General features: G+C 31.6%; 4 protein-coding genes and 2 long non-coding RNA genes across 14 annotated transcripts; 5 read left to right on the plus strand and 1 right to left on the minus strand.

Moving 5' to 3' along the window:
* Window positions 1-7553: 7553 nt before the first annotated feature.
* On the plus strand, window positions 7554-13905 carry LOC144557265 (uncharacterized). Of its 5 annotated transcripts, none has more exons than XM_078305817.1 (9): window positions 7554-7900; window positions 8021-8348; window positions 8468-8567; window positions 8947-9021; window positions 11874-11997; window positions 12755-12822; window positions 13088-13146; window positions 13408-13507; window positions 13615-13905. In XM_078305817.1, exons 2-9 carry the CDS (start codon window positions 8059-8061, stop codon window positions 13666-13668), a joined length of 870 nt encoding a protein of 289 aa, XP_078161943.1. In that variant the 5' UTR covers window positions 7554-7900; window positions 8021-8058; the 3' UTR covers window positions 13669-13905. The 5 variants fall into 5 exon arrangements, with proteins under 5 accessions (XP_078161943.1, XP_078161939.1, XP_078161941.1 ...); XM_078305813.1 differs by having other exon boundaries at window positions 7559-7900; window positions 11859-11997; window positions 13405-13507; XM_078305815.1 differs by having other exon boundaries at window positions 7559-7900; window positions 11859-11997.
* A 2177-nt stretch (window positions 13906-16082) lies between these two features.
* Window positions 16083-19254, plus strand: LOC144556870 (uncharacterized). Of its 4 annotated transcripts, none has more exons than XM_078305354.1 (3): window positions 16083-16577; window positions 17492-17980; window positions 18576-19254. In XM_078305354.1, the coding sequence occupies exons 2-3, from the start codon at window positions 17546-17548 to the stop codon at window positions 19029-19031; spliced, it is 891 nt and encodes a 296-aa protein (XP_078161480.1). In that variant the 5' UTR covers window positions 16083-16577; window positions 17492-17545; the 3' UTR covers window positions 19032-19254. The 4 variants fall into 4 exon arrangements, with proteins under 4 accessions (XP_078161480.1, XP_078161479.1, XP_078161481.1 ...); XM_078305353.1 differs by having other exon boundaries at window positions 16083-16572; XM_078305355.1 differs by having other exon boundaries at window positions 16083-16521; window positions 17489-17980.
* Window positions 19255-23822: 4568 nt separating this feature from the next.
* LOC144556871 (defensin-like protein CAL1) lies at window positions 23823-41602 on the minus strand. 2 transcript variants are annotated; one of them, XM_078305358.1, is made up of 3 exons: window positions 41376-41602; window positions 38916-39126; window positions 23823-23980 (listed from the first exon to the last, which is right to left on the minus strand). In XM_078305358.1, exons 1-2 carry the CDS (start codon window positions 41434-41436, stop codon window positions 38948-38950), a joined length of 240 nt encoding a protein of 79 aa, XP_078161484.1. In that variant the 5' UTR covers window positions 41437-41602; the 3' UTR covers window positions 23823-23980; window positions 38916-38947. The 2 variants fall into 2 exon arrangements, with proteins under 2 accessions (XP_078161484.1, XP_078161485.1); XM_078305359.1 differs by lacking the exon at window positions 41376-41602 and adding an exon at window positions 39200-39577.
* Window positions 33538-35059, plus strand: LOC144556872 (uncharacterized). The gene is made up of 2 exons (XR_013512509.1): window positions 33538-33712; window positions 34506-35059. It is a non-coding gene; the product is annotated as an uncharacterized LOC144556872 (long non-coding RNA).
* Window positions 36941-38927, plus strand: LOC144556873 (uncharacterized). The gene is made up of 3 exons (XR_013512510.1): window positions 36941-37572; window positions 37772-37836; window positions 38854-38927. It is a non-coding gene; the product is annotated as an uncharacterized LOC144556873 (long non-coding RNA).
* Window positions 41603-56322: 14720 nt separating the features above from the next.
* LOC144557011 (nascent polypeptide-associated complex subunit beta-like) lies at window positions 56323-58612 on the plus strand. The gene is made up of 6 exons (XM_078305551.1): window positions 56323-56506; window positions 56918-56985; window positions 57484-57632; window positions 57893-57949; window positions 58057-58095; window positions 58193-58612. The coding sequence occupies exons 2-6, from the start codon at window positions 56918-56920 to the stop codon at window positions 58384-58386; spliced, it is 507 nt and encodes a 168-aa protein (XP_078161677.1). The 5' UTR covers window positions 56323-56506; the 3' UTR covers window positions 58387-58612.
* The last annotated feature ends 6843 nt before the right edge of the window (window positions 58613-65455 follow it).

A 65455-nucleotide genomic window follows, 5' to 3' on the forward strand; every position in this document is an offset into this window, starting at 1 on the left:
ACGTACGAGGGAAAAAAGCCTCAACTAAAAACCTTCTCTAACTTTCTGGGGAGCATTGCACATGAATCTCTACTGCTATCTGAAAATGGGAAGCCAATTGCTAGTCAGAGGGGGTGAATGGCAATGAAATGGAGGAATTAGGCAATATGGATCGGGTACAAGACTGGCTAGATGGATCCTGGTACCAAAATTGGAAGGGGGGCATTGGAATAGTAGTTAAGAAGGGAGAGGAAATGGTGCTGTTCATATCTGAATCAGTCCAAGCTTGCTGTCCACTACAGGCTGAAGCAAAAGCAATGCTAAGGGCAATATAGGAGGGGCAAAAACGGGGGTACCTGGAAGCCCATTTTTATACCGACTGTAAAATTAAACCTGCATGATATTGTCATTTGTCAGCAACAGAATGCCACCAATGGAGACAGATTGGAATGCCTTTCAGGAGTGCTATCAAGCCTGGGATCAGATAAGAACAAAGCCGGGATTTGTCTGCGTTTACACAGGTCGGGAAAACAATGTCTTGGCTGATCAGCTAGCAAGAAAGGGGAGATGTGAGGAGTGGAAGATTACAGGATACACATACCCTATCTTTGAACCTGATTGAAGGAAAATTAGTTGATGTAATAGGCAGTGGTATAAGATGCTGGTACTGGTACTGTTTTGTATGTCGCAGTACTAGATAATCAATTAAATATGATTTGGTTTCTGATCTAAAATGGATATTTCAATATTAATTTTGTAACCGTATTCAAAATTTAAACGGTAATATAATATCCTATCTAAATTAATTGGATCTGGTTTGGTATTGGGTAATCGGATTATAGCAACACATATGGTTACTATTTTGTTAATTCATTAGTGGGCCTCTGTTAGATTTGCTTCCATTTGTTAGAAGAAATTAAATAATTAAATAATTAAATAAAGCTATACATAATACGTGCTAATTTAAAAAAAAGAAAAGAAATGAAATAAGAAATTAATAATTAAAGAAAACTATGATATGTCTATTAACCCAAAATAATTCACTTACATAAGTCCCAAAGCAATGACCACTACTTATTCTAACTTTAATTTTCCACCAAAAACGATAACAAAAGTGGTAATGGTAAAAGGTATGAGCACAATAATTTATAGTGCAAAAAAATAAAACAAAAACTCAAATTGCAAAATAATTTTGCGGTTTCGAATTTTTATTCCAAACCGCAAAATTATTTTGTAGTTTGAGTATTTTAAAAAAAAGAAGCGACTAATTGTTCACAAGGAGTTGTCCACAATTTTTACACAAAAAAAACTGTAACTTGACTTGCGCAATAATGTAAAATTCCAATTCTATACTGTAATCTCATATAGCGAATCATATACAAAATACACTTTAAAATTCTAACATCCAGCAGGACTACTTTGTGTACTTGCAACTTGCACAACTTGCCAAACTAATTATACTTACTGCGGGACCACTTTGTGTACTTCTCTAATTTACAGTTACTGATAGTTTTAAAACCTTTTAGAACATTTTAAAACCATACCACTTCTCAAACTTGCAGTTTTTTCAAAATAACTTCGGAAATTATGCAAATTTTATTTTTTTGAATCAATATTATTTTTTTTGAATCAAATTTTTTTCCCGAAATTAAAATTAATTTTATTTTTTTTGAAAAAAATTTCATACTTTTTTTTTTCAATTATTAATATTTATATATACATCTACATTCCGTAAATTAACATTACACATACTGTAAAACATACATATGCAAACTATAGAACTTCAATACTGTAAAATTCACAAATGTAAACTATAAAATTGACAGATGCAAACTATAAAACTACAAATCTGAAACCTAAAACACTATAAATCTGAGATAAACACACTGCAAACTTCAATACTATAAATTTAAAAGATGTAAACAGTAAAACTAACAGATTCAAACTATAAAACATTAATACATCAACTATTCACAACCACTTTGTTAAATATTAATAATTGTTCACAAGCATAAACTGTCACTATTGAAAACATCAATTTTCACTAGCAGCAAAAACAAACAATAACATTCTAAACACAAATTCATATATTCTGCACAAGCATACTATTCAACATACAAAAGCTTTTACTTCATAACCCTTTGTTTAGTATTGTTTGGATGAGTTACAAAAGAGACTATATATATTATGTAAATTGAGTTTTCAGTTAGCTTAATTTATGTAACAAGTGAATCTTATTTGTGCAATTAATTTTCTTTATATTTTATACATACCGTGTATTTAATTTGATTTAATTTCAAAGTGATCAGATAGCCACTAAAATGTCAGCAAAATAAAATCCTTATTTTCTTAAAAATTAGTTCCACAGTGGAGTATTAATTTTCAGTTATCCAAGTTAATTATACAAAACATATGTATGATTTTTGTTTTAATAACGTATGTATTGATTGTCATAATTATAAAAATTAGTTTCTGTACATAACATGTTGTTATTAATGAGGAATTCAAGGAGAGATTGCTCAACACTAAGTACTGACAGTTCTCTATAAAATAAATTTGAAAATGAATCTTTAATCTAGTAACAAAAACAATAACTTTTGTGTGATAGGTTGCATTTTATCTGAATATGATTGTTTGCGAATATTAAATAATTAGATATTTTCACATCCAAACTTAATTCATAAGGGCATCTCCATTCCTGATATTATATAATTTCTAATTTAAGGTGGCAGTTTCTATTTCGATTTTAGGAATGCCTGCAAATTTTTTATTTAGAAACTATACATAACAATTTCTTATAAAGAAATTGTTTCTAAACTCCACATCAGCGAAATTATTGGCTGAAGTTTCTTTCTCCTGCAGGGAATCTTTAATCGCTGACGTGGCCTTAATAGAAATTATAATTTCAGTTTCATAAATGTTGAGATTTGTATTAGAGTTTCTATTTAGTAGTTAACAGTTATTTAAAAATTAATTAAAATTGCTGAAATGAAAATTCTCTAAGTTCATAAAATAAATTTATTTTAAATATAAGATGTTTATTTTCCATAAGAAAAAACCCTTTGTTTATTTTTTTGGAAGACTTAAGCGCGGGGACTTCTCTTCTCCCGTACGATAGCTAGGCTCCACACAAAACACTGAAATGCGAATCTAGTGCACATTTTGTATTCTTGTGGTCTTGTTTTTCTTTAAATAGTAAAAAAAGGGGCTTCTCCACGAGTGGAATTACTTTGAAATTAAACTTTCAGACGTCAAAAGCAAAAGTTCCTCCCAAAAGGAGAAACTTTAACTAATGTAAACAACGCTTCTTACTTTGTTTATGGCCTTTGCCATTTTCAAGTATTGAACCTTCCTACTTTGTTTTTTTGATATCTTGGCACTTGGCATAAGCTGCCAAGGGGAACCTACTTTGTTAAAGTTCGTTGACGATGCTTTTCTTCCCCTTGTTATTGCTCGTGTATATATTTCATTGTATACAAATGTATGTATGGCACACTCTCAGATACAGAAACGGAACTATGATAATTGTAATCGATTAACCATACAATCAAATAATAATCGTAGAATCTTTATAATTTTTTTTTTTCATTTTATTCAATTTTCTTTCTTCTTCTCTCTCTTTTTTTTTTTTGATGAAAGTGAATAAAGCACCGATTTCTTATAAAAGAGACCTAGAATGTCATAAGAGTAGGTACTAAACTTCTCGTACCAATCCTTCAAGAACAAACTACAAAGTGAAAACGTACGTCAAAACCTCTCTTCTCTTCTTTTCGATTCCAGTTTTCATTATTTGTTTTCCTCTCCTGAATCAATATAATAAAGAGAGAAAGACCCTTTAAATCGTTTACTGGTCAAGGGGTTAGGAGAGGTCTCATGCATGGGAGACACGTGGCTGGAATGCCACGTTTTTCTTTTCTTTCTTTTGGATTTTGCATTTTTATGTAATTGACCTTTAAAAGTATACAAACTTTGTAAGCAAGTCTAAAAAGCTTCAAAAAAATTATTCAAAATACGGAATGAAATCTGTTGTTTTTTCGCTTTTTTTTTTGGAAAAACAGAAATATATCTTTTCCTCATTCAACTGTTAATTTTTATCAAAATTCGTGCAAATAAAAATTTGAACGATTAAATGAGAAAAACAGATTCTTTTTTTAAAAAAAAAAATCACAGCAAATTCAGACTCTAAAAATACCGGGTGTTACAAAATAATTATGTTCCTGCAATATCAATATCGAAGAAACTATGCTTAGTTGCTTACGTTTTGAATCTAAAAAAATATGAGAGTGAAAAGTTAGACTGAATGCATGTGTGCGTGTCTCTCTCTGTATATATGTATGTTTGTATATATATGTGTGTGTGATATATCTAAAAATTGATTAGCTTTACCGAAAAAATAATACATAAGAACCATATATATATATTCATAATTTGATCAATATACAACAATAGTTCCATATTCTATCAATAATATAGCAACATTTTTTTTTTTGAAAAAACAATGGTGCGCACCGTCCGGTCATTAAGAAAATTCATCTTTAAAAAGACAGACGAGCATTTCATGCCGAATTTTCTTTGTTACCATCTTTAAAATTTGTCATTATTTGTGAAATTAAAACTGTTTTTTTTATCAACGGTATCGTTATAGATAGCTTATCGGACTGATTACTTAAAAATAATAATTTTTGTCGGTATACTCTCAACAATAATCACTTTTTAACCTCGCATATGATAATATATTTTGTAGTACAAAATTGACAGTGTTTCCGAAAATTTCAATTTTTATCAGAAATACAACCTGATAAGATCGATTTTTTTTTCCTAAAACCAATGACAACATTTTTTTTTTTAATGAAATGATAGCTAAAACAAATTCGTTTATTTGTATTTCATGGTGCACAGTCGGAATCACAAAAAAAAACTAAGCCAATATGTGGGCCCTAGAGAATGAGAGATTTAGTTCAAATTTAACTGAGGCGAGCATTGGCTGCCATCTGTACAAAAAGCCGGATCTATAGTTTTTCTTCCAATAGAAACACAAGTGGCTACATGCATGAAGCCACGGAAGGTCATCTAATGCGCTACAGCGTGGGACCCACCAACGCATGAATGGCTGCCTTTTTGGGCCTGAGGGCCTACCACGAGAGTTAAGTTATTTTCTTATTCAATTTCTTTTCTGTGGATCGGCCAAGTGGGAAATCAATAATCTTTATGATTTAGGAAACCAATATTAATGCAGCAAATCGCTACACGAGAAGTTGCATTTATTTTGTTACTTTCTTATTACTGGGAAAAAGAGAAGTAATTCGAATTCGTTCGATTTTCATGCATCAAGAATCTTGACTCTTGAGATAATCCAAAGGCTGAAGGCAACTGAGCTGGGAGCCTGAGTGGTGTGGTGGTATTGTAGGATTCTCACTGAGCTTTATTGGCAAGATTCATTCAACAAACATTTTAAATAGTATTATTCAGTTAGAATTTTTTTTTTTCAAAGCTAAGAAATCCAACAAATACACAATTTTTGTTGAATGTTACGGTGACATGTATATGTTGCACTATTCCGTTCATATTTGATAAAAGAATAAAATGATAACTCTTATTCCACCACTTCTCATGATAATAAAAGTTATCTTTACTCTTTACTTTATTTTTGTACTATTCCATGAATTATATCTTTATTCTTTTGTTTTTATCTCTCTCCCAAATATAGCTCTACCAAAGAGTTACTATTCTATGAGTTCTCTTTATCTCTCTATCAAACATGGTCGGTAACAAGAGTTATCACTTTATTTCATCTACTTTATTTCTCTACCAAACATAATAGATAGAAATCATTTTATTCATGTGCCATTCCTAAATCATTTTATTATCAAACACAACTTTAATGAATTATTTTAATAACAAATATATCAAAATTTAAAGAACACATCAATGTAGAACATCAAATAGTCTCACATGTTAAAATTGCAGATATATTTCATTTTATTGCAATCAGTAGATGTTGTTGAACAGGGGATCATAAACATGTGTGGGGTGTGTGTGTGGTGGTGGGGGGGGGGGGGGGGGGGGGGGGTCTTATACATTTTCATTTTTATTCTTAATTTTTTAAATTTATGTAAGAATTATTACTATTAAGTAATTACAAAATATTTAATTATCCAACCTCTCAATCTTAATTTTGTATTTTGCCGTGTTGTTGGGAATTAAAGAAATGTTGAAAAATAATAGTGCACATCATTTGGTATAACATTAGGAGAGAGATAACATGGTTTGAATTTAAGTAATAAGTAATTCATGCTTGAAGACAGCTCATATGTCATATCCATGACCATGAGCGAAATCTTTTTCTCTTAACTAATTTAAAAGACTAGCCAATAATCGACTTCTAAAATACATTTCAGTTGGGACGGACACTATCCCATAAGTTTAATTTTCTGTAACATTCGTTGTATGCCAATCTGTGTTGCCGGGTTGTCTCCATTTGCCCATCTTTTCTTATTTTTGCCAATAATGCAATGCAAAAACAAAAGAAAATGTTTCACTTCTTTCAATTAAAGAAATGTATTACATTTTTTTTTTCACAGAAGTACACAATGTCCTTCATAAATTCATGTTATATTCAATTACTTGTCAATTTTTTAGTTCCTCGTAATTTATATATTAAAATATAATTTGCCAAACATATTTCGTTCAGCAAATGGCGTTATATAGTATTTTGATTCATAAATGTAAAATATGGATGTTATTGCTTCTACATGGATTGTATATGTTGCACATATATTTTATTCAGTACATAATTGATGCATAAAAAACATCAATCATACTTTTTAATTTTCAATTTTCAATATATTTTTAAATTTTTTAATATATTCAAGATTTTAACGGTATGTATCATATTGTACTTTCCTTTATTTTTGACTAAATTATTATTTTTATATCTATTTAGCTTTTAAGTTTTAAGTATTGTTTTTTTGTTTAAAAAATATGCATTTATATGCATTTTGGCATATGCTTATATGTGATATGTTGTGCCCAACTATATGTAATTTTTTGGAAAATAAGTTAACCACATACATATTAAAAACCGCATTTTAAGCCGAAATTTTTATTAATACCATTTAAAAAAATAAACTAAAACACCACTGAAATTAGGGAATTCTAAAAATACCAGAGTCTCCAATTCAATATTCGGTCCCATTCTTGAGGGGGCGCAAATTGAATTGGAGACTCCCAAAAACCTAAATATCAATATATTACAGTATATTTTTAGGTTTTTGGGGGTCTCCAATTAAATCTGTGCTCCCCCCAAGAATGGAATTGCAGATTGAATTTGAGGCCCTAGTAATTTTCGAATTCTTCATCATTTGTATTTTTTTTTTACAGTAGTATTAATTAATAAAAATTTCGACATTTTAAAACATCGACTCATAGCAATGCAACCTGCCACATGGACAAACCTACCTCACGTAAAGATCTAAGAATTAGGTGGTGGATATTTCCAGAAATCAAGAAAATCATGGGGGTCCTTTTGTCATTGAAACTGAAACACATATAAAAGACCGTATAACAAAATAATTTAATAAAGTAACAAAATGAATAACAATGTGACTAGTTTTGGAATCATTTGAGAGAGAGAGAGAGAGAGGAATGTGCATTTGTGGGGGTGGGTATATATTCACAGGTAAAGTGACGGCTTCTCTTTTGCTTGCTAACCTTCCATTGGCGCCAGGGAAAGCAAAGCAAGGGCGGCACCACAACACCATATAAATATCAAAAGCAAAAGAAAACCCAAATTCAATAAAATGAAAAGAGAAAAGCAACAACAAATTGAACCAAGCGAATATTAAGTGCGGTGTGAGACGGATTATTGAACCCAAGAAAAATCCAGGATTCGATTCTCTTCTCTGCTGTTAGTTATCTCCAGGTCCCTCTCTTTCTCTCTCTGTTCTTATACTTCTTTTTTTTTTTTTTTTCTTTCTTCAAGTTAATCAAATTTTGTTTCAAAAATAAAAACACTGATCTTTTCTTAATTTATGTATTTTAGAGGAAGTTTCTCTGTCGGATGCACCATTAAAAGGTTAGATGGAAGCCGACCCGAACATGAATTTCGGGTCTTTTTCCCATTATAACAATCACCAATTACCTTCTTTTTCTTGGCAATACAATGATTCAAGCGGGTTTGATGGAATCGGGAATCCTGTGTCCATGTCTGGTAATGCTGATGCCGCGCCTGGGATTTCTTTCGTGATGCCACCTGGCAGCTCTCCTGCAAACATGGCTCTTTCTCCTGCACGTCGTCTTGTTCATGGCCCCGCCTGGTCGATCAAGTGGACCCCGCATGAGCAGGCTATCTTGAATCAAGGCCTTGAAGAGTATGTCGATTTATATATTTTTCATCCTGCATTCTCCGTTGTCATTTAAAAATGGAACTGGCCGTTTTTTTCATGCCATTCATCGTTCTGTTTTTTGTATTTTTTTGCGTATTTTTCAGATTTGCGAATGATCCTGTTATTACAAAGTATGCGAAGATAGCGACAAGACTAGTCAACAAGACTGTCAGGGATGTTGCAATGAGGTGTCAGTGGATGAAGGTTTGTATGTAGAATAAATAAGTTATTTTTTTTTGTGTATTTTGATAATTTCTACAATTAATATTTATTTAAAAGGAACTTAATGTTTCAGTAACGAAACAGGGATAGTAGTCTTTTCATAAAAAAAAATTTACTTAAAAGAAAGATCCTTTTGAGTTATAGTCAGTACATAACATGTGGGCATGCACATCAAAAAGCTGTTAACCATTCTTTATTTTTTTTTAAGGAAGACAACTTATCTTTATGATATATCATTTGAAATTATGTTTCTTTGATCATTTAAAAAAAAAAAATCCTGCTTACATCTTGCACCATTTTGTTAAATGGAACTTCTGTTATGTCTAACTATTACTAATTCTACTAAAATTTCTCTCTTTAGAAGAAGGAACAGGAGAAAAGGCAAATGATTGAACAGATGCATTTGAGAAGAAGCATGCATATGAGAGATAGAAAGGTTTGAGAAAATTTTATGAGAATTTTTAATCTGATCACCAAATATTATTAAACACAATTGATAATTACAATCCAGCTGATAGTAATAATTTATATCTGATTGTTTGCTTGTCCTGCCAAGTTAATTTGTCTTTGTTTAATTTGACTATGTATTCTTATTAGAGCATGGATTTATTACCATTAACTATTAAGTATTTGAAAAAAATTGAATGCAACAAACAACAGTTCTTATATATCTCAATTCTTATATTATTCACATAGTTGTCCTGATCCACCGACAGCTGAGATTGAAAGATGAATTTTCGAATTGAATATCAACCCTCCAATCACATAATCTGTCTTCTTTTGATTAAATACATCTATTTTATGTGTGAAAGTTTAAATCTAGTTAAAAACATGCTCGCCACACAGACTGCTACATGGTTTATCACATTAAAATTGAATAAATCCTTAGCAATTCATTTCCTTATTTCTCCTTACAATTAAATTATTTCTATTCTTGCAATTAAATTATTTTCTTATTTCTCCATTTCATCCGTTTCATTTCCCTGCCATCTATAAAAACTAATTAATTTGCATATGCCACATTTTTTGTTAACTCTCAATGAAGATTTTTACAATAATCAATTGTCATTAATATGTGTAGACTAACTTATATAGAAAGTTTTTTAAATACCGAAAAATTAGCTTACATAATGAACAAAGATAGAAAAATACAATCCAATGTCTTTTATGAAATAATTAATAATACCATAATTTATATAGAGAATAATCATTATAATGAATATAAATGAATAAAAAAAATTAATAATAAGAATATCAGAAGGTATTCTTTATGGCCCTGCTCGGTAGAAGAGTGAAGGTTACTGTTCATGTGGGGAAAAAAATTCACTCAGATTGAAATTTTTTTTTTGCCACGTGAACAGTAAAAATAAGTTCAAACTTTTGATTCCTATTCCCATTCCTATTCCTCTTAGGCCCGACAAACAGGGCCATATGAAGTTATCTAGGGGAGAGTTTCAATATAACAAATTTAATGTGCAATTTGGGTTATAAATTTTCAAATATAAACAAAAAATAATTTTTGCTACAAAATGTCGTAGCATTATAGAGAATTTTTTATTTTTAGAAATTATTATTAAATAATATAATAATATAGATTTAGCACGTGAACTTTTTTATGGCTTAGAAGGCACTGAGTAGGTAACTCGGATTTCAATTTTGGAATTGAGTTTGTAGTCTGGGTCCAAAGTTTAAGTCCGAACCACTAATTTGACTTCAAAGTTTTAATCTGAACTACTAACTTGATTCGAAAATTTTAATTGAAACCACTAACTCAGAGCCTTCTAGACCATTGAAAATCCAACGTATTCAATCTATTTTCCTAAATTATTTAGTAATAATTTTTAAAATTGAAAAATTCTCTGACAAAATTTTTGTGCTATAAAATGTTCAAAGTTTACCTTTTCATTTATATTTGAAAATTTATAACTCAAATTGCACATAAAATTTATTGTATTGGAACTCTTTTCAATATAACTTACCTTTTTTGCATAAAAAAATTGTGGTAATTTGTTATAAATTTATTTTACTTGTGGTATCATAATATAAGAATGGAGATTTCATAAAAACAAACTGGATTTTTTTTTTTCTATTTTTGTTGTCCATATGAGTCAATTTTTCTATGCTTAGAAATATTAATGACGGATCAAGTATTTAATTATTGTGAAAATCATTATTGAGAGGTCCAAAATGTAGCAGACCAGGATTGATTAGTTTTCATAGATGGTAGGAAAGTTCTGCACACCGGTGAGCAGAGGATTTGATTCCTTCATTTCTCCTCTTCTCCTATAGTTTCGACAATGAAAATGAAAACAATCATATCTTTTCGTATTTTGTTTAAGGTTATTGTATTTTTGTGAATAAATGAATAACATATTTTGTGCTGACAAAAGCAAAAAATCTTTCTGATTTGAAGAGAAAATGAAGAACATCTAGAACTTTCGTGTAGAGAAATTTCTAATATTAAAATAATTTTCATCAAGAATATATATGTAAAGAAAATCCTTATTTGAATCATTTAATTATATCTTTTTCAAATGTGTTTCTTAACATATCATCTCCTCTAAACTGTTTAATGAACTGTCTCAGTTGTGGAGAAAATTAGATATTAAATAACAATGTTATTTCAAAAAAAAATTCATGTTATATTTGATCCTTTTTTTTCATTTGTTATTGTTTCTTTTATTGTTATTTATTATTTGGATTTCCATTTTTTTTCAATTTGTCTATTATTTTCATTTAAATATTTTTTTAATTTTGTGTGAATGTCAAATAAAAAAATCTCTTTATATTATATTCAATCTTATAATATGTAACCGTTGCAACACACGGGCACAATACTAGTGACAAAATAATATATAGTAACTCCAATCGACCAACCTTGTAGCACATCTGCCAATGACTTAATTATTTTCCGTTTTTTTATTCTTTGAATTGCCTGGTGGTGTTTTAATTAACTAATTTCATTAATTATTATAAATTGTATGGAAAATGCTATTATATATAATACTTATTATTGTACTTTTAGATTCTCATGTCGACCGGTTTGAATATAGAACCCTACCTAAAATATGCAATATAAATATGATGCGCACAACAATACTCGGAGTCAATTGGATTCAAACTTAAGATATCCTGTTTTCATGAATACAATGTTTTTCTGAGCAAGCTCATGATGCATATTACCAGCAAATTAATCTTAAAATGTTTTAAATATGTAGAAAAACTGAGGAATATTGTTATATTACTGTTAACAGTATAATTGCTATTCTAAAGCTTAGTGTCTCTCAGGAAAGACTTGCTAGTTCATCTCTAGAGGCTTATAACCATCAGCACATTCAAACTGCAAGTTCAAGTGCTCTACCAGTGATGGATAGCTCGCACACAAACCAAAACGATCCGATTTCCTCGGAAGGTTTTACCTGTTCTTTTTATTTATTTATATCTTTATCTCTATTCTTTTGTAATTGTATGAAAGCTTATAACAAAATTCATCAGTTAAATATACAGTTCATCTGGTGGAAACCATTTTTTGCTTTGTTAACTAAGATTTAGAATCATTTTTTGTCTGATTACTGTATTTCAGTATAAGGACTAAATCCTGTCCAATAACACTAATATGTAATATGTAATGCACATTTGTTGGTGGAATATTCTTCTATCAAATTTTCATTTCTCCCATAACATTACTAATTGAAAATCTATTTTATGGCTTAAAATATAGTAGGAACCAAGGAATACTTAATTTAAACATCTTTTATTGTAATTTGGAAAGCTATAGTGACAGATATATATAGAACCCGAATTGCAAAATTTCAGACAGTAGAAAATTCCCAGATTTTTTTTTTGGTGTGAATCTCTTATCGATTAGCAGACAATGTCTTAAAATCTATTTCTTTCTTATTAGCACACAAGGTGGCTCATAAACGATTGTAGACAATGTATGTAAACAAAAAACATGAGATTTACAAAAAAGTTAGGCGATTTAGTAGCTTCTCAAAACTTATATATTGGGTTTCTTTTAGACAGTTCATCATTTCCCTGTTACCATACACAAAAAGAGTAGAAATTTAAGGGATTTCAAGTAGAAAAGGATCCTTGAGGGACCAGTTCTTTGATTTGATTACATTGTAATTTAATATAATTTTTTTATGTGCTTCAACTTGCATAAGTTTTGCGCCTCCTAGAAGAAAATGACAGAGCATTGGATATGATAGCTAGAAATATTGAAGAAGGCCAGGTAATCTGTTCGACTTTTTCAACAGCTTAGTAACAAGTCCATATATAATAATGTGCATTTTGTTTGCACTAATTTCTCACTCAAAAGTTAAATTTACTGGAAAACAATTATTGGCAGAGATGATATTAACTGAAAAAAGAACGAACTGTTTTATCCTTTTAATATCAAGTAATCAATAATCTATTATTTGTCTCTGATATATAAATTATTTCAAGTAAATGATAACGATACTTCTTAAACTCCAAATTCTTGAATTCATCTCCAGATACAGAATGGCGCCCTCTTCAATTATGTCGGAAGCAATATTGAAAACCTTTTACTTGGGTAATATTTTCATTCTCAAATCAAATCATGTTATCCATTAGATATAATTGAAGAATTAACTAAAACACTTGTCTATACTACCAGAATCAGATTCAGTACCGTTTTTTTTTTCTCTTTTTCTTTTTTTTGTGAAGCATGTACTGTACTGGTACTGATATCCATGACATATATGCTGAGTGTCAACTTTCTTCAATTTTAGTTAAAGAAAAAAAAGAAAGAAATTCTCTCATTATTAAATCTTGGAATTGCTCTTTCAAGCAGGATAAATGGACCTAATTCTAGTTTAAGAAGGATGCCTCCTATACCTGCATCAATAAATGGAGACCTTTTTAGAGCCATGTGGCCTAGTTTCTCCTCTATGGTATAGTATTCAATTTATCTTCTCACATTATCATCCAAGAACATGCACTGGTACATCTTAGCTGTTGAAGTACTATTCTTAATAATTTGAAATGTTTAATTTTGAAGGCAAGTACATCGAGCAATTTTAACTTATCGGAGGTACCAAGGAGGCATAGCTGATAGGTGGTAACAGCGGTTGGATCTCTGAAATTACTTTATTTACTTGTACAGCATATATTAAATATATGAGTCTTGTAATTTTGAAATCTCCATGGACTTGTCTTTCACTTGTGCGATGACATTTCTACGGAGAAGAGTTTTGATAAAATGCTAATCCTGAAACCCAGAGGCTAGAACATAAAATGAGTTGCATGTAGTAAAACACCTGCATTCTATGATTCTTTTTGATCGGTGCCATCTTTGAAATTTCGGCTTTTGCTCTGTCAAACTTCTAATTACCTCCTTAATTTTAAGTACTAGAATGACAAAGATTGTGAATGCAGAACTTTATGCCTCCTCCAATTTGTATTTTAATATAAAAATTGAGGACAAACAAGATTAATACAAAGTCAGCTTGATAAAAAATAATTGATCATTTCGTGACAATAGGTATAACTTTTTATATATAAATTTAACTTTGTGTGTGTCCAAATACATGCTAACAAGTTTATGAGATCATCACCGATTGAATACTCAGTTTTTCCTGCACTATTATCTTTTTCATTTCTAATATACCCCCCCCCCCCCCCCCCCCCCACACCGTAAGAAAAAAGAAGAAGAAGATAAGTAATAATAAATCACGAGCGATGATGCAGTTCTTTGTGAGCATTTGGGTTTCGGGCAAGGGATGACTTAAGAATAGGCGTCACTAGTTTCTGTGATGACTTCATTTCATTTCATCATATGAATCCTGCACAGGCGCTATTGTTTGCCTCTTAACTGCATTTACTAGCAGAAGTTCCAAATTAATCAATATCATTTTCTTCTCTGATCTATTCATTTGAGGCAGCATATATACCTAATTCAGGCTACACAAAGTATGACTTGACACATGTGGATAGCGTATTTCTCTGAGCAAACGGCATATGCTCAGAATATGTGGATCAGAGTTTAAGCAAGCTTGAGACTAATTATTGCATTTATTTTTCAGTTTTTGACTAAATGTCATATATGGCCCTTGGGTTGCAAGCAATTCACAATCAATGAAATATTCATTAAATTTACATTTAAAGTGGTATTCTGGAGGAACTTTATGATCCGAAAGAAGCACCTAGGCTTTAACAATTTCAAACGTCTTAACAGTTAAATAAGATCCATTAGATGAAGAAACGTACGTAGTACATACAATCAACTCTGATTACCAGAAAATTGGTACATTACATAGTTGTAGGAACAAAACTGGAACTATGCAGACTTCAGTAACATATACCTATACCTCTTGTATTAATTAGATAAGCAGTCAGGATCAGTTGCATGCAAAATCACTTTGTTGAAGTCCAAATTAATACATGTAAGTGACCTTGATGCGCAAATCATCTCTTCATCATCAGTGATCAAATATGCTCGGTTATTGATGCATCTGTTCACTTGCAGCTCCTCCATTTCATTCAGCTAGAACCTATTTTTAATTTGTTGTATTTATTATAAGCTTGTTCGTTGATCATAGAGGAGTGTTATTAGCAAATGCAATTTCTTGCATAAAGCAAGAGAGAAAACATTGTTGTTTTTTGTTGTTAATAACTGTTTGTTTTCAGAAGCAATAACAAACATTTAATAAGATTTCTTTTGCAGATTATATATAAGATCTCCCGGTCCCTATCAAATAATACTCTGCGGAGGAATTTCCTACTATGAAAACAAACACATATTTTTCATTTTAAAAAAAATGAGCGAGGCTATTGTACTATGCATAGCACACGCTGGGTCCGTACTATGGCTTAATATCTCTGTTTTCAAATTTCAAACAGTAAATCTGAATGTTCAATATGAGCTCTATATTAAAATTTACCCGGAGACCAAATATTACATTTTGAAGCATTTTTTTACTAATTTTTTTAAGATAGGTGGAAAATCACATGATCTAAATATTCGACTGTTTAATCACCAACTTCATTTACAAAATGAAGATCACGTTAAACAATCGACTGTTTGAAGTTGAAAATAGAGATGTATAATCATATACGAACTGATCTGAGCTGTACCATGGCCTCACTAAACAAAATAATAGCTGCTGCAACAAAAAATCCAATTATACGGCCCGGCCCAAGAATGTTTTGCCTTGCTGACTATTGGGCCCCCCTTTCTCTCGTCGTCTTCCGATCATCAATCAACAAGGAAGAATCGACCTTACTGGGGCTTCTCTTCCGATTCTTGAGGGTCTGATCGGAATGAAAATTTAACAAAGTTCAATTGATTTCAAATTTTCAATAGAGTGGAGTTCAAAAGGATTGATTTATAATTGAAATTTAATGATTGGAATGACTAAATTAGAAAAAATAATTGACTTCAAGGCAAAGAAAAAATATCATAATTTTTATTAAAATTACAATACATGCCATTGAAAATTTTACCTCTCTTCCCATTCGCATCTATATTCGACCTCTCTCTTCCTCTCTCCTTCTTCCCTGCTTCCCAGTTCGCTCCATAACTCATCAATTTCCTCCCCTTAATCTCTCTCTCCTCCTCTCCTTCTTCGTCTCCACTGCTCCCCAGCCCCGACGCTCAGTCCAGAGCTTTCTTCCTCTCCCTCTCTACTACTCTTCTGTGTCAACTCCAAGAAGATGATAAAGGTAAAAAGGACTTTTCACACTGGCAAAACGAATTCTCGTCAAATATCATCGTTTTTCCCGTGATTTCTTCGCATGATTTGGGGCTCCTGAAATCCCGTCGAATCATTTCTATTCTCGTTTCTCTCCTCGTTCTGATCAGATTATTATGAATGAATTCCGATTCAGATTCTCGTTTGAGCGAGAAAGCGTTGCGACCAGTCGGTTTGAAAATCACTCAACGATCGGATCGTGTGCTGCCGCCTTTAGATTCATTTTCCAAACCATGGTTTGTTGTGGTAGAAAGATCTGATTTTAGGTAAGGTACTTCACAAACAATTTTGAAATGCCAAACAAAAATTTTGTTTGAGTTAAGCCTAATGAATGATTTCATTATATACCAAACTTGCTTGGTTGTGTGTTTGGGATGTATGGTTTGAATAAAAGCTTACTGATCATGTGTTAATTTGTATCTAGCTAAGGTTTTGCAAAAGCTGCTCCCTTTTCTATTCCTATTTGAAGAGAAAGACTCTCTAAGTTCTTTTCTGTTTTCAAAAGATTTGTATTAAGATTGATGAGGAATAAGCCAATGAATGTTCATTTATGCATTTAGATTATTTTTTTCTTGGATAAATTTGAAGGAGAGAGAGTGCATGAATAGGTTGATCTAATCTAGCAATATGATTGCTTATTTTATTTTTTCTAATTATATAAGTCAGTAGTGTCATATAGGAACAAGGTAAAAGGATAAGGAGAAAAAGGAATTAAAAATAGAAGAATGTGATTTGGAGGAAGAATTTTTTTCTTTGAATAAAGGATGGAGGTCAAGCCACCCAACTATTTAATACCATCGTTATTACAACAAAGTATTTCTTCCATCCGGATTTCGAACCTATGACCTCTCACACAGAGACCATGTGCCTTTGCCACTAGACCAAAGGCTAGTTCTTTGAAGGAAGAATTTACTATTGTTGTCCCAAATTTGAGGTTAAAATTGTTTTAGGTATGTTGGGGCTGTTATGAATTGAGAGAAAACAGTAATTTGTATATTTACTAATACCAATTTATTGTCAGAATCAATGTATCAGCTATTATCGTTCTTACTTTTTTTTTTTTTTTTTTTTGCAAATACTTACAAACTGGGTCTTTTGTTCAAGAAAGGTCACTTCATTTTATACATAACCTTGATTAAATTTCCTTTAAATCTTCCAAAGAAGTTTCATCTTGAAATTATGTAGGTCAAGAGATGATGAGTTAACTGTGCATCATTAAACCAGAAAAATCACGAAAGGATGGCTGAAACAAAAAGGCGTCTGCCTCTTTGGATGCTTAAACCAAAAACAGAAACTAAAGCACCTGGATCTAATGCAAATCTGAAATCTGAGGATCAAATCAAAGAAAAACATGTAAAAAGAAAAAATAAGAAAAGGGCATCCAAAGAGAAATCTGAGGACCAAAATGAAGAAGAACCTGTAAGAAGAAAACAAAGAAGAAAGATATCGACTCAAGATCTCAATGAATTTGATGAAGCAGAGGTGGCGCCGCAAAGGCGTCAGACAAGACAAAGGTATAGCAGAGCTATGAGCAAAGATGAAACTGAAATCGGAGAAGAAAACAAAGAAAGTGCAGAAGGTTTAAAAAGTAAAAGGGCTCAAAAGAAAAAAATAGTTACTTGTGATGATGAGACGGATTTGACCATTGATGATCTTGTCAGCATAGCTGGAGAGGTAATTTCATACATTTTCTGAAAAGAATCCGATGGTTGGACCAGTTAAAGAATCTCTCGAAAATGTTAGGTTTCTTTGCTGAGGGGTTTTTGTGAATATAAAATTGCACTTTGGTATGAATATATATTTTCACCAGTATTCATAATTTCATATTGTAGATTTGATTGCTTGAAGCAAGGTCACATACAATAACCGGGTTCATATTGCATTAGAGGATTACTTATATAGTTTTATTTTTCTATTGAGTTGTTGGGAATTAACGCCCAATAATAATATTTCCCTTGCAAATGGCACCAAGTACCAAAATTTCTCATTTTTGCAGATGTTTGCTAATAGCATGCAGGTAGGTTATTTTAATGTGAACATTATTTTGTCAGTAAATATTTACATTTCACAGCTTTACCAGACTGATTTTTTTCTTTAGAATAAATTGAAGTAAATCCCCACCAAGCTGATTTAAGTCTCCTGTTCCATGCACATGCTTTTTTTTCTTGTTATTTGCAAGTACATTATAATGCTAATGTGTGTAGTCTGCACAAAAAAATAATATTTGGAGAATCAAGTTTACAACGGTTTAGTTTTGTAATTGTTGCAGTATGTAAATGCTGATAAAGATAAGCTGAAGAAGAACACTGCCACTGCAATCACCAAGAATGACCCTTCAAAAGATGCTCCAAAATCTGTGCCAGGTCCCAGACTAACCAAAGGATTACTCAAATGCTCGACATCTAAACCTAGTACTGATTCAAGTGATTATGCACTAAGCGAGGAAAACAATTTGATAGAGGATACAAATATCCCATCAAATGCAGTAACAACTGATAATCCAGCGCAGGATATGTTGGATCTGTTTTTGGGTCCACTACTGAAAAAATTGGCACCGGTTAAAGAACCTTTAATTGAACCAGTTGAAGAAGTTTGCAATTTCTCCTTGGTTGAAACTAATGAGAAAGCGGTGTACAGAGAAGAGAAAAAACCGGTGGAGGAAAGGGAAACACTGGTGAAGAAAAAAAGTAGCTTGAAGGATAAGGTGGCGATGTTTCTAAGTTGAAGTGTATGTATGAGATAGAGAAAGTGATTTTACTTTTTCTTCATGAGCAATTGCATTTTGTCTACCATGTTTTGTGCAGAGACCACCAGCTCACATGACTCATATTTCTTGTAAGATGAAATCTTAATTACTATTGGAGTGTATAATATGATATAGAAATTAACTTTTGTTCGCAGTACCATTTTTTTAAGCAAAAATAGCTGGTGGTACCATCAATTCATCAGGCTTATTTGTCACTATTGCTGAATTTTTAGCAAAACATGTTTGTTTGCTTGTACCATAAGAATTGTATGATCAGCACTTGTATGAATCAACACGTGCCAGTCTGAACAGGATTGTCAACAAATAGAAAGGTTAGTATATTTTTTACTTTTTCTATTTGATTTGTCTTGTTTCTCTCTGTTAAGACTTCAATTTTAGAAATAATAGAATATAAGTTTAAACAAATTAAAGGAGGTTAAATAACTAATTTTCATTGAACTTCCTCTCCTACTTTCCCTTTACTCTATTCTCCATCCAGATAAAGGTGTTAAGGAAATTATTTTCTTTCTTTTTATTTTTGGTCTCTTCATCTTCATATTGTGCTTATTTTGAATTTCATGATTAGTTATGCACTGAGCCTTAATTATAAGCAGTGTTTTAAAATGCGGCCGCATGGGCCGCATATGCGTATGCGGTCGGTAGCCGTGCTCAGAATGTCCATTCGGTTTTTTCATGCGGTTTTGACCATGCGGCCGCATATGCGGTCCGAATATGCGGTCATGCAGAATAAAGAAGCGCATATGCGGATTAAAAATGCGGCCATGCGGACTGAAATATGCAGCCATGCAGTCCTTCCATGCGGTTTTGATAATTTGATTGTATTTTAATTAAAATTTATGTGAAAAAAGTAAAAAAAAAACTATTGTTGGTTATGTCATTATGTAAAAATAAATTCAAATATATGAATATGAATATATATATATATATATATATATATATATATATATATATATATATATATATATATATATAGAGTACAGCTAACGCGCTTCCTCTAGCATATGGGTCGAAATGCTTCCGGTGGAAAGTTAAAATTTCAAAATCCAAAAAGTCGATCTGAACCGTTCATCTTCTTCTCCATATTAATATCTGCTTGGAGACCAAATTTTACATTTTTCTGAAATTTTTTACTATTTATTAAGCCACTTTGAAAATTGCTGATCCAACGGTGGCTTACCAAACAGTAAAAATCAGAAGCTACCGTTGGATCAGCGATTTTCAAAATGGCTTAATAAATAGTAAAAAATTTCAGAAAAATGTAAAATTTGGTCTCCAAGCAGATATTAATATGGAGAAGAAGATGAACGGTTCAGATCGACTTTTTGGATTTTGAAATTTCAACTTTCCATCGGAAGCATTTCGGCCCATATGCTAGAGGAAGCGCGTTAGCCGTACTCTATATATATATATATATATATATATATAGAGTTTGTCTAAATTGCTGCTGACAGTATTTCAGTAGAGGTGTTGCCGGGGCTATATTTAGCCGTGTGATGTCCAAACAACAAATCCAAACCGTTAGATGTTTAATCTATATTATAATATACTTGGAGATCAAATTTTACATTTTTTGGAATTTTTTTACTATATATTAAGCTGGTTTGAAAACCGCTGATTTCAGTAAATTTCTGCAACATTGAAATTAGCGGTTTTCAAACCAGCTTAATATATAGTAAACAAATTCCAAAAAATGTAAAATTTGGTCTCCAAGTAGATTACTAGTAATCGTGTCCGTGCACAACAACGGGAGCAAATTATGTAGTAGAAATCATTAAGCTTCTTAATAAGGAGGAGAGATAATTTAAATCAAATTTGTAGAGAAAAATAATTAAATACTATATTTATCTACAAGATAACACATGTGAACTCTAGTGTAGTGGTAAGAATTTTGGCACCAACATCCCGCCTTCAGCAGAAAAAAAGAAAAAGGGTGCGCGATGCACAAGCTCGGTCCGCAGGTGCCGTGCGTGGTTCAGAGGCGCGTTCCACTGGAGCGGCGCGCGGTTTACGGGCACTGAGATCATATGCGGCGCAACCAGTGCATACTTAAGTCTTGAAACTCATAATTTGGAAAATTCATCTATGTGCGATCTGGAAATTTAATGGCTGAGCATCATTCCGAAAAAAAAACAGTAAATCAGCATCCTTGCAGGATCTAGACATTAAGCTCCTTAATAAGGAGGAGAGATAATATAGATTAAACATCTAACGGTTTGAATTTATTGTTTGGACATCACAAAATAAAAAAAACAGCGGCAGCACTCCCGGCAGAAATGCTGCCGGTAGCAAATTAGCCACAGCATATATATATGTATAGGGTCCGGCTAATTTGCTGCCGGCAGTATTTTAGCTGGAGGTGCTGCCACTGTTTTTTCTATTTTTTGATGTTCAAATGACAAATCTAAACCGTTAGATGTTTAATCTATATTATAATCTACTTGGAGACCAAATTTTACATTTTTTTGGAATTTTTTTACTATTTATTAAGCTGGTTTGAAAACCGCTGATTTTAGTAAATTTCTGCAGCATTGAAATCAGCGGTTTTCAAACCAGCTTAATAAATAGTAAAAAAATTCCAAAAAAAATGTAAAATTTGGTCTCCAAGTAGATTATAATATAGATTAAACATCTAACGGTTTAGATTTGTCATTTGAACATCAAAAAATAGAAAAAACAGTGGCAGCACCTCCAGCTAAAATACTGCCGGCAGCAAATTAGCCAAACCGTTCATCTTGTTCATGGAGGGGTTTGTGCATTGGACCATAAATCTAAAATTCAAAATTCAAATGGCCGATCCAAACCGTTCATCTTGTTCTCCATATTAATATGTGCTTGGGGTAAGGAAAATGCGTCTGCTTCGAAGGAGATCAAAGAGAGAAAAGAGGATTCATCTTAGAGAGGATCGAGATAAAAGGGGGCGGAGAAAGATGCGTGGAGGAGAAGAGAGAAAAACGCGTGGGGAAGAAAGAAAAAATAGACCATTTTCGTGTGGCTCAGCATGTGGCAAGTGTTTTTATAACTAATTTCAAACTTGTACACAAACGGATAGATAAAATACATGCATAATATCTGATATTCAATACAATGATTTAGAATGGTTGGATTTGCAGGATGAAAGGCTGAGATCGTCTCTGGACAGATACACCATCCAGTCCCCTTTATTTCAAGGTGCTATTATAGGAGTCCTGATTTAAATAAACTTTGGCAGTAACTTGAATCTTGATGTAATTCTAAACTAAACTGAACTAAATTAATCTAAATGTATGGAAATTGGTCAAGTTATTGATACAAAATCCTAGGTAAAAGTATACCTAATTTACACTCATCACCGGTCTGTACCCGTTACCCGAGGTACTCGTGTCTGGGTACAAGCGGGTAGACGGGTACGGGTTTGAGACGGACCGGACAACTCGTTTTGGAAAAAAACCCATCGAACCCGTACTCGCCGTACCCGTGCCCGAAACCTGCCTACCCATACCCGTTGTACCCGTGCCCGCACCCGTGTACCCGTACCCGAACCTGCACCCCTTTACCCATTTAACCTGTACCCGTTACCCGTTTAAAATTTGAAATTCAAATTTTTTCAAATTTCCCACCAAACCGAATTCAGATCCCCTCAGGTTAACTGACCGAGTACAATTGAAACAGATGATCAAGGATCATTCTTTTAACTTGGCACAAATCTCAAAGCACAAATGACACTAGCCCCTGCGCTATCCTGATTCCCGAATAGGGAAATAAATCTGCTACCATCCTAAGGGATTGTAGGGTCCCTCCAATTCCAAATCGAACCTTTTATTTCCTCCCGAATAGGCACCCTGAGAGTAAATCTGGGCCGTCCGTTTCTATGAAACAGAAAAAAAAATACCCGTACCCTACCCGAGGTACCCGTTACCCGTACTCGAGGTATCCGTACCCGTTACCCGAGACGGGCACGGGTATGAAACGGGTAGGGTACAGTTTTTTAAAAAATTACCCGTCGTACCCGTACCCGTCCTACCCGACCTACCCGTACCCACCCTACCCGTTACCCGTTCTGGGTTTACCCGAGGTACCCGTACCCTACCCGAGAGCACAACACTACTGGCAGAGCTAGCTCAGGGGGAGACTTGCCTACACTGTGCCTACCTCTGATCTCTTTTTTTTTTTTCTTTCAAAATATGTTTCTCTTCTCGTGTTTGTTTTTTTATAGAAAAATTACAAAAAATATATTTTGTGTTCAGAATAATTATATATGAGTGAGTCTATGGTACTATGCATATCACGGGTTGTTACCGTGCTACGGCTCTATATTCGAGTTTTCAAATCCTAACGGTCGATCCGAACCGTTTATCTTGTTCTCCATATTAATATGTGTTTGGAGACCAAATTTTACATTTTTTGAAAAAATTTTACTATTTTTTTAGATATTTAGAAAATCACTTGATCTGAAAATTCTGGACCATCCAAAAACAGTGATTTTCAATAAATCTAAAAAAATAGTAAATTTTTTTTAAAAAATGTAAAATTTGGTCTCCAAACACATATTAATATGGAGAACAAGATAAACGGTTCGGATCGACCGTTAGGATTTAAAAACTCGAATATAGAGCCGTAGCATGATAACAAATCGTAATATGCATAATACCATAGACTCACTCATTATATATTTATGCGCTACTTAAGAAATTGTCCGATCCTATTATATTTTTTTTACTCCACCCCTGTGTTTCATGGTTTTAAAGAGTGTTTCATCTCAATCAAGACTGATTATAACTTAACTTCAAACCTCATTCATAAAATACAAGCGAAATACTTGTACTATTTAAACACCACAATCACAGCATATATAATCTATAACCAAATTAAGCTAGAACACTACTCTTGCCATAGGCTTATTATCAATACCACACAACATTCAACTGTAACTTAATTCAGCAAGAAAACCTCAAGTGCTCAAAAATCAGCATCTTGATTCAGCACTCCTTCTTGCAGAAGCACTTGCTCTGTAACTTTGAGGTTTTGCACTCCCCACTTGGGAATCCCTCATTGTGGCAAACATTTGCACAGTTGTTGTCGCTGAAGCACACACCCTTGAAACTGTGACTCTGTGAAAGGCAGTTCCTCGCCTCGGCCTTCATCACTGGTCCAATTTCTGTTTAAAAGAAAGAAATTTAGAAGAAGAAAAAAAAATGTTAGAAAGAAGTTCGTAAAGAGATGCAAACCTGGAGCAGCAATGAGCAAAAGGCAGAGGAGAAGAGCAGGAACCATTTTGCGAGAATCCATTATACAAAATTTTATTTGAAGCAAGTATTTGGAATGAAGATTGAGATTGGATGATGAAATAATTGGTACCTCTATGGGGTTTTTATAGGCAGATTGAAGGAATTTAAAATTTGAACGTGTGGTAAAATTGCATTGGCTAAGGAAAATATGGGGCCATACGGTGAGTATGATAAGGGAACCCAAATAATCTTGTAAGCTACTTCAGAATTTGTATTTTTTTTTTTTTTGTAGATTCCTTTGGTTTTTTATTTGCTATCATTTTGGAAAGGCATTAAAGTCACAATTTTTTATTTTTAAAAATTAGAAAATCAAATTATAGGAAAAAGGATGGATTATTTTTTTTTTTAAATCTCATTGGAATTTTTACTGAGACCGAATCAATAGGTCCCAGTAATTTTTAGAAGTTGTAGCTGCGTGCATTTACTAAAAAAAAGAAAAATCAGAAAGTACTAGGACCAGTAGAAGCTTAGGGCCTGTTCGGCGCCTCTGGAATTGATGGGAATTTCGTCGGTTGGGATTATATGGGGCAGTAATTCCAATAAGGTGTTCGGTAGCCACAATTTGTAGCCAAAATTTCCTTTGGGATGTTCCCATCTGTCTCCAATATAGTGCAATTTTTTGAAAAATTGAACCCGCACTCAGAGTGCATTTTTTTTTTCCCAAATCACTCTCTCCTCTCCTCTGTCTTCCACCTCAGCATTTCTTGTTTATTTATCACTTCTTTTAAGACTCTCTCTCCTCTCTCTACTGCACTAACAACTCAACGGGATAGAAGTTCTATATACGAAGATTTATATCTTATTTAGTACTTTTCTTGTGGGACTATTGAATACAGACGGATCCGAACTCCCTCTCTGATCGTTTTTGGTTAATTTTGAAATATGATGCATGATGCATTCTTATTTTTAATTGATGGTTGGACATGCAACTAAATCGATTATTTTACCAAAAATATTTTTAGTTAATACTTCTTATTTAACCTCATTAAATATTTCTTATCTAATTATAAAAATATTTATATTTTATAAAAGAATAATTAATATGAATGATATGTTATTATTTAATATATTTTAGTTAATTACATTATTAATAATTTTATTTATAAACATAATTGTATAATATCAAATATTTTAGAAAGAAAAATAAGATTTCACACAACATAATTAAAAAAATATGTTTACCAAATGTTACAATTTACAATCCATTAAAATATTAAATTTACAATATATTATTGGTCTAAATAAATAGATGGTGGCACGACAGTTTTTTTCATTGTAATTTTATATTTAATTACTTTTTTTATATTAAGCTAGTTTTAACTTAATTGGTTAAAATCAATACAAACATAACGCTATACTATTCAAAAACAATAATTAAATAAAAAATCATTTATAACTAAACTAAACTAAAACAAATAAATATACATATTTTAAAATAAATAAAGATTTCTCACAATTAATCCCATGATACAAACGAACACTCATTTTCTCATATTCCCATAATTAATCCCGTGCATTCCGTACCCGTGGGTTCCCACTTTTTCAAAAGTGAATTCCTATTCCCATTCCCATTCTCATTCCGTAATTCCGTGACATCCGAACACGCCCTTAATGTACAAGTTAATGGAACCGAACTAACGGTTATTCGGTTTCATAAATTTTCTACACTGTGTGGTTGTTGGTATGAAAAGCAGTGAAATCGAATTATTAGTGTGGTTCCACTGACTTTTCCACAATAGAACCAAATCATTAATTTTGCTTTATTTATTTATAAAAGAAAATACAATCCATCTTATTTTCAATAATGATTTTACTTCTAAAAATAGAAACTTTTGTCACAGTCGTGGCAGGATTATGCGTATTTATTCGTGTCATATGCCCCTTTATTCGTGTCATCAAAAAGTAGGATAAGATCGGATCCAATGAAGACTTTTAGGGAGTTTCTTGTGTGATCTTATATATTCTTTGTAAATGGGACGGACTATACTAGAAACTAGACGGAGATAAGGGGGAGGCTATGGATGCAACAATTTCAGTATATTATTTGATTTCCTAACTTAATTGTAATGATGTTTTCCTATGAATTCATTTTACCTAAGTAAATCAAATTTTAAGTGTTGACTGTTGACCCGATCGTCTGTTTTAGCATAGATATTAAAGAAGTTATGTATATTTTACCTCAAGCTGAATTGTTATTTTGCGTGAGAGTAAAAGTGTATTTTTATTGATATTATTTTTTCAAACATTTTTGTTGACAATACCAATACATTCAAAAATAACAATTTTTATCAATGTACTCTCAACAATAGTCACTTTTTACTTTTCACGGATAGTGGCATATTCTTGTTGACTCAGATTATAATCGGATAATCTGAATCTAAAATCAAAGTTTGAGTTACTTTGTGGGATTAATGAATTCATATTTTCATTTTCAAAATTCAAACAGTCGAAATGAATCAATCAACACGATCTTCACATCAAAATATAGTTGAAAACCAAATTCTATAATTTCTGTAACTATTTAAATATTTTTTAGAACTATTAAAAAATCACTACTTCCTGATAGTCTGAAATTTTTAGACCAAATAATTTTGTATTTATTAAAAAATTATAAAGAATGCATCTCCCGGTATATCGAATGATCTATTCATGTGTAGAGAGCGGTACAGCGCAAACATGTATCCGTGCCTGTTTATTACTATTGAACAAAGAATCCATGAACCCAACATGCTGTCTGGCTGACAAAAATATATAAAATTAACATAATACTATGTTTTTTTTTGTTTAACTTAAAACCGTAGACATTGTATTACATAGGGAAAGAAAAACGTGACATGACGTGACTAAAATAGTAGATGATAATCATATCATGCGAATAATCATGTGTGGTTATACTGTGATCAAACATGACATAACTATTCGCTTGACGTGATTAATTGTGTTTAATTATTATTTTCAAGTTTAAATTAGTTCAAAGAAATAATAACAAAATGTATCAAAAAATAAAAAGTTGTTCCAAAATAGTTATAATTAAAAGTTAATGTTTAAAAAATTGGTCACATAATGTGTCACGTAATATGATACGCAAGTCACGTTACGTGATCAACACACGTAACATTACGTGACATAACTGATAACGATATTACTAATTTTCTTCTCTAATTACAGCTGAAAATTACAGTGGATTTCCAGTAGCAGATACAATACAAAACAGTTACAGAGATTAAAATATATTTGAAATATGCACCAGGTCGGCACCAAATAAAATATTTGGTTCGAGATTTCTTGTAGTGCTTGGTGACACCAAATAAGAAAAAGATCGCATATTCTACATATGATAGAAATAGCACTCATTCCTTTTTCCAAATATATTTTTAATATTTCTAACAATAAAAAGAAAAAATAATCATATATAATTACCTTTCTATGTCGGCATCAAATAAAATATTTGGCTCGAGTTTTCTCGTAGTGCTTGTTGACACCTCGCATATTCTACATAGGATTATCCGAACATCGTTGTTTTGTTTGCTGTTAATGACTGTTTGTTTTCAGAAGCAATAACAAGCATTTAATAAGATTGCTTTTGCAGATTATAATATCTCCCGGTTGAGTAAGTCTATGGTACTATGCATATTACGATTTGGCACCGTGTTACGGCTCTATATTTGAGTTTTTAAATCTTAACGGTCGATCCGAATTGTTCATCTTGTTCTCCATATTAATATGTGTTTGGAGACCAAATTTTACATTTTTTGAAATTTTTTTACTATTTTTTTAAATTTATTGAAAGTCACTGTTTTTGGATGGTCCAGAATTTTCAAATCAAGTGATTTTCTAAATATCTAAAAAAATAGTAAAAAAATTTAAAAAAAATGTAAAATTTGGTCTCCAAACACATATTAATATGGAGAATAAGATGAACGGTTCGGATGGATCATTAGAATTTGAAAACTCGAATATAGAGCTGTAGCACGGTGCCAAATCGTAATATGCATAGTACCATAGACTCACTCCTCCCGGTTCCTATTAAATAATAATTAAGGGAGGAATTTCCTATAAAAACAACACATATTTTTCAAGAGTGAGGATATGCTAATAATATGCATATTACTGAGCAACCTATGCTATGAACTTATATAGTTGTTTTTGAAGTTCAAACAGTTAATTCGAACCGCTTAATATAATCTAAATATAAAATGTACCTGCTGACCAAATTTTATAATTCTTAGAATTTTCTTCCTATTTACTATTTTTTAGATTGATGAAAAATTAATTGATCTAAAAATTATGAACTATTCAAATGTAGTGATTTTTTATCAATTTTTTTTATTTATATCCAAAAAATATCCAAATCCCGACAGTATTTTCAAAACTAAAAAATTTTTCCGGTTTCAACATCAATAACCGAAATTTTTTTTTCCGGAAACTCAATTCCAAAACTGGAATTTTTTTTTTTCCGGAAATGGGATTTTCCAATTTATTATTATTATTATTATTATTATTATTTTTTATAAACTCATTTACCGTATAAATACCCAAAAGAAATATAAAATTACGAAATTTATCCACTGTCTGATTGAAATTCGAAAAATACCCAATCCGGTTAACCAATAACCGGATTTGGGAAAAACTTCCGGTTAACCATTAACCGGTTACCCATTAACCATTCAAAATAATATATCCGGTTAATGGTTAACCGGAAAGTTGTTGGTTTTTTTTTTTTTTTAAAAACAGAAAATTTTAATTTTTTTAATTTTTTGTATTGAAATATTAGAAATGTTGAATATATTTCTTTGAAAATAGATGAAATACAATATAATTTGATTTATTATAAAGACTGCAACAAATAACCGGATCAATATTTTTCAGGCCGGATTTTTCGCGGCTGTAAGAAAAATTAATATATTTCTTTATGTATTATTGGAAAAAAATAAAAATGCTTAAATTCTGAGTTATTGATCCCGGTTCAAAAGTCACTTCTATGTAATCTAGAAAATATTATAATCCTTCTAGGGCATTTAATTTATAAAAAGTTTGTATCTATTTTTGAAAAAAATATAAACTTTAAGTTATTTAATAATTGTTATTAAAAAGAATTATCAAAATAGATACAACTTTTTATAAATTAAATGCCCTAGAAGGATTACAATATTTTCTGGATTACATAGAAGTGACTTTTGAACCGGGATCAATAACTCAGAATTTAAGCATTTTTATTTTTTTTCCAATAACACATAAAGAAATATATTAATTTTTCTTACAGCCGCGAAAAATCCGGCCTGAAAAATATTGATCGGGTTATTTGTTGCAGTCTTTCTAATAAATCAAATTATATTGTATTTCATCTATTTTCAAAGAAATATATTCAACATTTCTAATATTTCAATACAAAATTTTTTTTTTTAAAATTTCTGTTTAAAAAAAAAATAAAAACCAACAACTTTCCGGTTAACCATTAACCGGATATATTGTTTTGAATGGTTAATGGGTAACCGGTTAATGGTTAACCGGAAGTTTTTCCCAAATCCGGTTATTGGTTAACCGGATTGGGTATTTCTCGAATTTCAATCAGACAGTGGATAAATTTCGTAATTTTATATTTCTTTTGGGTATTTATAAAAAAATCGGCTCATTTACTATATATGTACATATATTATATATACATATGAGATGGGCTACGGTGAGTCATGGAGTAAAATGCGTTGGTGTTCCATGGCACTATATTTTTATTTTGAAAATCCAAACGACCGATCTGAATCACTCAACATGATCTCCATATTGAAATGTGCTTGGAGACCAAATTTTACATTTTTTGGAATTTTTTTACTATTTATTAAGCATTTTTGAAAATTGTTGATCCGATGGTCCAGAAAATTTGACTGTTTTTTACTATTTACAGCAAAATTGCAATTTTGAAAAATACTTAATAAATAGTAAACAAATTCCAAAAAATATAAAATTTAGTCTCCAAGCACATTTCAATATGGAGATCACATCTAACTGTTCGGATCGGTCGTTTGGATTTTTAAAATGAAAATATGGCATTGAGTACAAACGCGTTTTACTCCATGGCTCACCATAGCTCATCTCTATACATATATACATGTATTATATTATATATACATATACATGTATTATATTATATATACATATACATGTATTATATTATATATACATATACATGTATTATATTATATATACATATATTATAAAAAAATGAGTTTATAAAAAAAAACCCAAACGACGTTTATAAACAAAATACCGATCATTGTATGCCTACCGTTTGCTCGGAGATAATTGGATTATTTGATTATTGTCGACATATACCAGTTGCTTGGAGATAGACAAACAAACACAATAAATAGTAAATGCATTTTAAAATAATTATATGAATAATTCTTGAATAATCTCTTAGATTTTTGACTAAACAAAATACCGATCGTTGTATCTACCGTTGAACGAAAACTTAAACTAAATTTTTGATGCACTAAATGACATTTTTTTTTTGAAATTCTGATGCTTTGAATATCTGGGGGTGGCCCCCGGGTGATATTCGGATCCGTCTCGTCTCCCTCTTTCTGAAAAGTCATCATACGCGCAAATCCGACTTTTCTAGCCAAAGTTATCGTTGTTTAAAATAATTATATGAATAATTCTTGAATAATCTCTTAGACTTTTGACTAAACAAAATACCGATCGTTGTATCTATCGTTGAACGAAAACTTAAACTGAATTTTTGAGGCACTAAATGACATTTTTTTTGAAATTCTGATGCTTTGTATATCCAGAGGTGGCCCCCGGGTGATATTCGGATCCGTCTCGTCCCCCTCTTTCTGAAAAGTCATCATACGCGCAAATCCGACTTTCCTAGCCAAAGTTATGGTTGTTTAAAGTTTTTTTGAAAGCTAAACTTTGGAAATTCATAACTAACTGTAGAAAAATCCAAATAAATTGAAATTTGTGTCAATTCTGTGTATTTTTTAATACTCTATATGTTGGTGTAAACGCTTTTGCAGTTTGATCCCTATATCAATCCATACTTGCTGATTTACTAGCAAATGTCAAATTTGATGTTTTTAGTGCGTTGCACTATACCAGCGGCCTTTGCCTAGTGCTTGGCTGTTGAGTTTGGACTTGGTACCATACCAGAGGTCAGTCTAGGGTGCTATAGCACGCTATTTAGAATCTTGTTTTCATTCAATGGTAGACATACAACGATCGGTATTTTGTTTATAAACGTCATTTGGTTTTTTTTTTATAAACTCATTTTTTTATAATATATGTATATATAATATAATATATGTATATGTATATATAATATAATATATGTATATGTATATATAATATAATATATGTATATGTATATATAATATAATACATATATATATATGGAGATGAGCTACGGTGAGTTGCGAAGTAAAACACGTTTCTACTTCACGCCTTATTTTTATTTTGAAAGTCCAAACGACCGATCTGAACCGTTAGATGTGATCTCCATATTGAAATGTGGTTGGAGACCAAATTTTACATTTTTTGGAATTTTTCTACTATTTATTAAGTAATTTTAAAAACTGCTGTTTTGCTGTGAACAGTAAAAACAGTAAAAATTTCTGGACCATCGGATCAGTGATTTTCAAAATTGCTTAATAAATAGTAAAAATATTCCAAAAAAAAATGTAAAATTTGGTCTCCAAGCACATTTCAATATGGAGATCATGTTGAGTGGTTCGGATCGGTCGTTTGGATTTTCAAATCGCAAAATATGAGTGTGAAGTAAAATAGTTGCTTTACTTCGCAACTCACTGTAGCCCATCTCTATATATATGTACTAGTAATCGTGCCCGTGCATAGCAATGAGAGCAAATTATGTAGTAGAAATCATTAAGCTCCTTAATAAGGAGGAGAGATAATTTAAATCAAATTTGTAGAGAAAAATAGTTAAATACTATATTTATCTACAAGATAATACATGTTAACTCTAGTATAGTGGTAAGAATTTTGGCACCAACAGAACCCCAACTGGGTTCGAATCCCGCCTTCAGCAGAAAAAAAGAAAAAGGGTGCGCGGTGCACAGGCTCGGTCCGTAGGTGCCGTGCATGGTTCAGAGGAGCGTTCCATGGGTGCGGCGCACGGTCTACGGGAACTGGGATCATATGCGGAGCGGCACTAGGATCATATGCGGCGCGACCAGTGCATACTTAAGTGTTGAAGCTCATAATTTGAAAATTTCATCTATGTGCGATCTGGAAATTCAACGGCTGAGCATCATTCCGAAAAAAAAACAGCAAATTAGGACCCTTGTAGGATCTAGACATTAAGCTCCTTAATAAGGAGGAGGGATATATAATATATGTATATGTATATATGTAAACGAGTTTATAAAAAAAATGGGAAATTCCATTTTCGGAAAAAAAAATTCCGGTTTGGATAGTTTTGAAAATACAGTCGGACTTTGAATATTTTTTAAAATTTTATTTATTTTTTTGGATATAAATAAAAAATTGGGATTTTTTTATATATCTAAGAAGTTGTTAAATTTTTTTGAAAATTATAAAAGTTGATTTTCATACAAAAATCATATTTAATAGTTCAGATCGACTGCTTAAATATTTAAAAATAGAATATATATAATATAGGTTTATCTGTAATATCAAAGTGGAAAAACGTGTTGTGCCGTGACTAATATGTTGTGACTTTGGTCATGTACCGTGACTAAATCAATTTTTCACGTGTTGTGTTATGATCAAAATATTGAGGAGTGGTCACAACACACAAATGATTACGCCACATGAGTCACACCTGTCCAAAAAATGTGTCCGGTCACGTTTAGCTATTTTTTTTTATAATTTAGATTAATTTATTTAAGATTCACCATTTGATTAAGACCTAACAATTCTAATTACCTGCCACTCACATGACCACGTGCCGTAATCAAACCTTTCATGTAATATATTGTGTCAAATTTTCAAAAATAATCACAGTACGTAACCCAAAGTACATCATTTAACCACTACACATACCATACCGTTCGTAATAGAGCCGGCTCTGCCGTGCTAGTTTTTCCGCTCTTCGTAATATGCACTACCTTATAGTCTCATTCCTCCATAAAATAAAATAGCTGCTCCAACAAAAACTTTAATTATACGGGCTGGCCCAAGAATATTTTGTCTCGCTGACCATTGGGCCCCACTTAATGTTCTCCTCTTCGTCTGATCATCAATCAACAAGTCAAGGAAGAATCGACACTGGGCTCCTCTTCTGATTCGAGCGTTGCAACCAGTCGGTTTGTGAAATCGCTCAACGATCGGATCGTGTGCTGTCGCCTTTAGATACAATTTCCAAACCACGGCTTGCGTAGAAGGTTCTAATTTTAGGTAAGGTACTTCACAAACAATTTTGAAAAGGAGGTGCCACCCCCTCGCTCTCTCTGGATGTAATTTCTAAAGTGTCAAACAAAACTTTTGTTTCAGAGTTAAGCCTAATGAATGATTTCATTATATACCAAACTTTCTTGGTTGTGTGTTTGGGATGTATGGTTTGAATAATTTAGCTTACATATCATGTGTTAATTTGTATCTAGCTAAGGTTTTTGCAAAAACAACATCTGTCATGATTCTAAAAAAAAAGTTGCTTGTGTTATTTTTTTCTTCTTATTATGCAAGTTGGTAGTATCATATAGGAACAAGATAAAAGGATAAGGAGAAAAAATGAATTAAAAAGAGAAGAATGTGATGTAGAGGAAGAAGTCACTATAGTTGTCCCAAATTTGAGGTTAAAATGTTTTGAGGTTTGTTGGGACTTTTATGAATTCAGAGAAAAACAGTCATTTGTATATTAAGCTATTTCTTAATACCAGATTATTGCTAGTGACATTGTGACTCCGGTTAAGTTTCATTTCTAGCCTACCCCAACTTGTTTGGGACTAAAAACTTGGTTATTGTTGTACCAGATTGTTGCCAGCATCAATGTATCAGTGTTTATCGTTCTTACCTTATTTTTTTATGCTTCCTAATATTTACAAAACGGGGTCTTTTGTTCAAGAAAGTTCACTTCATTGCATACACAACCTTAATTTCATTTCTTTTAAAATCTTCCAAAGAAGTTTTTTTTTTTCCTTGTAAATATGTAGGTCAAGAAAGATGAGCTAACTGTGCATCACTAAACCAGAAAAATTGCCAGAGGATGGCTGAAACAAAAAGGTATCTACCTCTTTGGATGCTTAAACAAAAAACAGAAACTAAGGCAACTGGATCTGATGCAAACCAAATCAAAGAAAAACATGTAAAAAGAATAAATAAGAAAAGGGGGCCTGAAGAGAAATCTGAGGACCAAAATGAAGAAGAACCTGTAAAAAGAAAACAAAGAAGAAAGACATCAAATAAATATCCCGATGAATTTGATGAAGCAGAGGTGGCACCGCAAAGGTGTTAGACAAGACAAAGGCATAGCAGATCTATGAGAAAAGATGAAACATAAATTAGAGAAGATAAAAAAGAAAGCGCAAAAGGTTTTGAAAGAAAAAGGGCTCAAAAGAAAAAAATAGTTATTAGTGATGATGAGACAGATTTGGCCGTTGATGATCTTGTCAGCATAGCTGAAGAGGTAATTTCATACATTTTTTTAACAAGAATCTGATGGTTGGACCAGTTAATAATTTCTCAAAATGGTCAGGGTTTCTTTGTTGAGGGGTTTCTCTGAATATAAAATTGGCACTTTGGTATGAGTATATATTTTGACTGGTATTCATATTGTAGATTTGATTGCTTGAAGCAAGGTCAGACACAAATGCTGGACTCTTATTGTATTAGAGGATTTAATTTTAAGTTTTATTTTTCTGTTGAGTTGTTAGGAATCAACACCCAATAATTTATTTCCTTTGCAAATGGTACCAAGCACCAACATTTCTCATTTTTGCAGATATTTGCTAATGGCATGCAGTTTGGTTAGTTTTATGAGAACATTATTTTGTCAGTAAATATTCACATTTCACAGGTTTTCCGTAGTGATTTTTTCTTCAAAATAGATTGAAGTAATTCCCCACCAAGCTGATTTAAGTCTCCTGTTACATGCGCATGCTTTTTTGTTTCTTGTTATTTGCAAGTACATTATAATGCTAATGTGTGTAGTCTGCACAAAAAAAATATTCAGGGAATCAAGTTTAATTACAACGGTTTAGTTTTGTAATTGTTGCAGTATCTAATTGCTGATAAAGAACACTGCCACTGCAATCAGCAAGAATGATCCTTCAAAAAATGCTTCAAAACCCGTGCCAGGTCCCAAACTAACCAAAGGATTACTCAAATGCTTGACATCTAAACCTCGTACCGATTCAAGTGATTATACGCTAAGCGAGAAAAAAAATTTAATAGAGGATACAAATATTCCATCAACTGGTAATTCGGCTCAGGATATGTTGGATAAAAAGAAAGAAGAAAAGAAAATCTACCCTTGAAAAAACCAGTGCCTCTAATGGTCTCACTAGAACCTTGACCGTAGGCAAAACTGAATTACATCCAACCTAAAAACCCATCAAAACAAGAACAAAAGCATCATCTGCCATGCAACTTAACAGGTACTATAATATTCAAGCAAAAACCAAGACATAGTAAGATATTGTGCCAGTAACAAGGGTAAACCCCTTTTATTACAAAGTTCAAGCATGACAGGAGCAAATAAAGCCTAACAGACATCCAAACTCATTGCTTCAGGCAACCATTAAGACAGGTTCCACTGGTACATGATCAAGTGGAGGCATCTTAAGCAGAGGCAAAGGAGAGAGGGACTGTATTGGTACCATATCAAAATCTTCTGGAATCCACTCATTGATGAACTGCCTGATATTCCTTTGTTTGTATCATGTCCAATAGTCCAACAAGGAATAGATTAGTAGAAGTAAATTTCTAATCGAAGGAAGAGGTGCATTATCAAAACAAAGAGAATTTCTTGTTCTCCAAACACACCAACAAATTGCACTAATTACCATTAACAAGGCCTGTCTTTTATGACTATTCAAAGACAGTGCTAATTGTAGGATGTTTTATAAAGATGTCTAATCACCATAAAATTTTCTGAATTTACCCATCTAAAACCAAATTTGAGCAGTATAAGGGCATTTTAGAAAAAAGGTGCAAGGCTGATTCCATGGTACAGTGACAAAAGAGACATGTGGTATCTCCTTGTCAATGTTTGACAGTGAGAACATCTTTTGTAAGAATTTTATTTTTGAACAATAACCACATAAAGGTTTTTATTTTCAAAGGTATTGGTACCACCCACTACACATCAGCACACGGAATGGTGACACCCCTAAAAGAAAGAAAGTTATATAAGGAAGCAGTAGTAAAATGCAGTTTAACATCCCATTTTCACTGAGGTAAGTTAGAGGAGTCAGTGAAAGTATAAGAAGAAATGACATGAGTGATATCCATCCATTATGACAAGAGAATGTCATGCAAGTTTCTCCTGAAAATGACCAATTCTCCATTTGATTCAATAGCATGTTTAACAGTAATAGAGGGGTTAGAACATAGGTCAAGGATTTGAGGGTATGTTATCAACAAAGGGCAAACATAATGTCAAGTATTAAGCCAAAATCTTGTTGGATCTATTTTTGGATCCACTACTGAATAAATCACCACCCGTTAAAGAACCTTTAATTTAATTAGTTGAAGAAGTTTGTAATTTCTCTTTAGTCGAAACTAATGAGAAAGCGGTGTACAGAGAATAGAATAAACTGACGGAGGAAAGGGAAACACTGGTGAAGAAAAAAAGTAGCTTGAAGGATAAGGTGGCGATGTTTCTCAGTTGAGGCGTATGTATGAGATAGAGATAGTGATTTTACTTTTCTCTTCGTTTACAATTGCATTTTGTCGATTTTTTATTTAGAAATAAAAAAAAATCTTCGAGAGAAAGGGATTGATTGTTTATTCTTCGAAAAATAGGAGGGACTGCACTATTGGTAAATGATGCGATTCCTTCAAGACAGTTTTCATCAAATTTGTGATCAAGATTAGTTTCCGGGCAAATATGTGGCCAGGATGGAATTTAAAGTCTAAAAAAACACTAGAAAAATTTGCACCTTGTGGAACCGTATGTGGTGTTATCTATTTTTCAAAAAAAAAGACAATCATTCTCTTTCTCAAAGAATTAAATTTTTAATTTTTAAATAAGAAAAATCCATTTTGTCTACCATGTTTCGCAGAGAGACCACAGGTTGACATGACTCACATTTCTTGTAAGCTGAAATTTTAATTACTATTGGAGTATATGTTGATATGATAAAGCAATTAATTTTGTCTACTGTACCATTTCATCAGGCCTGTGGACCATTATTGCTGAACTTTTTTCAATGAATATTTGTTTGCTTGTACCATAAGAATCTTTTGTTTTGGGGATCCACTGACCCTGCTCCTTTTGTTTGTTTTGGGTCTTAGTACAATCAGCACTTGTATGAATCAACACAATGTCAGTCTGAACAGGATTGTCAACAAAAATAAAGGTTAGTATATTTTTTTACATTTTTTATTTGATTTGTCTCTGTTAGGCTTCAATTTAAGAAATAATGGAACATAAGTTTCAGAAAATTAAAGGAGGTTAACTACGTCATTTTCATTAATCTTCTCTCTTATCAAATATCCAACTGTATAAAATTAATTAAAAACTTTCCTTTTCCTTCCCTCTATTCTCCATCCAAATAAGGTGCTAAGGAAACCGTTTCCGTTTTCCTGCTTTTATTTTTATTTTTGGTCCCTTCATCTTCATCTTAATGATGTTTGATTGTAGAGTAAAAGAGGATCAAATGACTTGCTCCATATTACTCCACATATTTTATATCTTGTTTGGTAATTTAACTCACGACTTACATTAATTTGCAGAGAACTAAGGTGTTGGAAACGAACATCTGCATATGACAGTGGATCCTACAGGTAGAGTAAGTGTAGAGTAAATTAATTCATCTAGAGAGGTGGAGTAATTAACTCCAGATTAACTCATCTCGTACTCCATCTTACTTCTTTTATTTTACTCCTCATTTAACTACTTAAGTATAGAGTAAGAGATTTATTCCACCTCTTACTCCACATTCCACAACCAAACATAGCCATTTTGAATTCATTAATTATGCACTAAGCTTTATATTATAAGCAATTCCTGTCAGGTACCGATTTGTAGCACTACGGTGTTTCACTCTGCTACTTGGGCCCACAGGAGACACTTGCCCGTCGCTTATCCAAAAAATGTTTTTCTTCTCGTGTTTGTTTTTTCTTAGAAAAAATTACAAAAATATATCATATATTTAGAATAATTATATAGGTATGCCCTTCCTATTCTATTTTTCTTACTCCATCCATGTGTTTCATGGTTTAAAACAGTGTTTCATTTCGTTCAAGATACTGATTATAACTTAATTTCAAACCACATTCATGAAATACAAGGGAAATACTTCTACTAATTAAACACCAAAATCACAGCATATATAATCTAACCAAATTAAGCTTGAACACTACTCTTGCCATAGGCTTATTATCAATCCAACACAGCAGTCGAGGCCAAAACTAACTAGCCAGAACAACCTAACACAACCACAAGTGCTCACAAATCAGCAACTTGATTCAGCAAGCCTTCTTGCAGAAGCACTTGCTCTGTAACCTTGTGGTTTTGCACTCCCCAGCCGGGAAACCCTCATTGCGGCAAACATTTGCGCAGTTGTTGTTGCTGAAGCACGCACCCTTGAACATGTGACTCTGCGAAAGGCAGTGCCTCGCCTCAGCCTTCATCACCGGTCCAATTTCTGTTAATAAGAAAAAGAAATTTACAAGAAGTTGTAACAAGAGCACAAGAGAAAGTTGTAAAGAGCAGCAAACCTGTAGCAGCAATGAGCAGAAGGGAGAGGAGAAGAGCAGGAAATATTTTGCGAGAATCCATTAAACAAAAGTTGGGAAAGGCTTGGAGTTTAATTTTATGTGGAATGAAGATTGAGACTGGATGGTGAAATAATTGGTAGCTCTATGGGGTTTTTATAGGCAGATTGGAGTAATTTAAAATTTGAACGTGTGGTTAAAATTGTATTGGCTAGGTAGATATGGAGCCATATGCTGAATATGATTCAGAGGGAACCCAAATAATATTGTAAGCTAGTTCATAACTTGTAGTTTTTTTTTTTTTGTGGATTCCTTTGCTTTTTATTTGCTATCATTTTGGGAAGACATTAAAGCCACAATTTTTTATTTTTTGAAATTAGAAAATAAATTATCAAGAAAAAGATTGATTATCTTTTTTATTGGGTATCTCAGTCTCAGTGGTTTTCGGAAGTTGCAGCATGTCTTGATCACAAAAAAAAACAAAAAAAAAACTAGAACTAATTATTTATTTGGTCTCAATAGAAGCAGCGAATTTATGTATAAATTAATTTATATTTGAGTTAGAAATTAATGAAATTGAAATAATCCAGTTTCATTGCTTTTCCACATCGTGTGATCATTGGCAGAAAACTCGGGACTGAGTAAGTAGTTCGGTCTCATTTATATATATATAAAGAACAACCCATTGCCATATTATTTTTTTAAAATTCTAAAAATAAATATTTTCAAACAGTCGTGGGTACTGGCCTACCGGGCAGAATCATTAATGTAAGATCACGGGTGCATATCCGCATTTATTCATGCCATAAAAAAATATGACATCATTTTCACATTCTATCCGTCAGATCTATCTGACGCAAATTGGATTGGATATAAATATAATCATGATATCCCAGGAGTTCTAATTATGTGGGTGTTAAGCTCCTTAACACTTCTTAACCTTCCTCCAGACTCTTTAGAATTGTGATTCGTCCAAATAACATCCTCTTAGTGGATAAATTCTTAATAGAGGAGGGTTCAAATAAACCCAAATGCACTATATCTTTCAAATTTTTTTTCTCCGTTTTCAAAGTCCGAATAGTCAATCCGAACCGTTAGATGCGATCTATATATTAAGATGTGCTTGGAGACCAAATTTTACATTTTTTGAATTTTTTTTTTTTTACTATTTATTAAGCCACTTTGAAAATCGCTGATTTTACATTTTCTGGACCATTGGATCAGCGATTTTCAAAGTGGCTTAATAAATAGTAAAAAAATTCCAAAAAAAATGTAAAATTTGGTCTCCAAGTACATCTTAATATATAGATCGCATCTAACGGTTCGGATTGACTATTCGGACTTTGAAAACGAAGAAAAAAGATAAGGTGCATTTGGGTACACAAAAATTTGGGTGCATTTGAACCCTCCTCTTCTTAATATTATTTCTCTTGAATTAAGCTTTCTTAAGACTTTCTTGCCTCTTTAGAGTTATTTTTCTTAATCCGACTCTACTTAAAATTTAATCTCACGCATGAGCCTTAACCTCTATGATTTGATTTTATTCTTTGTTTATTCATCTCAGTGTCATTTTATCACTACAAAATAATTAATATTGATGTAATTGTTAAAGTAATCGGATGCTATGAATACTAATTTTATTATTCTCAGTATCATTTATCAATTTAATAGATACTAGCATCAATATACCTTTTGTTGTAATTTAATTAATGTTAATATATTTATATACATCATCATTTTAGATATTTCAGGACAGATGTTTAAACTGATTTTCATCTAAAATTTTTAAACAGTAAATTAAATTTACAACATTGATTTAATATAAAATAAAAACTTTAAAGATAGATACCACTAGTGGCGGAGCCACCATTGCTTGGGGTTAGACATCTGCTCTATTCTGGATTTTGATTCTCTTTTTTTAAACTCATATTGTATTGGGTTGTTGGTTTGTCGCCCCACTTCGAAAATTTTATTGCCCTGTCCTGTGAAGTCCAAATTTTCTTACACATTATGCAAGTTGTAGTTTTTGAATTTGTACTTTAATATTTTGAAGAAATTTGAATTGTTAATATTTTTTGTCTACTCTTGATTCAAATCCTGACTACGCCACTGAATATGACATTTGTAAAATTTTAAAAATCAGTATAATCAGGAGAGGAAGTTGTAAAGAGAAGCAAACCTGTAGCAGCAATGAGAAGAAGGCAGAGGAGAAGAGCAGGAAACATTTTGCGAGAATCCATTATACAAAAATGGGAAAGGCTTGGAGTTTAAAATTGTAAATGGAGCAAGTATTTGGAATGCAGATTGAGATTGGATGATGAATAATTTGTACCTCTATGGGGTTTTTATAGGCAGATTGGAGCTCTCATGTGGTTTTCAGAGAGTAATTTAAAATTTGAACTTCTGTGGTAAAATTGTATTGGCTAGGCATGGGGGCATGTGGCCAGGGGCTGAATATGCAGCATAGGACCCAAATAATCTTGTAAGGTAGTGAGCAGCATCATTAATGTATGATCACGGGTGCACAGTGAAGGAAATTAATACCGGTTCCGTAACTCTTGGTAGCTACTACTAAGTTTTCAAAAAAAAAATACCGGTTCCGTAACGGTACAATACGGATATACTACGGTACGTCACGTTATGCGTATTGATTACGTGACGTGAATTATATGTTGCGTGACGTGTATTATTTTTCGTAAATGATACATTACGACACATCATGTAAACTAATTCATGTAAACTGATCTGGTCATGTTACGTAACTAATTTTTCCAATATTAGTTCTTTATATTAATTCTTTTTTAGCATTTATTTTAAATATTTCTATGGACTAAAGTCAAATCTGAAAAAAAATAATTAAATATAACTAGTCATGTCACGGTTGATTAATGTTTTGCACCAATTTAATCATGTTACATTATGTAAAAAAATTTAATCGCATGACATGACATGACCAAGTTAAAATGTGTTAATCATATCACATTACGTTATGTTTTTTCTTCACTCACTAAAGAATAAAGATGCATAACCACATGTAACTGAAGGTGCATAACCACATGTATTGAAGTCATCAAAAGAGTGAGGTTTTGGTGATATTTATATCACAGCAGGGGCAGACCCACATGTAACCAGGAGGACCAGTCGTTCTCTTCTGGATTTTGAATTTTAGTGAAGATTTATCGGTTTCAACCGACTTTGTTTCATCTGAAAAAAAATTTGCCTCCCTCTGAATTTTTTATTTGTAATTCGGGTAAAATTTAAGGTTAAAATTAAAGTAAATTTCTTAAATTATGATTAGTAATTAGAATGATAAGTTAGAGCATCAATTAAAGCATTGAAAAATATATATTAAAATATTATATTTTTTTATCGAGTACCCAATTAGTTAATGGATTTAAACTGATTAGTTATTTACTTATTTAAACTCAATTCACTATTGACAAAAATTCTGAATTCACCCCTATATCACAGATCGGTTCATAATATAAATTTATATTATTGTTTTTAAAATTCAAACAGTCAAATCGAACCATTTCACCATGATCTTCATAAAAAAAATATATTTGAAGACCAAGTTGTAAAACTTTTGAAACTTCTTAATATTTTTTTAGACTAATTGAAATGATTGCTTTTGAAGTGCCCATAATTTTTATATCAAGTGTTTTTTTACCTATCTAAAAGATAATAAATAAATTCTTCAAAAATTGCCAAATCTCCGAGCACTTCGAAAATCATCTAGAGCGGTACGTACGGCCCAACATGTATATATAGGTGCCACTTTATTGACTATTGAACAGAGAGCCACTGGACTCAACATGCTACCTGGCTGATAAAAAATATATAAAAACGACAGAGTGCTAACTATGTTGGAATACGCATAGGGGGGAGAAAATGAAAAACAAAATCATATGTACGTAATAACCTAACTACGTCGGCATCAAATAAAATATTTGGCTCGAGTTTTCTTGGAGTGCTTGGTGACACCAATAAGAAAAAGTTCGCATATTCTACATAGGATTATTATGTATCTAACAACTAGGTATATTTTAAAAATTTCACTAGCGATCTAGACACGATCTTATCGTAAACACACAATCAATCACATGTAGTTTATGAATCATGTCACATACATGATTTAGCAAAGTATTGTAAGTCATACCTCTCCAATCAAATAGAGTGAGATATGGTTTGTGAGCGCCTTAGTCTCCCTTGTTACAGTTTTTAAAACAGAAAACCGCAAGCTTCGCACACCAAAGTATTGAATAAGAACATGAGGAGATCAATGCTAGCTAGTTGCTCAGATCCTCTTGCCCTTGTGAATCTGAAAGCTAGCTCACTACATTTTGAATAGATCTTGCTGAGCACATCAACACACTCTCGATATCTTCTTCAAACTTAATTCTCAACTCGAAACAAGGAAAAGAAAGGAGATAAAGATCTAGATCAATCTCAAAAGAAGAAAACGAAAGAGAGAGAGAGAGAGCCTCTACACAAGGAGAGGCGAGAAGAGGCGGCGGCGGCGCAGCTCAATGGGGCGCGCGGGCTCGAGTGGCAGACGGCGACGGCAACGCGGTCTCCAAGCCGATTCGACAGGTGGTGGAGGCGGAGGTTGGCAGTCCAGCGGTGGCACAGCTCGGCTTGTAGTCGCCCCTTGCTTACTCCCTTGTGTGGTTCGGCCAAGAGAAGGAGAAGAGAGGAGGGAATATGGAGAGAGAGATCTCAATCTATTTTTCAAACTTGTGAAATGAATTTGTGTTAGATGAAAGTGGATGAATGTCATTTTATATATAATTTCACAATTATCTTAAAGCCCTAATCCATTATCAAAATGAGATGATATGAAATGAGGACATATTAGTAATATCATATAATAATGACCAATTGGACCATTGGTTCATCCAACTTTCATTCTAAAGGTTGCTTACACAAGAAACAACATCCCTCTCCATTTTGTTGACCAAGTCAACAACACTCTCCTCTTGGTCAAACATGTTGACCAATGTTTGACCATGATCAAACTATTCAAATGGCCATACCTCTTGAATCATAAGTCCAAATTGCTAATACCACATATCCACACGCTCATGTGATAATACTCTATAACATGGTATGAACTAATCAACGAGAATAACAGTTTTAACATACCTCACATAATCAAATCATCATGTGAACAGCCAGTTACAAATTGATTTTATTAGTCCTCATATCTCTCATAGTGTTGATCAATATAATGACTCGCATTATTTGATTTAATATGCATGTTGTTTCCAACATCTTAGCACAGTGTCATAAACTCGTATGACATCTTGATCAGGGACCTTATAGGTGTGACTGGCTTGGATCTGTATTATTTTGGCAATCTGGAACAACCCGTTTATAGTTGAACAAGGTTAGTGTCTAGCAACACACCTTGACTATCCAATTATACATATGATATGTAACCTGATAATATCGTTGATCCAATATAGACAATATATTACACTGCTTGTGTTGTTCCAATATCTCATGATGATCCAATGATGAACACGAGGTAGGATGTTGTCATTCTCGCTGTATCATCGATTATGTTTCTTGACACGTGAACATCATATTATAATCCATGATTGAATCCGGTTAATCATGGTGTGCACATATAATATAATCTCTATCAAGGAGCCCCTAGGGATATTATAACTTACTCAGCATTCACCAGGATGTGAATAAGGGGTATTCGTTTTATTGACATATATGTACTACCCAACATAAGTTCTACACAGAGAAGATGTCTTTATAGCTCCCTGTTATGGTGAGCAGTGGATACCAACCACTGATGTGCATACCTTAAATAGGAAAACCAAATGTCTCAGACATAAGATAACAACACCCGTGAAATATTAATGACAAAACACGTGATCCTTATAATGTTCACGTGTGGTCAAATCTGACGACATATAAACACCTATATGCATCTGTGATATTAAACCAGCAACATGACCATTGTTGATATGTGATAGCTGGATCAAAACGTTTAATCATCACACTAGCCTTACGTGTAATTATTGTTCCTTGCTAATTACCTCAGCCAGTGATATTTTGAAGTTCATTACTTTTATTAGCTGGTTGTTACACAATCTAATCTCTTAGATAAACCACAAGTAATGCAACTTAAGGCAACATATTGACTATCGTCAATCAATCATATGAACAAGAAATACAAAAAAAAGTTCACTCTAGGATACCCGACTCTATCATATTCGAACTTTGTTTACTTTTAGAAATATTAAAAATATTTTTTCACAAAAGGAATGGAGTGTTTTCTTTTATCCCATAGAACTATAGAACTATAGAAGGCTTTTCAAGCCCACTACCAAAAGATATAATTTGAGCTTCAGCTCCAAACCATAAAATGAAATCCGATAAGAAACACCACTTCACTTATATATGCTTTCCTCAACATCAGATTAAATATTTAAACATCTAAGTGTCTTATGGAAATGACCAAGATGATCAACAATTCAATTTCAAATTTTAAAATAAAAATGAAATTAATAGTTATGATATTTTTCTTAACATAAAAAGTTTATGGCATATCTTAGACACTAATAATTGAGGGCTGGCTCTTTTTTTCATCAATAATTAATATTAAAGAAGTTGAACAGCTCAACACTAATAACCGAGAGCTCAAAAATATATATATAACATGACAGAGGCTGTCAAAAACTTGTATTAAAAAAAGGAATTGTATTACATCATTTCACATCGGAGCCAAAGGAAAAAAATATTACATATATAGCCTGAAAACTAAATGAAATCTCATCATATAATACCTTATCACCTTTTGTTACACCCCCTACACTGCACTAATACACGACTAATTATATTTCTTTTTCTACTCCAGCCTGCACCAATACACTGCTAATGCATGTTAGCAAAAGTATTATCATAAAATAAAAACAACAGTTTTCTTAAAGCAAATACAAATAAAACTTAAAAGTTCCTAAACACCGTCTTCAAAGCTCGCAACTCTACTGGATTGGCCTTCTTAAAGAGTTCCTGAAGAATGAGGCTAGGGTTGCCAGCTGGAGCTAGCACCAGGCGCCGTTCTTCTGTTAAGAGAATTATGATGCCGCTAAACTTGAAGTCCCCCCCCCCCCCTTTCGATTGATCCCTGAAGCGATAGTAGTCGGATATCCACTTTGTATTTAATGCCTCTAATTCCTAATTGCAAGAACAAAAAAAAAAAAAAACACCTCAAAATTGATAGGAAATTTTGTTGATTGCATTTACATGAACAAACACCTCACTAGGGTTTCCTTCTACCCAAACCTGCATCTCCAGTTATAAAAAAACCTATTTTTTTTTCTCTACTTTCAAACATAATAAATTAAATACAAATATTCGATATAAAGATGATGGAAAATATATATGAAGTTAAATTAATAAATTCATATTACCATAAAAAGAGGGCTCACAAGCCCTGCATCAAACTTTCAGAGACATAGTCACACCTTGTGTTTGCTTCCAGAATGCTCCAATAGTTCACACGACTTTCGGCTGAATTTTGGAATCAGTGAGCAAACAGTCACACATAATGTATTCAGAGGGCATTTTGCAGTTGGATTAGCCGACCACCAAACAGATTTATTTTGGTACAATAAGAAACTCACCAGAAAATTAGTGAAGTTTTCTCATACATTATGACAGGTTTGTACTAATATTTCTGTAATGGAGGGGAATTATAAAAATTTGTCAGTTATGTGACTGGTTGTCTAATAAATTAAGATATATGAGGTGCAAATAGACCCTACTGGTACCATCTTGATTGTTTACTTACAAGTGCTGATTTGCAATTTGGCAACTATAAGAGACATATTTGATTTATAGGCTTAAATGGATTACCAAAAGGTGTACTTCACAAACCCATTTGCCCTTCAATTGTTTTGGCTAGTTTTTTTGCTTAGGACACAATAAGAGACTACTTGACTGTTAGGATCAGGTGTTTTAGGAGAGGTCAATTAACGATTTGACGACACTTAATTTGGCCACTAAACCGAATCATTACAGGAAAAAAAATGCATTATGAGTTGATTGGCTTAGCGTTTCTTTTAGGTCATCTAGTCCCTAAAAACATATTATATTATTATCAGTGCACTACTGGTGTCAATATAAGGAACTATAATTAACAGTATTTAATGGAGATAAAGATATGCTCTACAGTCCAATATATACTCAAACAAGGATTCTAAATTCCATGTTTTTTGGTATAAAGTTTTGTGTGTATTTCATTGCTAGGATACATGGAAATAATTAGAAATCATAGTACATCCATTCTTCAATTAAAACAAATGCATACTGACCTTTTGGTTGTCCTTTCTTTTCCTAAACCATTCATGCTGAAATACAAGCGATTCTATCATGCAACCACATAAAAAGGAAGAAAGTATCTGTTAGCTGCAGTTGATTTTAGAAACAGAATTAATAAAAAATATAAACCAGTACATCTCAATATACGTACTGATTTTATGAACAACACCCAGCACAATTTTGTTGAAAAACTTCATATAATGATATGCACAAAGTTACATTTTTTACAGTATTAAAACCTAAATTTTTGTTAGTATACTTTAAGTTTGTATATCAAAAATTCCTATGGGCAATACAACAGTAATTGCATTAGCATGAAATTAACTTGGACACTGAAGAAACCTTTGATGCATGCCTGCAATTATTAATTGTTAATTAAATCTATATATATGTTCGGCTGTAAATTGAACTATCAGATAGCAAAAAGGAAATTTGAGAAACATATAAATAACACAAATTATGGGCATGCATTAATCTTGTGGATTCTTAATTTTTTTTTACAAAAATATCATCATCGTTAATGAATTCATTAATATTTGTTTTCTCGTATTCACTGTTTGCGAGACATGCTACTTTAAAAAAACAAAAATTGCAAACTATAAGGTCCTGAAGATAACATCGAAAGAACAGAGAAATTAGATATCGTAATTTAATTCAAACTGTGGAAAATATTGTGATGAGTTAATTTATATATGGTAATAGATTAGATTTTGTACCAGACAACTCATATAATTTGCAGTTTATGACAAGAAATTAATTTTTTTATGAGGGAAGTCCAATTTTAAAGTGGTTTAAAGGGCAATTTTAGAAAGTAAATGATCTTTTGGGTTCAATTTTGAACAAAAACTTCACTTATGCTTGGCAAAATCAATCACAAACTAGCTGATAGTGCACCATAACGTATGTTTGGTTGTAATATTAGAATAGCTAGAATAGCTTGTTCCAAGTTTTTGTGAAAATAGCTTGTTCTAATAAGACAAACAAATTTGATTCCCTATTCTAGCTATTCTAACTCAACCAAATACCGAATAGCTTGTTTTTAAGAATAACCTATTCTCATTGCAACCAAACATACCTAATTAGTGTTAGTGTCTTATTAAAGGAAAAAAAAATCTGCGAACCGTGATGAACAAATGTCTTAATACAATTTTCAATATATATGTTAAATAAATCTGTTTCAAGAAATTGAAGCAAATAAATATCACTAAATTTCTTTTTATTTATTTATTTATTATTATTATATTATTTAATTATTTGGAGAGAGAGGAAAAATGATTGTAGCAATGGTCACTCAAATAAAAAAAATTAAAAGGAGCACAAAATTCTGTTTATTTTTCTGAAAAATAAATCGGTTTGGGGAGGGAAAAATAAATCTGTTTCAACATTTTGCCTTCATACATATATAGTGTAACATACAAGGCACCATATATATTTTATAATTTTTACCTTTCTATCCATAGTTTTTGATAAAAAAAAAAAAAACTTATATCCATATTAAAATAAAAAGTTAAATTATTATAATTTTTTGTCAACAACAAATCTTACTGTTCATTAGGAGGTTCCCTAATCCCTACTACCAAACTACTACAACTATTTTATATTAGATTTCATCAATAAAATAATTATCGGTGAATTTCGTTTCTTATTTCATTTGTTATCTGAGGATGCTTCAGTTTAAATATATAATTGTCTAGAAGAATTTTGAAAATGAACCTTATATACAGAAATTATTAAATAAAAAATTAAATATCAGGATATTCTAGAGAATTGTAAATGAAAAAATAAAGAAAGACATACCTTATGAAAAAGTCTGGCAATAGCATAGAACCGAGCTGGATTTTTCTGTTCTCACTAGTAGTTCATGAGGATATATTGTGCTCATCTAGGTCTTAGGTGCAAAGAGAAATTATCTCTAATAAAAAAGCAATGTGGGACTAAGCAAGAACCGGTTTGATGAACTCTTTTTATTTGAATTGACTGGATTTCAAATGGTTATAAATGTGGGACTAAGCAAGAACCGGTTTGACAAACTTTTTTTTTATTTTTTGAATTGACTGGATTTGAAATGGTTATAAACTTATAATAGACAAGTTATGATGACTACAGAGTAATGTACATGCTCCATATTTTATATACTATTATTACAAACCTACCTATAGATTTTGGAAAATTATATATATATATATATATAGAGAGAGAGAGAGAGAGAGAGGGGGTAGGCTAATAAACAATTGATTGTTCCTAGCCTTCCGTGCAACCAAGTCGTTTTCTAATTTTTAAAGTCCAAATGATCGATCCAAACCGTTAGATGTGATCTCCATATTAAAATGTGCTAGGAGACCAAATTTTACATTTTTTGGAATTTTTTTACTATTTATTAAGCCACTTTGAAAATCGCTGATCCAACGGTAGCTTCTGATTTTACTGTTTGGTTAAGCCACCGTTGGATCAGCGATTTTCAAAGTGGCTTAATAAATAGTAAAAAAATTCCAAAAAATGTAAAATTTGGTCTCCTAGCACATTTTAATATGGAGATCACATCTAACGGTTTGGATCGATCATTTGGACTTTAAAAATTGGAAAACGACTTGGTTGCACGGAAGGCTAGGAACAATCAATTGTTTATTAGCCTACCTCTATATATATATATATATATAGGGTCCGGCTAATTTGTTGTCGGCAGCATTTTAGCCAGAAGTGCTGCTGTCTTTTTTTTATTTTGTGATGTCCAAACAACAAATCCAAACCGTTAGATGTTTAATCTATATTATAATCTACTTGGAGACCAAATTTTACATTTTTTGGAATTTTTTTACTATTTATTAAGCTAGTTTGAAAACCGTTGTTTTCAGTAAATTTCTGCAGCATTGAAATCAGCGGTTTTCAAACCAGCTTAATAAATAGTAAAAAAATTCCAAAAAATGTAAAATTTGGTCTCCATGTAGATTATAATATAGATTAAACATCTAACGGTTTGTATTTGTTGTTTGGACATCACAAAATAAAAAAAGGGGCAGCAGCACCGCCGGCAGAAATGCTGCCGGCAGCAAATTAGCCACAACCTATATATATATATGAGGAGGGTTCAAATGCACCCTATCTTTCAAATCATTTTTCTTCATTTTCAAAGTCCGAATAGTCAATCCGAACCATTAGATATAATCTATATATTAAGATGTGCTTGGAGACCAAATTTTACATTTTTTTGGAATCATTTTACTATTTATTAAGCCACTTTGAAAATCGCTGATTTTGCATTTTCTGAACTATTGAATCAGCGATTTTTAAAGTGGCTTAATAAATAGTAAAAAAATTCCAAAAAATATACAATTTGGTCTCCAAGCACATCTTAATATATAGATCGCATCTAACAGTTCGGATTGACTATTTGGACTTTGAAAACAGAGAAAAAAAATAGGATGCATTTGGGTGCACAAAAAATTGAGTACATTTGAACCCTCCTCTGTATATATCCATAGCTACCAAAAAACTACATATTTTTTTATAAAATTTTGATGGCATGCTGTTAACGTTACACCTTGTGCCTGACTTCTTCCAGTCTTCTTTTTTGCAGATCAGATCAGAATTATAGGGTAAAAATTTTTGATGTAGAAAATACTTTTTTGAAGACTGCTTGTAGTCTTCTTTTATTCTTCAAGTTTCAAATGACGAATCCAAACCGTTGAAACTCACCTACCTTACGTGTGATGCATCTACATGTGAAATTTTTAAACATTTGAATTAATTTATTATAAAGTCAAGCGATCAAAAACATTCAAAAAATGAATGCACTAAAATTAATTTATTAACCTTCTAATTTTGACCGCTTGACTTTATACTAAATTAATTCGAATGTTTAAAAATTTCACATGTAGATGCATCACATGTAAGGTAGGCGAGTTTTAACAGTTCGGATTTGCCGTTTGAAATCAATTTGATGAGTTTTAGAGTTAAGCTCACCAAAACTTTGGTGAGCTTAAGAGCACCCTAGTTCTAATATTTTAGTGAGTCTGCAGTCCGGATAATCTAAATAATTCGGATAAAATTGTCTATCTTTTGTTATTTGGTATATATCTTCATTTGTTTTTTCTAATTTGCTTATATGAAACGACTATTGACTTTTTTTTTTAATTCATATATAATATTTAGAATAACAAATAAAAGCTTTTTCAAGAGTTATTGTAACTCTATTTAATTATCATGTTTAATTTTTTTTTTATCCAATATCTGACCTGTCAGATTCAAGTGTAATGTTATATTAATGAACAGTTTTCAAAAGAAGAACAGACCAATTTGTGTTCAAGAATCAAATTTAAAAGATCAACAAATTGAAAAAATGGTAAAGCAAATTTATCTTGTTGGTTTAAACTACGAACTCTAAAAAAGTTTGAAAGCAGTATTACTTGAATCAAGCGTCAACGGAAGTATGAATCTACAAAATACCTTCTAATTCAATTCCCTTATTTTTATTCTACTTTAATAATTGAAAAACAGCATCTACATTATAATTACTAGATTCGTATAATATTTTGTTTGATTTTGATTCGTTCAATTTAAATTCAATCCTAGCTGAAACAATTACAATATCTGATAGTATATATCTCGATCTATGATATTTCATTCATATTAGAAAACCGTTTTAGTTGGTGCTTCTGTAATTTTTAAGAGTCATTATTAAATAGAGGGGGTTGATGTTTCATTATGCTTGTCTTTATTTTTAGAACTGTATAAAATAACTTAAAATTCAAAATTTAAATGTCAAGAAAAAACTGTTAGATATAATTTATATTATTTTCTCAAGGCACGCATAAAGAATTACAATATTTCGATTTTGTTTTGATTAATATCAAGAGATTGAAAAAAATACACTGATGTGGATAAATTCTGGAAGTTGATTTTTCAACTTAATGATTAATATAAAATCAAAATCAAAATCAAAAAGTGATAATTTTGTATGTCCATATAGGAGTGTAGCTAATTTGCTACCGGAAGCACTTCGGCCGAGGTGCTTCCGGGGTTATATTTTAGTGTGTGATGATCAAACAACAAATCTAAACCGTTAGATGTTCAATCTATTATAAAATCTGCTTGGAGACCAAATTTTACATTTTTTGAAAATTTTGTACTATTTATTAAGCTGGTTTGAAAATCGCTGTTTTTATTAAATTTCTGAAGCATTGAAAACAACGGTTTTCAAACCAGCTTAATAAATAGTAAAAAAATTTAAAAAAATGTAAAAATTGGTCTCCAAGCAGATTTTATAATAGATTGGACATCTAACGGTTTATATTTGTTGTTTGATCATCACACACTAAAATATAATCCCGGAAGCACCTCGGCCGAAGTGATTCTAGTAGCAAATTAGCCACACTCTCCATATAGATAAAATAATGTAGATCGCATATAATAGTGTTATTTTGACATATAATTTTTGCATCAGAAATTTAGAAAGTGGAGGTACAATAGAGACATAAAATGGGTGTTGATATTAGCACAATAACTTTCGATTTTAATACAACTTCAAATTTTTGAACTTTATGAACAATTTTGCCCCTCTATACATAGTTCTTTCAACTGTCAATTTTGTTTTCCGGAGATTATGCAATTTTTTAGCATAAAAATTATTTATTCGTTGTTATATATTCTTTATTATTGGATCTTTATCTAATTTTAAAGAATAACAAAAAATAAAAAACAACCCATGCATCTCGATGCAAAAATCCTTGTTTGAATTATTTGATTTTAGCTTTCGTAAATATTTATATCAGTCTTTTGTTGTTTGAATATATAGGGTTCCAATACCTCATCTTTTGATCATAATATTTATACTAAAATGCATGGAGATGAAATTTTATATTTTTTTTTCCTTTTTACTATTTTTTAAGATGGGTACAAAATCATTGTTTTTGAACCGTTCAAAAAACAGTGATTTTCTATCCATCTTAAAAAATAGTAATAAATTTCCAAAAATTATAAAATTTCATCCCTAATCATATTTGAGTATATATATCATGTTGAATGGTTCGGATCGACAATTTGAACTTTAAAAACGAAGATATAAAATATGGGGTATGATGAGGTATGAGAGACATGAGGCATTGGAACTTTCCTCATAGTTGGTATAAGAAATATAAAAGTAAATTTTATAATATTATTATTTTGTTTAACAAATTCAACATGATTATTGGTTCTTACTATGTTACAAAAGCATATATATTCAAACAACATCACTTAGAAAAGAAAATTGCAATAAAAATATATGATTATTATGCTCAGCAAATTTTATGTACTGTAGTTTTTTCTTCCAGAGGTGTTATTTTTAATTTGTATATGCTTAATAATATAGTAAGAATTAAATTATAATTTATGTTCATTTTTCTAATTATACTTTTCAAATTTGGGAAGAAATGAAAAATTCTTAATTTGTTCTTAAAAACTTTGCTAGACGTTTTAGTGATGGAATAAATAACCAATGATTATTAATATGAAAAAGTGCATCGTAAAAAAGAAATGACGTCAAGAGAGAAATTAGGCAACGATAAATTTGTCCATACGAGCAAAACGTTGGAAATTGTTTTGCTAATAGAAAAATTAATTGTGTAATTAGTATTGTCACTCAAAAAGTAAGAGATTTTAGAAACTTAACTTGTGTTTGGGGGGTGGGTTTGTTCCGAGTATTCTGAGTGCTATAACGCAAGTTTTAAAAGTTTCTATGTTGTCACATTTTAAGTTTGTTTTATGGTTCTTAAAGTAAAACTATATCTTATATAAAGCATAGGAAAATGATCTTTTTTCCATCACAAATTAGTATATTTTGCATGTGTAAAGGTAGAGGAGAGGCTCGTCTATTTTCTTAAAAGAACTAATGATACAATAAGTTAGAAGATAATTTTTTTAGAAGAGGGTATAACACAATTGTTTGAATCAAACCTTGTATTAAGGATAAAAGTTTACATTTTTATTATTATTCATTATATGATATGACATTATTCTCTAATAAATAATGAAAAAATTGAAGGGATAAAAATGCAGAAACATCCAATTTAGCGATTCCGTATACAATAAACAAGACATGATTTTTCAACTAGCACCACATATCGATTTGCTTTTTGAAATAAAATGTTGTTGTCATATATAGATTCATGTTCGTTTCAATAAACAATTTTTAACGTGATAATTTTACCATAAGATATAATTAATAAATAAATTGTGTTGTCTAGTAAATGGAGCATAACCCATGCACTTTTTTTTTTTTTTTTGATAAAAATCAATTCAAATTCAACCACTCTACAATAGCCTTCTACAATTATTAAATATCATCTAGAAAATGCTTCTTTTATATTCATAATAGATCCATATTGATAATTCCATTAAACCTTCATCGAGGAGGGATCAAACATGTTAGAACAAATTTACAAAGAAGATGTTAGAACAAAATTAAAATCTTCTTTATATTAAAGTCGAAACTTTTTAAGTTGTCATAAATTTCTCAGTTTTGATATATTTATATATTATTACAACATATTTTGTACAAATAGATAAACAATAAACCGTAAGATTCAATTATAATAGGCTAGTGATCATTAGCAAATTAAAAATGCATCATTTGGATTTTAATCGAAGGGTGGAACCAAAATTAAGGACATGACTCGGTTAATATATATTGTTTTCCTTTTGAACCAAACGATTTGAGCTTGTTCTGCTTGGTACAAGACCATACACATTTCTATAGTTAGAAGGTACAACATAAGTACCTAGAAATTTAAGGATAAGTTGTGTAGTATTGACAAATCATTGATACATGCCAAAACTAAATTGATTATGATCTCGTACCATCAGCTTGTTTCAATTGAGGTGCTTAATTAATTATTGGTTCTCAAACCCTAACAAACATATACCATAATGTACTGGCATGCGCCAACTAAGAGTAAGTAATCGATCAAAATTGAAAAAGGCTCAATGCACATGGAATTTACCAGAAAACAAAAAGTGCTGCTTTTTAAAAATGATAATATATAGTTTCAAGATTGTAGGATAAACATGTAGTTTCAAAATATTAAAAAAAAAAATTCAAAATTTCAGCATGTCTCAATTTTGTTCAATAGCAATAATATTTATACTTTTGAAATAACTACATACACATTAAATTTCAAGTCATGCATGTAATGCTACATCCTCGTATTTTAATCATGACGAGCAATCACACATAATTTGAATAATATAAAATGTATGTCTTAAATATGAAAGATAAAAGAAATCTGAAATTTAAAATAGAATAATTTCAGACAATATGGAATGTCTAGAAACACATTTTATATAATCTTCAAAAACGTAGTAATATTCCAAAAAAAAAAAATGCTAGTAAGAACAATATCTCAAGAAGGCGAGCGTCCTGGACGACAGATGTGCATATCATAACTGTCCATTTTAAATCTGCACGAATATTAAAGGGTTCCAATTATAGACGTCGGGCGGATTGGCCCGGATTCTGATCGGACGGTCCTGATCTAAACTAAAACGGTGCGTTAACGCAGAGGATTGACATTCTTTGGCGAGGCCGATCATTCCCGTCTTTTTCATTTCTATTGATGGACAAATCGACAACGAAAGAATGCAAAAGACAAGCCCAAGACCGGCCCAGAATTCTGGGCCTTTGAAGATTATAGTAACTTTTGGTTAAATTATAGCCACGCCCTTTTGGAGCCTGATCATATTATTGGGCCTTTTTATCCTGAACGGAAAGCTTATTTTTAGATTGCATCTTTTCGTTATTTCAGAGTTGTAGAAGGGTGTATACGAATAACGTCACCGAATATTAATCGCCACAAAACAAAACCCGGAGTTGGAATCGAGCTCATCGGTAAACCCTAAACTCAATCCCCTTCTCATATCCGCCACACGGGATTTTTCTCTGTAGAGAGAGAGACTTGAAAAGGTGGGCAATCCATCTACCGATTTATAACCAAGGTACTTCTACTCTCCAATTCCTTCTCTTTAGATCGTTGCTGTTTCACCTTGCTCTATCGTTAACTGAGATAGATCTCCTGTATTTTGAGTTCATTTTACACTAATCCGCGTGTGGTTATTTAATCAGATGCCTTTTTTTTTAACTTATCTGTTGTTCAAATTTCTTGTTTCTTTTCCATTAAGCTCTTGTTTGTTTCTTCTGCAACAAGAAATGATTGGAGATCTGACATGTACAAGTAATTTTTCTAAAAATATTGGCCCTTTCTTGATGCATCACTGGTATTCATACTTGTTGTATGAAAAATCGAATGCAATACCAAAAAAATGCAAATAAAACCAGCAAACTTACCACTCTGTTGTTAAAAATCAGATATATCTCACAGCAAAGTAATTTGAACTTCTAAATAATAGATGGATAGAGAAAGATTAATGAAGATGGCCGGTGCTGTTCGCACTGGAGGGAAGGGCAGCATGCGCAGGTCTTATTCTCTTATTTTTATAAAATGGTTTGCTTAATAAAGTAAAAATGATGCTAAGGGTATCAATTAGTTCATAGTACAAAATGCTATTTTGAAATTGTGCAAAATTTGCCATACGTTTTCTTTGGAATAGTTAATTGTTCCAGTTGTGACTGGTGTGTACAAGTTGGAGTTTGGTAGTGACTTATTTGAATGTCTAATTAAGCTTAATTTAATCTCGTTATGCATCAAACAGCCACAGTTGTTTCTTATCTTGCATTAATTAACCTCATCTGCTGAGTAAAGACAAACTGATTGAAGAAAAAAATAAGACAGAAAAATTGGAGTTGCCTCTCAATTATGCAAAATGTGCATTACTTCAGTTTATCTCTGGCAACAATTTCCTCAATTAAAGATGAAATACGCTCATTTAAAACTTAAAAAGATGCAAAATTTGAACTTTTTTCTTATTGTCACCATAGTGTTTAATGGTTAAGTTTGTTAAATATGTTGTATTAGAAAGAAGAAGGCAGCTCACAAGGCCACATCTACAGATGACAAGAGGCTCCAGAGCACCTTGAAACGCATTGGAGTCAATTCAATTCCCGGCATTGAAGAAGTTAACATCTTTAAAGATGACGTTGTCATCCAATTTCAGAATCCGAAAGGTAAAACATCAACTCCAAAATAAATGCACAATAGATGTTGCATCCAAATTTATGTAAAGTTCCCATAATGAATCTCTTTGGTTAAATAAGTGTTGAGTTAAAATACTATTATTTTGAAACCATAAAAATACATGTCAAAATACTTGCTCACAAGCATCTTCATTTGATTTTGTATTTGCATTTTTCACCAAAAAATTACTGTGGTGTGATGGTTTGTATTGTCATCAGACTTCTAATATTAGTGTTTTTGTGATCTCCAGTGCAGGCATCAATTGCAGCTAACACCTGGGTTGTCAGTGGATCACCTCAAACTAAAAGTAAAATATTTTTCGTTCTTAGTTCTCTTTTAATTTTCTTCCTCAAAATTTGTTGTTCAATTACTGTTGAAAAAAATTAAATGACATTTGCATTTCTTTTATAACAGAGCTTCAGGATATACTCCCATCCATCATCAACCAATTGGGTATGTACAAAATACCTTTCTTATCCTATTTAAGATTTTTTATATAAATCAAGAATTTATAACTAACAATTTGTTTTCCCTTTTTGATGATTTTTAGGCCCTGACAACCTTGACAATCTGAGGAGGATAGCGGAGCAGTTCCAAAAGGAGGCAGCTGACAAGGCGGGCCCCGCCGATGGTACTGCTACCGCTGGAGCAACTGTTGAGGATGATGATGATGTGCCCGACCTTGTCCCCGGTGTGACTTTTGAAGAGGTTGCCGCTACTGAGGAAGAAAAAGCAAAGGCCTAATTTTACTAGTTTATTGAAAAAAAAAGAAAAACTTATTTCCTTGCAGTATTTATATACCGTTGTTGTCTTGTTGTATTTTTCAATATCCTGAAGATTAATTTTAGGAGGATGATTTTTTTTTTTGGCTGTTGTTACCACTTATTGGTAATGCGAGGATTTGTGTTGAGCTAGTGTCTTTTTTGTCAATTGCGTTATTCTCTGTTCTAATTTATCATCTATTGTTTCAGTGCCGTCTCATAAAATCTTTGGTTGCACATTACCGATGCATTGTTTAGCTTATCTAAATTGTTGGTACATGTATAATTTGATTTTATATTGTAATTTTTTGTTATTAATCTTCATAAGTTTGTACAAGTAATATAACTTTTTCAAAATTTTCAGTTGGGGTCATTGTATTGCTATAATCTTGTTTATGTTATGGTAATTCTCTGTAGCTTTTTTCCAATCATTTTTCATTGTATTTTTGTATCTCTATGTTAATATAATGCTAATTTGAGTTGCTATTAGCCTATTTCACATCTTGTTGTCTACCAGGTACCATTTGTTTGGCATATCTCTACAGAAAGCCATTGCTGTAACTGCATGTATATGCCGCAACTACTTTTGACTGTTAAAGCAAGCTACAGCAAGTTATTACGAATTATTTCGTTTTAAAATTGAAGTTTCTTCAAATTAGTATAAATTATATATAAATAAATTGGAACCACTAACAGGAATCATTGCGGAGAAACCAGTTTTTATTATTTATTTATTTTGGCAAGAGGAGAAACCAGTTATAAGATAAAAATAAGAAAACAACACATATTTTTAATGCTTCGGAGAATAATAATATACATAACGGTCTGTAAAATGTAACCTAAATCCTTTTATGGTAACATTTTATAACCGATTTGTTTAAGTTAGAGAGTAAACGCTAAATGAATTCAAAAACTTCATTGTACTCAACTAAACAAGGAGATTTGAGCAACATATAAGCTGAGAAAATAATTGAAGATGAGAAACAAGATAAAATCAAATCTTAAGTTTTTCATTTTGATGGCAACAAAGATTTGAATTTCTCTGATCTCCGCATCGATCTCTCCCATTCATATTAAAATATGATACATACGGTCATAAAATATATCTTAGATCTCTTTATGACCAATTTGTCAAAGTTACAGAGTAAACACTAAATCAAAAATTGAAGCTTGTACTCAACTAAGCAAGAAGAATTTAAGCAACATAACACAATATACCAAGAAAATAATTGAAGATGAGATACCAGAGAAAATCAAATCTTAAGTTTGTCATTTTGATGGAAACAAAGATTTGAATTTATCTGGTTCTCAGTTTCAATCTCTCCCATTCATATCCAAAAATAAGGGCCTGTTCGACTACACTGTGAAAATCACTGTTCACGTGGGAAAATGAAAATTCACTCGGATTGAATTTTTTTTTTCCCACGTGAACATTAATTTTCAGTTCAAAATTTTTCATTCTCGTACTCATTCCTATTTCCACTGGTGCAACCGAACAGGGCCTAAAAGAGATATGTAGGATAACCAGTAGGAGGTCGGATTAAAAAATAATGCCTCTCATCTGATTTTATAGGCGAAAATGCTAAGCTAAAAGACTGATTATTATTACTATTTGAACTCATGCAAATAGCATTGTAATAAATGTTTTGCACTTTTAACAGAGCTAGCACATGTAAATTGTGTGCCCAGAGCTCTCAGTTTCTTAAAATTGCTATCCTCTCCCTTGAGAGTTGAGAGAATTCATATCAACTGGGATACCTTATCCTTTGAGTTTGAATCAGGTTTATTCATTGTATATTCACAAATCTTAAAGAGGTCCCGTGTGTTACATACTTAGGCCGGATCAGTCTGGATTATGATCGAATGGTCTGAGTTTAAATTCAAATGGTGAGGTAATGCAGAGATCCGGATTCCTCTTAAGATGGTGGATCCGGAACCCTAAAATAAAATATGAGTTTGGATCCGTACCGTGCGATTAGAATTCAGGCCTATCTGATCCGAGATGAAATTCACGAGGTCCCTTTAGATTGTGCTTCAGAATCAGAGGTAAAACCTCATTAATGAAAAGGGAGGGGAGTCTCCCCTTTGTATAGTAATCTTACACCTCGATTTGAGAGGGAAAGCTTTCATCAAAAATCTACACAGTACTCCCCTCCGCACAGTAACCGTTCTCCTCCATTTCCTCTCCGATTCTCCATTTCTGGAGCTGGTGAAGGCGCACCTGACCTAGTGGGCTGGTGAGATCTCCCCTCCGCACAGTGATTTCTCCTTCTCCTTCCTCCGCGTACCCTCTTTTGGAGCTGAGCCTTAACATTTGTGTAAATTTTGATCAGATGGTATGGATCCAAACTCAAACTTTGAGTTACTTCTCTGTTTTTTTTTTTTAATAAAACTGGGCTTCGGTTTTTTTAAACAAAAACAAAAAAAGCTTTGAGTTACTTTAGGGGATTCAAAAGATTGTTATGTTCGACACTAGTCAACATTTGCTTTTTTATGAGATTAAAACAATTGAGGTCTTTTAAATTTGTTAACATGATCTTAGAGGAAGTTACCTTGATTTTAAATGCCACAAATTTTCCAATTAGCTTAATTTCTTATGCTCCCCTAAAGAACATAACTTGAGACTACCTCCTAACATGGTGTGCATGTCTAAATTAATAATGAAATTTAAAATAAGAGAACTCTTTTCTCCAGCCTTGGTTCTGATTAGTCAAAGGATTTAGCTGGATAATCAGAAATATATTTCTTCTTTATCAAATTTTAGGGACACTTTTTTAATCAAATATATTAGTTCGGATATCTGATGATGATTAAGTGATATAAACAGATATAATGTTCGAAATAATTTCTGACTCGGTTAATGATAAATATTGGACAGAAAATATTAATGGAACATTTTTTAGGATATGCTTGTCATTTCAAATCGGAAATTTTACGATTTGTCTTTCTTTTGAAAATATAGAAACAAATTGTCCTCTATTTTAAAATTTTAAACTAATTATTTTTTTTGCGGCCAACATTTATCCTCCCTTTCCTTCACCATGTGCTATTTCATATTCTCTTGTAGTTCATCTCCTTTCTAATTATTGAAAGAGAAAAGAGAAGAAAATTCCTATATTTATTGTGATCAATTTTTTATTTAATATTTATTTTCTATCAAATAAAATTTATACATTATCTTTTTTATTTCTATATTTTAAAAGTTAAATTAAGACTATATTCATATCTCTAACTAATAGACATTATTATTATGACAAAAATAAAGAAAAATGTGGACCGTTTTATATCTAACAATTTGAAAATTCAAAATTAAAATTTTAAGAAAGTAATATGATTGGTTGTTGGACTTAATATAAATTAGAGGCGCAAGCTAGAGATATTATTTTTTTTTCTTTTTTTATTACCTCCAATAATTGTAAACGGCATGAATTACAACTTCAAAAGAAAATAGTAATAATATAAGTTAAATAGAAGGGGAGGATAAAAGAGGTCCCACAAAAATATTTTACAAAAAAAAAAAACAATTTGTTTCAACTTTAAGAGAAGAAGAAGAAATGTAAAATATTAATTACCATTTCAAACATTGATTCGAATTTATTTTCTTTCAAGAGTCAAAGTGGATAAGTTCAGATACTATTCAAAGTTGAACGTGGATTCACATTTCTAAACTCGTCTTGCAAACATAAAGAAACAAATAAAAAAATTCTTGTGTTTATTTATTTTTAATGAATATCAAGACACGTCAGGTTTTTAAATTAATTCTAATGTTGACGTTACAAAATATTATATATTTATTAGCTGGTTCAGGACTCAGTTCAACTACTGGCCATCCATAATTTTGTTTCAAAAATACAAAATAAAAAAATATATTAAGTAGATAACTTGTATTGCACTAACTAAAACGAGGCGTGTCCTTAGAAATCCTAGGATACGTCACAGGACAACTAATTGGAAGGAGTCAAATTAATTATGTGCTATAAATTTGCTTTGACTTGAAAATTTTCAAGTTGCTAGTTATTTATTTTGTGAGTTTGGGTTGGTCATAGATATCATGTCACCAAAGATATCCAATAAAAAAAATACATTTTTTTTTTGTGGTTTGGTTTTAACCAGTATAAAATTTCTTCTGAGATTTTCGTGAGAAATTTTACCAAAATTGCTGTAATATTGAAATTATTTTGGTTTGTTATATTGTTATAATATTTTTGACGGGATGCAATTTTTTGTTGCTGAATTTCAAAGAACTAGTTGAGCTATTTGAGTCACCAGTCACGTTATGGCCTTAGTATGGAATCAAGTGTTTTTTTTTTTTTTTTCTTTTCAAGGGACAAGATTTGAGAATTTCATAATTCTCTTCTATTCTAAATTTATAGGGTCTATTTTCTCTAAAAATTATAACACTTATATTTTTCGGAATTTGAACTTATTATTTATAATTAAACGACGGAGTTACCAACCATTTCTACTGTACATCTTTTTTTCTACAATCCTATCTATATATACATATATAGTTTTAATTAAACAGTTTGAATATGTACAGCTGTATAAGCCTTAATTATACAAGGCTTAAATATAGAATTTTCTTTTGTTGGTTATGTCTATCCAGATTACAATTTTAAATTAATTACTTATTTACTTAGACATAATTTATTATTAATCTCATGAGAGAGACTTCATTGCTAGAGCTTATTGTGCGTCTTCATTACAATATATTGCCAATTGACAATTAGATTAATAGTGCTAGCTTGAATTGTAATTATATATAAAATGTCATATTCATTTTACTGGACAATCACTACAAATATTATTTCTTGATAATTAAATAATGGATAGTTCTAACGTACATTCAACTTCTATGTTTAAAAAAAATTATATCTTGAAAAATATTGTTACGATTAAGACTCTAAATTTATAGAGCACTCTTCATTAAATTTGGATCAATTTAAAATTTAATTGGTCATACTCATCATAAAATCATTAAAAAAAATATTGTAATTTTTATTAATTTGTTTGATGAGAGATTAAACGTCTTTCGGATCGGCCCGAACTCAGAAGTGCTATTTAAGAAATAAAGAACACATAAATATATGCATGCATCTACAATTTTAATTTACAATTTAGAACAAAATTTTTCAATATCAAAATATAACAAATAAAAGTTTTAAATTTGATGTATGCTAGAATTATTCTTAAATAATTAATACATATTAAATATTCTTCTAATGAAAATTACATATAATAATATCACAAAAAATTACAGTTTGCCATAAAAAATAAACATCCACAATATATAATCCGTTTGATCTAAATCGGACGGTGGCAGTTCCAGAAAAATAATGAGCAATTTTCATAGCAACGATTTTCAATCCAACTATCTAATTTTAGAACAAAAATATTTTCCAATGATATTTATCTTCGCTAACCGTAGCACCCAGCACTCGAAATTTTTTTATCTAGAGCTCCAATGAAGAAGAACCTCCAAGATCCTCTTTAGCGAAGTTCATATCCTTCCACGAGCAACTGCTTCAATCCTTGCCGGAATGTATGATTCTGAGAAAGTGGAAGAACATTACGGCGCATGCACTGGATCTTGACAACTACTTCACATCTCCTTAGATCCTTGATCTAGGTGAACATGCATGCATTTGGATCATCGATCTAATTGAATCTCATAATTAAAACTAGTTCTTGCATCAAACCGAATCAAGAAAAGATCGACAGTTGTGCACTTATGCTGAGTTGCAGAGGATCCATTCTGTTTCTCATATCTTTTTTTATTTATAGTGTTAGTGTTTTTCCCTTTAATTAATTAATTAACCTTTTGTTTTGCTAACAGAGTTTCATTTACTTTTGGTGTACCAGCGAGCGCGCGCATTAAGTGATCGAGTCAATTGTGCGGTAGGCAAGGTGCACAAACACCAGGTCTTTCCCACCCGCACCAGCCGAATTGTACGCAACTTTGCCACTGGTAATTTTATCCAGAAGCCAACAAAATCCATGAACTACTCAGAACCGCCATAACAGACTTGTTCAGCCCATGGGCAGTTTCTCAAAAAAAAAAACAGACTTGTTCAGGTTAATGATATCATTTACTCAGCCGGGACTTAGTCCTATCAGTATCGATCTTCTGTGGAACCAGAATCTAACTCATTATGAAGTGAGTCATTATGGCCACACAGAGCGTTATAGGAAATTTTCTTGGCCCACCTGCAGTGAGGCCACACATAGCACCTGTTTTGTGCGACCGCAGGGATGGTGAACTCGATCCGCGCCTGGAGACGCTTTCCAAACTAAACGCGCGAATTAGGAAAAAAAGATCATGGTCAGTCACTCAATTTGGTATTTTTCCTCACGAGCCCTTGACTGCTTCCATTTATGATTTTCCTATCACCCCTAAAATCTTTTTTATTTAGAATATTTACTGCGGATTTGGTACTTAAATATTTTCTGTAAAAGATTATAGGATAATTTTTGAGTAAATGATAGAAATCAAGCTATCTAAATATTTAATATCCATAAAAGAATTCTCTCAAAATTTTGAATACACGACCTTCCATTTATTATGGTATAATTAGTTATGAAAAAGATATGAAGTTAAATCTATACTTTTTTTTTTCTCATGTAGTAATTATTTTGCATGTGAAAATGAAAATTTTGAATAATGTATGGCTTATTACTTGCATCCATTATAGGTCATCATTATTCATTAGTGATAAATATAAATAGTTATTAAACTATTGAATGTTTTTATAACCAAAATTTTGAATAGTTATAAGTCTAAAGAAGCAACTAACATTTGTCACCCTTAAATACTTATTTTAATCGAGTCATATGTTCTCATTTAGTTTGATGTATTGTTATGAAAGTCTGCCTACATTTTAATTATAGCAAATAAAAACGAATGATCCATAACAACTTGCAAAACTTATATTCAACATTTCACTAAATTTGGGCATGATGAACTGTTTCTGATGATCAAAACTGTAAAAAAAAGTTATTTATAATGATTCTTTAAATAAGAATATTTACAATTTAAGTATGTATAAATCGAT

The sequence above is a fragment of the Carex rostrata genome, chromosome 7 (genome assembly GCF_964058835.1).
Source record: "Carex rostrata chromosome 7, lpCarRost1.2, whole genome shotgun sequence".
Lineage (NCBI taxonomy): Eukaryota > Viridiplantae > Streptophyta > Magnoliopsida > Poales > Cyperaceae > Carex > Carex rostrata.

What these genes read in the sequence shown, in the direction of transcription:
- LOC144556870 (XM_078305354.1), top strand. Translation starts at nt 17,546, where the DNA reads ATGGCTGAAACAAAAAGGCGTCTGCCTCTTTGGATGCTTAAACCAAAA. An exon ending in TTGTCAGCATAGCTGGAGAG is followed by an intron (nt 17,981 to 18,575) that starts GTAATTTCATAC and finishes TAATTGTTGCAG; the next exon opens with TATGTAAATGCTGATAAAGA.
- LOC144556871 (XM_078305358.1), bottom strand. Translation starts at nt 41,436, where the DNA reads ATGGATTCTCGCAAAATGTTTCCTGCTCTTCTCCTCTGCCTTCTTCTC. An exon ending in TCTTCTCATTGCTGCTACAG is followed by an intron (nt 39,127 to 41,375) that starts GTTTGCTTCTCT and finishes TCTTATTAACAG; the next exon opens with AAATTGGACCGGTGATGAAG.
- LOC144557011 (XM_078305551.1), top strand. Translation starts at nt 56,918, where the DNA reads ATGGATAGAGAAAGATTAATGAAGATGGCCGGTGCTGTTCGCACTGGA. An exon ending in TGGATCACCTCAAACTAAAA is followed by an intron (nt 57,950 to 58,056) that starts GTAAAATATTTT and finishes CTTTTATAACAG; the next exon opens with AGCTTCAGGATATACTCCCA. An exon ending in ATCCATCATCAACCAATTGG is followed by an intron (nt 58,096 to 58,192) that starts GTATGTACAAAA and finishes GATGATTTTTAG; the next exon opens with GCCCTGACAACCTTGACAAT.
- LOC144557265 (XM_078305813.1), top strand. Translation starts at nt 8,059, where the DNA reads ATGGAAGCCGACCCGAACATGAATTTCGGGTCTTTTTCCCATTATAAC. An exon ending in TGAGGTGTCAGTGGATGAAG is followed by an intron (nt 8,568 to 8,946) that starts GTTTGTATGTAG and finishes TTCTCTCTTTAG; the next exon opens with AAGAAGGAACAGGAGAAAAG. An exon ending in GAAATATTGAAGAAGGCCAG is followed by an intron (nt 12,823 to 13,087) that starts GTAATCTGTTCG and finishes ATTCATCTCCAG; the next exon opens with ATACAGAATGGCGCCCTCTT.